The sequence below is a fragment of the Bos indicus x Bos taurus genome, chromosome 8 (genome assembly GCF_003369695.1).
Source record: "Bos indicus x Bos taurus breed Angus x Brahman F1 hybrid chromosome 8, Bos_hybrid_MaternalHap_v2.0, whole genome shotgun sequence".
NCBI lineage: Eukaryota > Metazoa > Chordata > Mammalia > Artiodactyla > Bovidae > Bos > Bos indicus x Bos taurus.
Window position 1 is genome coordinate 87,184,143 of NC_040083.1, and position 72,089 is coordinate 87,256,231.

A 72,089-nucleotide genomic window follows, 5' to 3' on the forward strand; every position below is an offset into this window, starting at 1 on the left:
CTGGCTTTCAGTCTTTCCCAGCATCAGGGTTTTTTCCTAATGACAGTTCTTTTCATCAGGTGGCCAAAGTAATGGACCTTCAGCTTCAGCATCACTCTTTCCAATGAATATTCAGGACTGATTCCTTTAGTACTGACTGGCTTGATCATCTTTCAGTCCGAGGGACACTCAAGAGTCTTCTCCAACACCAAAGTTCAAAAGCATCAATTTTTCGGTGTTCAGCTTTCTTTATAGTTCACCTCTCACATCTATACATGACTACTGGAAAAACCATAGCTTTGACTAGATGGACCTTTGTTGGCAAAGTAATGGCTCTGCTTTTTAGAATGCTGTCTAGGTTGATCATAGCTTTTCTTCCAACGAGCAAGTGACTTTTGATTTCATGGTTGCAGTCACCATCCACAGTGATTTCAGAGCCCCCAAAATAAAGTCTTTCACTGTTTCCATTGTTTCCCCATCTATTTGCCATGGAGTGATGGCACCAGATGCCATGATCTTAGTTTTCTGAATGTTGAGTTTTAAGCCATTTTTTTTTTTTTTACTCTCTTCTTTCACTTTCATCAAGAGGCTCTTTACTTCCTCTTCACTTTCTGCCATAAGTGTGGTGTCATCTGCATATCTGATGTTACTGATATCTCTCCCAGCAATCTTGATTACAGTTTGTGCTTCCTCCAGCCTGGCATTTCACATGATGTCTCTGCATAGAAGTTAAATAAGCAGGGTGATGATATACAGCCTTGACATACTCCTTTCCCAATTTGGAACCAGTTTGCTGTTCCATGTCCAGTTCTAATTGTTGCTTGTTGACCTGTATACAGATTTTTCAGGAGGCAGGTCAGGTGGTCTGGTATTCCCATGTCTTGAAGTATTTTCCAGTGTGTTGTGATCTACACAGTCAAAGGCTTTGGCATATTCAATAAAGCAGGAGCAGATGTTTTTCTATTACATTTGCCATGCTAAATTATCTTTATACTTTAATGATAACAATTTCTTCTTTTCTCTAAAAATGTCTTGCTAATATTCTGCTAGATTTATTCCTACTTATTGATTTCTACTGTAAATGATATTTTTGCAAGCATTGCATCTCCAAGTGTTTGTGCTAAAATATATTAAATTTATTTCTGCACATTAATTTTATATTTTGAAATCATTGTAAACTCACAAAACAATATGAATAATTTATCCACAGAATCTGTTAGATATTCTATTTAAATAGTCATATTATTCACAGATAATAATACATTTCTTCCTTTCCAAACTTCACTCATCTCTTTCTGAGTTCTTTGCCTTATTCATCAAAATGTGATCTCTAGTCTCACACTGTGCTTTTCCCATTTGTTCTCAAAAGTTTGTTTTATTTTTATTTATTGTGATTATATGTTTAGACTCATTTATATTTTGCCTATTTATCTCATTATTTTTCTAATCTTTCTTTTTTTCCCCCTTTCAGATTGATTTAATTTTCCTTCTGTTTCTATTTTTTCCTCCCTCTCCTGATTTGCAATTTATAAACAGTGCTTTTATTTTTTTCAGTGATTTACCTAGAAATTTTCTAAGTTCTAAAGTTAACCATTATATTGACCATCGTCCTAAACAATGTAAGAGTCTTGGAAACTTTAACTCTCATTATCTTTCCCCTTGATTTATAAACTACTGTTATTTATTATCTTTTATGTTGAATTTTTAATCTACATAAGTTAGAAGCTGTTGTTAAAAGAGTCAATGTTTGTTTAGATTATTCAAATTTATTATTTTCTTTGTTCTCCACCGCTTTGTGCATTCTTATCATCCTGAAAAATTGGTTTCTTCAGTTCACTTGGTCTTTTTCTGGCTTCATTTGGCTTCATCTAATCTGTTGTTTTAGCCCATGGTTGATTTTGATGGTGTCTTTTTTAAAATAAGATTTCAATGTATTCTTTTAATTCACTAAATATAGAATGTCATTGTTGTTCAGTCGCTAAGTTGTGTCTGACTCTGTGACCCCATCAACTGCAGCATGCCAGGCTCTCCTGTCCTTCACTATCACCCTGAGTTTGTTTAAACTCATGTCCATGGAGTTAGTGATGCCATACAATCATCTCATCCTCTGTTGCCCCCTCCTGCCTTCAATCTTTTCAAGCAGCAGGGTTTTTTTTTTTTTTTCCAATGAGTCAGCTCTTCACATAAGGTGGCCAAAGTATTAGAGTTTCAACTTCAGCATCAGTTCTTCCAATGAATATTCAGGGTTGATGTCCTTTAAGATTGACTGTTTTCATCTCTATGCTGTCCAAGGGACTCTCAAGAGTCTTCTCCAGCACCAGTTTGAAAGCATCAGTTCTTTGGTGCTCAGTCTTAATTATGGTAACTCTCACATCCATACATGGCTCCTGGAAACACCATAGCTTTATCTATATGGACCTTTGTCAGCAAAGTGATGTCTCTGCTTTTTAATATGACATCCAGGTTCATCATAGCTTTTCTTCCAAGGAGCCAGTGTTTTTTAATTTCATTGTTGCAGTCACCATCTGTAGTGACTTTCGAGCCCAGGAAAAGTAAATCTGTCACTATTTTCATGTTTTCCCCATCTATTGGCCATGAAGTGATGGGACCGGATGTCAAGACCTTCATTTTTCTGAATGCTGAGTTTTAACCCAGCTTTTCCCCTCTCCTCTTTCACCTTCATTAAGAGGCTCTTCAGTCCCTTTAGGATGGTATCATCTGCATACCTGAGGTTGTTGATATTTTTCCTGGGATATTCCATATCTAATCATTTCAATATCTTCAATCTTTGCTGATACAGTTCTGTAATGTTGCTGCTGCTCAATCGTCTTCTTGAATCCCTGTTTATATGTGTGCTTAATCCCTTCTCATTTCGTTCTGTGTTATGTGGCACTCCATCTACAGAAATTCCTTAGACCTTGGGGTCATTGGGATGACCCAGAGGGATGGTATGGGGAAGGAGGTGGGAGGGGGGTTCAGGACTGGGAACAAGTGTACACCCGTGGCAAATTCATGTTGATGTATGGCAAAACCAATACAGTATTGTAAAGTAATTAGCCTCTAATTAAGATAAATAAATTTAAATTAAAAAATTGCTTTCTGCCAGAGGGGTTTAATGTATTACTAGTCACCTGGAATACCAGTAACCGGCGACCACTGTAAGTTCATTTTTTGCTTTAGGTTTATTAGGCAAGCCTATAGTATGAATGCAATGGCAACCTACTCCAGTACTCTTGCCTGGAAAATCCCATGGATGGAGGAGCCTGGTAGGCTGCAGTTCATGGGGTTGTGAAGAGTTGGACACGACCGAGCGACTTCACTTTCACTTTTCACTTTCATGCATTGGAGAAGGAAATGGCAACCCACTTCAATGTTCTTGCCTGGAGAATCCCAGGGACAGGGAAGCCTGGTGGGCTGCCGTCTATGGGGTCGCACAGAGTCGGACACGACTGAAGCAACTTAGCAGCAGCAGCATAGTATGAAGACAAGCCCCAAACATACAAGTGCAACTGCATTAAGAATTCTCAGATAAGATCCTTTTTTTTTTTTTTTTTTTAATTCTTTCATGTCCTACTCTAAGACTAGTACATATCCACAGTATTTCTCTATTTAAGATGTTTTATTTCATGTTGAATCTGGAATGGTTTTCAAGAAGTCTTTGGTTGGTGAGCATTCCTAATCAGGCTGTGAGAGCTCAAGGTTTTCCCCATCCCCTAAATGCAGTAAAAATGCCCAATAAAACCTCAGCTCAGGGTCAGCAGAAATTAGCAGAGCCCTTGTTAGTTCTAGCACCAGTGAAAATCTATGTGACAGATTTGCACTTTCCTCTTGCTCTTTGACTCCAAAAGAGCTCCTTTATTTTTCTTTTACATCATTCATGCAATTTTAATATTGATAGTTCAAAATATTTTATCTAACATCATCTAGCACTTGCTCAAGTAGATGGATTCTGTGATTTTGCCTCCAAAGCAACGAAAACTTTGAAAGCTTAATTTTTTATTGAAAAAAAATCTTAGGGAACCCTTGACATTAGCACTATATTTATAATCTATTTTTTCAGCTTCTATGCAATGTTCTATCATATACAATTATCAGTGGTATATCCAGTTTCCTGTTGATGGATATTTTGATTCTTTCCAGATGTTATGTTTGATTTTACAAATAATACTGCAAAGAACATCTTTTTGCATGTATCTTACTGTACTTTTTCTAGGTTTCTATCTATGCTGTTATTTGAATTATTTGATTTCACTTTCCAATTTCTTATTGATTTCCATGAATCCTGTATCAGTATTACTAGGTTTGGCTGAGTATAACAGAAACATGAAAATACAGTAACTTAAAGAAAGAGTAATTTGTTTCTCTCAAGTGCACATACAAAATGAACCTTAACTGCAAGACTATCCTAAGCTGAGTGCTTTTTTCTTTGATGATATGGGACCCATAACTCCTCTTATGCATTCTGGCATCCAGAGTGTTTTCCAGATCTTCATGGTCTCTAGTGTTCCCAACAGTATACATGTGTTCAGGTCAGCAGGATGCAGGACAAAGAAGGGAAAGTACACGGGATGGCTGTTTTCCAAGGTAGAAAGTCATACAAAATACTTGAGATCTACAAGCAATAAATGCTGGAGAGGGTGTGGAGAAAAGGGAACCCTCTTACACTGTTGGTGGGAATGCAAACTAGTACAGCCACTATGGAGAACAATGTGGAGATTCCTTAAAAAACTGGAAATAGAACTGCCTTATGATCCAGAAATCCCACTGCTGGGCATACACACTGAGGAAACCAGAAGGGAAAGAGACACGTGTACCCCAATGTTCATTGCAGTGCTGTTTATAATAGCCAGGACGTGGAAGCAACCTAGATGTCCATCAGCAGATGAATGGATAAGAAAGCTGTGGTACATATACACAATGGAGTATTACTCAGCCATTAAAAAGAATACATTTGAATCAGTTCTAATGAGGTGGATAAAACTGGAGCCTATCATACAGAGTGAAGTAAGCCAGAAAGAAAAACATCAATACAGTATACTAATGCATATATATGGAATTTAGAAAGATGGTAACAATAACCCTGTGTACGAGACAGCAAAAGAGACACTGATGTATAGAACAGTCTTTTGGACCCTGGGAGAGGGAGAGGGTGGGATGATTTGGGAGAATGGCATTGAAATATGTATAATATCATATATGAAACGAGTCGCCAGTTCAGGTTCAATGCACGATACTGGATGCTTGGGGCTGGTGCAATGGGACGACCCAGAGGGATGGTATGGGGAGGGAGGAGGGAGGAGGGTTCAGGATGGGGAACACATGTATACCTATGGTGGATTCATTTCGATATATGGCAAAACAAATACAATACTGTAAAGTTAAAAAAAAAATACTTGAAAGATGCCATTTTCCAGAACGTGTTGCTTGTGGATTCCAAGCTGCAAAAGGGTCTGGCAAATGTCCTAATCTGCCAGTGTACATTGTTGTCCAGAATAAAATAGGTTTTATTACTAAGGAAAGTGAGGAGAATACATAGTGGAGTAAACAGCTGGCAGATTCTATATTAAAATGGTTTGTGAATCCAGGGAAAGAGCAATTTCCTATGAGAATTTTTTATAATTGTATTAAATTAAAAAGTATATTAAGTTGGAATTGTCAAATTTTATATTAACTTAGAGAAAATAAATGTTTTTATATTAGGTTAATAATTATTTTAAATGCGTCTTTTTACCTGAGGCTCTCCTTCCTTCCTTCCTTCCCTCCCTCTCCCTGCTCCCAGTAAAGTGGTGCAGTTTGAGCCAATTGTTTCCTGAAAATACCTATAAATTCAGTCATATGAGATTTAAAATATCTTCATTCTTTTTGTAAATGGTATTGTATAGTAACTATTTTATTTCACTGCAATTCCTAATTTTCTTATGATTTGTATGTAAGAAAGTTAATGGTATTTTTATTTTGAATCCAACCAATTTACTGCGTTCTGTTTTTTTGTTTTTTAGTTAACCCCCATGGGTTTCTGGATAAACAATCATATTATTTACCATTAGTGATTGTTTTGCCTCCATTTTTAATAGTTTTATTCCTTGCATCCATTTCTCATCTACCAGAGTAAACTAGTCCAGAAAAATGTAAAATGATACTGAGGATTTGCATTCTTGTCTTATGGGAACTCTTCTAGTAATGTTTATTTGTGTATTTATTATTCCAAAATACTGTGGGATTTTGTTCAGTGCCTTTTAGGCATATAATAAAATCATCATATTATTTTACTACTTTGATTTGTTAATGTGATTGTATTCATTCAATTATCTTTGATTTTGAATATTTTGCTTGACATTTTTACATAGACATGCATAAGTGAAATTTGTCTATAATTTTCCCATATTATTTTTTATTCTATCTGCATCATATTAGAAAGTGAGTCATATTTGTACAAAATTTGTATAATTTTTCAGCTTAAAAATTTAAATGTTAGCATTAACTATTTCTTAGAAGTTTGAAAAAATTTACCTGTGAAGATATCTGAGCCTTTCACCCTCAAAGAGTGTGAAATTATAGAAAAATATATATATTGGTCTCTGTCCCCAGTTTCTGTCACAGAGGTCCCTAAATGGTTAGTATTTACTGTATGATAAGTGTACCAGGACTGTCTTTTGTTCTAATATTTGGTCTTTGACTGTAGTTCCTGACAGAGTTATTAAATTCCTTGGAATTTCTTGGGTGTCTTTTGTTCTGAGGTGGCTCTAGGTGGGTTCCTAGATAACTTCAGGTTGGGAGCTGGCCACCGAAGATCAAGCCATATTTAGAAGTGTGGAACGTGCAGCCTCACCCGCATCCTTTAAGATGGGGAATGAAGACTGGGATTGAGCTGATTGATCATGCTTATGCAATGAAGCCTCCACAAAAGTCTCAAAGCTTAGAGTTGAGAGAGCTTCCAAACTGTAAACAAATCCATGTACCAGGAAGGCATATCCCAACTCCACAGGGACAGAAACTCCTATGCCCACAACTCTTTCAGACCTCACTGTATGTGCCTCTTTATCTGACTGTTCAACTGTATCCATTATGATATCCTTTATTATATAATGATCTGGTAACTGTAAGTATTTTCCTGAGCCCTTTGAGCTTTTCTAGCAAAAAATCAAATCCAGGGAAAGGGGGTGGTCACAGGAACTTCCAGTTCATAGCCATATTAGACAGGGGTTATGGGTAATGCAGGGACTTACTACTTGCAATTGATGTTTGAAGGGGGATGGGGACAGTCTTGTGAGTCTGAGTTTTTAACTGTAGATTCTGATACTATCTCAAGATAAATAGTTTCAGAGCTGAGTTAAATGGTAAGATAACCAGCTGGTGTGGCAGAATTGCTTAGAATGGGTAAAACTCGCACTGGGTGTCGGAAGTGATATAAGTACGGTAGTAGTGTGAGAATAAAGGAGAAACACAGAAGAGTATAGTTTTTCCCTTACAAAAAGTGAGGTAGATTTTGAGCTTCATCTATTTTTACCCCTTGATAACTGGTAAGGAAGTTTTAATATTTCAATTAGGGTGAGTTTTAATTTTAAAATATTTTACCAGAAAACTAGTTTTTCAAATTTACTCCCAAAGAGCTTTGAAAACTTCTGCTTCCCTGGAAAATTTCTGCTTTTATTAGACATGTGAAAGTAATTCACTATTCAAAAATTAGTCAATGTAATTCACTATATTAAAAAGAAAGAAAAGAATATGATTATGTCAATCAATGCGAAAAAGTGTTCAATAAAATTCAACATTCATTCATGATAAAAAACAACCAGAAAAACAGGAATAGAGGAAAACCTCTTCAAGTTGATAAACAGCACCTACAAAATAGCTAGGGATAACATTAGGTTTGATGGTTAAAGATAATGTTTTCTCATAAGTATGTCTTCTCTCACATCTGCTATTCAACATAGCACTAGAGTTTTAGCTCATGCAATAAAGCCAGAAAAGAAAACAAAAGACATAAAGATCAGGAAGGAAAAAAATAAAACTTTTTTTCACCTGCATAGAATGTCACAAGAACTGACCAGAAAAAATATCTAGAATAGTTGAATTCAGCAACGTCACAGGATATAAGACAAGCATAAAACAATCAATTGTATTTCTATATTAACAATAACACATTGATACCACAATTAAAACATCAATAATAATTACTAGAAATTTAAATTCTAAGGTTTAAATCTAGCAAAACAGAACTTATATGCTGAAAGCTATTCCATGCTGAAAGGAAAAAAAAAAAAAACCTCAAATAAATAGAGAAGCATCTTTTGTCCATACAGACTCAACATAAATAAGAAGTCAATCTCCCCCAAATTATCTACCGACATAGTAAAATTTCAGTCACAATTCCAGCTACATTTATTATTAGACATAGACATGATTACTTTAAATTTTATATAAAATGACAAACTATAAAAATAACTCAAGTGATTTTGATAAAAACTATCGGGTTAAGATACAGGCTTATTTATAGTTACTCTAATCATATTATGGGATTGGGTAGAGGGATAGAATAGAATAGAGAATCCAGAAAACACTCACATGAATATGTCTGGTTGACATTTTAATACATCTTGTAAAAACAAATCAAATGAAAAAAGAGAACATTAAAAAAAAAGATGTTGTATAATCGAATATCCATTGACCTCTCCCCCACAAAAAAAAAAAAAAAAACAAACCATGAACTATGTCCCACACATTTTGCAAAAATGTACTCAAAATGTATGAAGGACTTAGATGTAAAACTATTAAAACTTTTTCAAGAAACAGGAGGAAATCTCTAAGATGTAATAGTAGGCAAAGAATTCCTAAACTTAATACCGAAAGCCTAATCCATAAAAGAAAATTTGGTAAATTGAAGTTAACAAAAATTAAAAACTTTTGCTTTGCCAAAGACTATGTTAAAGAGTGGGTCTTTATCTTCTGTAACTTTTCTTTTAAAGATTTCTTTATCATTTATCCATTGGTGAATTCTTGTTTTCATGTCTTGACTATTGTAAATAATACTGCAGAGTACCGGGGGGTGCAGATATTTCTTCAAGATAGTGATTTAATTTCCTTCATGTATACACCCAGAAGTGAAATTGCTGTATTGTATAGTAGTTCTATTAACTTTTTTAGAAAAGAGCACACTAATTTCTACAGTGACTATAGAAATTTACATTAGTTACAGTACTACAGTGCACTAGGGTTCTGTTTCTTCCACATCTTTGCCTGGACTTGTTACTTCTCTTTGATAATTGCCCTTCCAACAGATGTGAGGTGACCAAAGTACTGAAGTCGACTCCTTGGAAATGACCCTGGTGCTGGAAAGATTGAGGGCAGGATGAGAAGAGGGTGACAGAGGATGAGATGGTTGGATGGTATCACCAAATCAACAAACATGGGTTTGAGAAAACTCCAGGAGATAGTGAAGGATGGGGAAGCCGGTCATGTTGCAGTTCATGGGGCTGCAAAGACTTAGATGTGACTTAGAGACTGAACAACAACAGCAACAGGAATGCAATTGATTTTTTTTATGTTGATTTTGTTTTAACTTTACTGAATTTATTACTTTTAATAGTTTTTTTTTCATGTAGTTGTTAGGGTTTTCTATATATAAGTTCATGTTAATCTGCAAACAGATAATTCTACTTTTTCCTTTTTTATTTGAGCACCTTTAAATTATTTTTCTTGCCTAATTTCTTTAGTTAGGTATTATACCAGTTCTATATTTAATAGAAGTGAGAGTGAGCACTCTGGTCTTAGTCTTGTTCCTGACTTTGAAGGGAAATCTTCCAACCATTCACTGTTGAGGATGACAGCTGTAGGCTTGTCAAATATGACCTTATTATGTCAAGGTACATTCCTTTTATACCAACTTTGTTGAGCTTTTTTTTTTTTTTTTTTTTAATCAAGAAAGGATATTGGATTTGTTAAATTTTTATGTATATATTGATATCATCATATGATTTTTATTTTTTATTCTACTAATGTGACATATTACATTTATTGATTTGGGTATATTGAATAATTTATTCATCACAGGATGAATCCCACAAGATCATAGTATATGATCCTTTGAATGTGCTGAATTTGGTCTTCTTGTATTTTGTTGAGAATTTTTGTATGTAAATTCATTGGAAGTATTGGCCTGTAGTTTTCTCATAATGTCTTTATCTGGCTTTGGTATTAAAGTAATGTCCTTATGAAATGAGTTTAGGAGTGTTACTTTCTCTTCAATTTTTGAAGAGTTAGAGGGGTGGTATTGATTCTTCTTTAAATTTTTGGTACAATTCGCCAATGAAACCATCCAGTCCTGAACTTTTGGAAGGTTTTTGATTATTGATTCAATACTCTTAACTGATTATTGGTCTGTTCAGATTTTATCTTTCTTCATGATTCAGTCTTGGTAGGCTATATGTTTCTAGGAATTTATCCATTTTTTCTAGGTCTAATTTGCCATCTTTTAATTGCTTATAGTAATATTTTATGGCCTTTTGTATTTCTGTGTTATCTATTATAATGTTTCTATTTTCATTTATAATTTTTTCCTATTGAGTCCTTTCTTTTTTCTTGGTTATTCGAGTTAAGATTGGTCATTTTTGTTTATCTTCACAAAGAATCAAATTTTAGTATATTAATCTTGTCTATTGTTTTTCTATCATCTATTTTATTTATTTCTTCTCTAATCATTATCTCTTCCTTCTCTTAACTTTGCTCATGCTTTGTTCTTTTTCTAGTTCCTTAAGGTGTACAGTTAAGTTGTTTACTCGAGATTTTTTTTTTCTTGGTGTTTACATTTATCAACTCTAAACTTTCCTCTTATAACTGGTTTTGTTTTATACCACAACTTGTGGTGTGTTTCATTTTCATATGTCTCAAGATATATATTTTAATATATTCTTTTCCTTTTGTTCTGGGTCCATTGGATATTCAGGAATGTGTTAATTTCTACATATTTGTGATTTTTTTTGCTTTCCTCTTCTTACTGATTTCTAGTTTCATGACAATGTGTTCAGAAAAAGATATTTATATCTTCTTGAATTTGTTGAGATTTGGTTTGTGACCAAATATATGATCACTTTTAGAAAATGTTTCATGTGTGCTTGAGGAAAATGTGTGTGTCTTTGTTGCTGGATGGAATGCTCAGTGTATGTCTTTTAGGATCATGTGATCTGTGTGTGTGCGTGTGTGTGTGTGTGCACGCATTTGCTTAGTCATGTCTGACTCTGCAGCCCCGTATACTGTAGCTCACAAGGCTTCTCTGCCCATTGAATTTTCTAGGCAAGAATACTGGAGCCAGTTGCCATTTCCTTCTCCAGATCGTTCTGACCCATGGAGCAAATTTGCATGTGTTACATCTCCTGCATTGGAAGGTTGTTTCTTCACCACTAGCATTACTTGGGAAGCCCATAGTCTTGGTAAAATCGACTATTTCTTTATTGATTCTCTGTCTGGATGAGCTTTCCATTGTTGAGACTACAGTATTAAAGTCCCAAACTATTTTGTAGGTAAGAACACAGGCTGTGTTGAGCAATCAAGAAGAGCTGGGCTCCATGCCCGATGATACCAAAGACTAAGATCTGATGCTGCTCAGAGTCACTCATTAAGTTTCCTGGTTATGTAGGATCTGGGGGTATGCTTAACAGTTGGGCACTTGGGTAGGGCTGCTAATTTGCCTCTCTGCAGGTGGACAGTAGGATGGACTCTGTGGCTGTCAGATATCCTGGAGGGGCAGGATTGCTGGCTAGACTCAGCAGTTGGGTAGGAGTGCAAATATGCTCCCCTGCCTAGGCAGGCCTTAGGATGTGCTCTACAGCTGCCGAGACTCTGTAGCTATGTTTTATGGTGCATTGCCATAGTGCAACAGGAGGCAACGATGAGGCATTGGATGGGAGTACAAATGTGCCTCCCTACCTGGATGAGACCATGAAATAAGCTCCATGCCAGTACATCTCACTGGCTGAGGATCCAAATCAGGCAGAAATCTGAACTAAGTTCCATATCAAGATAAAGCCACTGGCCACCAGATGAGATCTCTAATTGGGTGTCACTGAAAGCAGAAGCCAAGATCTGAGTGCATTCATTGCTATAAACACTGCCCCTTTCTACATTTCTATATGATCCTCAGAGGTCAAGCTTGGTAAGTTTTCCCAGTAATTGTCATGAGAAGAAATCTAAATGGAACTCCTGGGGAGCATCCTACAATGCTGAATGTCCACAATGGGTACTCTGTTTTCCACTGGAGAAACTGTTGGCCCATGGGAGCTTCTTTACTATACCCAGGTTGGTGACTCAGTCAGAGTGTAGACTATCCCTTTAACTTTTCTAACTCGCTTTGTCTTGGCCTCTGTTTTACAGTGGGGTATTCCAGCCTCATGCCTGGGTTCCCAGGATTTTCACATCAGGGTCCTATTGGTGGGCAGTTTCTAGTTGATTTTCTTGTGATGAGGACTGAAGTTGAAAATGTCCCATGACATCATTTTGATGCTATCAGTCCCCATTTCTATGAATTTGATGATCCCCAGGTACTTCATATAATTAGAATTATATAATTTGTATATTTGTGTTTGACTTATTCCACTTAATGCAATATCCTCGAGATTTACCAATGCTATAACATGTGTCAGAATGTATTACTCTTTAGGAATGAATAATATTACATGTTATGTGTATATCATATTTTGTTTATCCAATAATTCATCATTGACATTTTGGTACTTGCTCCTTCAGCTATTATGAATAATGTTTCTGTGAACATTGATGTACAAATATTTGTATGAGACCCCGCTTTCAAATATTTTGGATATTTATCCAGAAGTGGAATTGTGGGGTCATACAATAATTCTATATTCAGTTCAGTTCAGTTTAGTCACTCAGTCATGTCCAACTCTTTGCGACCCCATGGACCACAGCACGCCAGGCCTCCCTGTCTATCACCAACTCCCAGAGTCTACTCAAACCCATGTCCATTGAGTTGGTGATGCCATCCAGCCATCTCATCCTCTGTCGTCCCTTTCTCCTCCTGCCCTCAATCTTTCCCAGCATCAGGGTCTTTTCAAATGGGTCAGCTCTTCGCATTAGGTGGCCAAAGTATTGGAGTTTCAGCTTCAACATCAGTCCTTCCAATGAATACCCAGGACTGATCTCCTTTAGGATGGACTGCTTGGATCTCCTTGCAGTCCAAGAGACTCTCAAGAGTCTTCTCCAACACCCAGTTCAAAAGCATCAAGTCTTCGGCACTCAGCTTTCTTATAGTCCAACTCTCACATCCATACATGACTACTGGAAAGACCATAGCCTTGTCTAGATGGACATTTGTTGGCAAAGTAATGTCTCTGCTTTTTAATATGCTGTCTAGGTTGGTCATAACTTTCCTTCCAAGGAGCAAGAATCTTTTAATTTAATGGCTGCAATCACCATCTGCAGTGATTTTGGAGCCCTCAAAAATAAAGTCTGACACTGTTTCCACTGTTTCCCCATCTATTTCCCATGAAGTGATGGGACCAGATGCCATGATCTTTGTTTTCTGAATGTTGAGCTTTAAGCCAAGTTTTTCATTCTCCTCTTTCACTTTCATCAAGAGGCTTTTTAGTTCCTCTTCGCTTTCTGCCATAAGGGTGGTGTCATCTGCATATCTGAGGTTATTGATGTTTCTCCCAACAATCTTGATTCCAGCTTGTGCTTCATCCAGCCCAGCATTTCTCAGAATGTACTCTGTATACAAGTTAAATAAGCAGGGTGACAATATACAGCCTTGACGTACTCCTTTGCCAATTTGGAATTATACTAAATTGTTTAAGGTTCCATAATACTGTTTCCTCTAGCAGTTGCTATGGGCTTTATAGTCCCATAATTTGTTCTCCATATACTCCTCACATATTTTCTTATTGTTATTGACTTGTAGGAGTTTTTTTTGTTGTTGTTGTTGGTTTGTTTGTTAGCATTCTGGGTATTAACTCCTTATCAGATAATATTACTTGCAAAATATTTTCTCCCATTCATTGAGTTGCCTTTCACCCTATTGATTGTTTATTTGTTTTATGCTCAGGAAATTTTAATTCTCATATGATCAACTTGTCTATTGTTAACTTTTTATCTATGCTTTTGATGTCATACCTATTGGTGTCATTGACAAATCCAGTGTCATGACACTCTCCCCTTATATTTTCTCCTAAAATTTTATATGTTTTACCTCTCATGCTTAGACTTTTAAAGTCCTTTTTGAGTTAATTTTTTGTATTAAGGCCAGGGTCAAACTTCATAGTTTTCAACATGTATGTACAAATGTTCACTGTACAACTATGTTGTACATAGTTTTCAATATGTACAACAAAATATCATTTGTTAAAAAGACTGTCTTTATCCATCAAATCATCTTGTTATTTTTGTTTAAAATCATTTGATCATATATATGAGGGTTTACTTTGGGCTGTCTATTCTATTTCATTGCTATGTCTATATTTATGCCAGTATCATACTGTTCTGATTATCATAGCTTTGTGGTAAGTTTTGAATTTAAGAAGTATGAGACCTTCAAGATTGATTTATCTATTCAGGGTATCTTGAGATCCACTTGAATTTTTTAAATGATTTCTCTATTTCTGTAAAAGCATTGCTATAATTTTATTAGAAGTACATTAAATTCATGAATCCCTTTGAGTAGTATTGGCATCTTCATATTGTCTTCCAATCCATGAACATATGATGTCTTTCTATTTATTTGTGTCTTCTTTAATTTCTGTCAGAAATATTTCATAGTTTTCCATCTACAGATATTTGTTTCCTTGGATAAGAGTATTCATATATAATTTATTCTTTCAGACATTATTGTAAATATAATTTTTTTCATTTCCTTAATAGGTTGTTTACTGTTACTGAATAGAAATGCAACTTAATTTTGCATATTGATTTTGTATCCTATAACTTTGTTGAGTTTGTTCATAAATTGTCAAGGGTTTGATATTTTTATTTTGTTCATATATCATTTTCTGATTTCCTTTTGTTCTTTGTCCACATTATAGTTTAGTTCTTTGAGAATTTTAAGGTAGGAGTTTTAAAGTATTTGTCTAGTAAGTCTAAAGCCTAAATTTCTTTAGGGTTCATTTTTGGAGATTCATTTTATTCCTCTGAATGGGCCACATTTACCTATTTCTTATTGTGGTTTGTATATTTCTTTTTGAAAATTGGACATTTGGGGAAAAAAAAAAAACAAAACAGCCAATTTCCCTGTCTTTGCAGATTGATTCTATGCAGGGGAAGGCCTTTACTAATCAGCCTGACATAAAGGCATAAAGTCTTCCTAGGCTTTTGTGGGCATGCATCTTCTCTGGAACTTTCCCTCTCTGTGCTTTCCCCCATTGTTTCCCCATATACATGACCGTTTTTAAATGTCTTAATGTCCTAAAGAGTGTCACCCCTGCTTCTTCTCATTGCACTAGACATTCTGTTGTGTTCTTCTATCTGTAATCTATGGTCTTCCTGAGGTTTCCACATGTTTTGGCACCTGATATACAAATATTGCCACTATAGAGAAAGAAGAGGTTTTCTTTCTACTCTATTAGGTTCTGTATCTAAAAGTTAAATTGATATTAGGCAGATTTAAAGGAGGAAAAACAACTTTAATTACCTATATATGAATAGGAGTCTCACAAAAATATGAGACTCAAAGAGGCAGCCAGATGACTGAGGTTAACATACCACCCTAAGATAAGAAGAGTAAGGGTTTGGAACTTCTAGGTGTAAGGAAGGCAAATTTTAGGAAGATAAGGAAAGAAAATGTATTTAAAATTAATGTTGTTTTATTATGCTGATAAGATTCTCTAAGGATAATAAAGTTATTTTTGGAAATAGCTCTCTATCTGGTATAGATATCTTTTCTAATGGAAATTTCCTTTGCGGATTTCCTTTCCAATAAGGAAATTTAGACTTTCTGTCTACTTTAGGTTACCTACTTTAGGCAGGTAAGGGGGAGGTAAAGAGGTTTTCCTGAGTTTCTTGGTTCCTTATTGCCTTCAACTCAAAATAATTCATATACAAAAGTGGCATACTTAGGGGTGGCATACTGTGAATGCCTTCATCATCAGTCCTATGTGATTTCTGAATCAGACAAGGCAAACCTTATCCTTTGGGTAGCTGCCAGATGAGATAGAATGTTGCAAATACATTTCACTTTTTTTCCTTTGACTCAAGTGAGGGACTAGGAACTGGCCTTCCATTGGACCACACTGTGCCTTCTTCTGACTCCAGACTGGGACAGAGTAAGCAGAAACACCAAGATAATTTCCTACCAATTTGAATGTGACTTTTTCTTGATTGGGTATTCACTTGGTTGCTGCATATTCTTGACTGGTTTTTAGAGCTCCAACAGAGCTACTTCACTCGGTCTGTTGGCTTTTACTTGATATTTCCCTGGGTGAACAAAGGTCTGAAGCTTCCCAGTTTACCATTTTGCTCGTTTTTTGACTCCTATATAATCTTACTTGGTTTAGAACTTGGGTGGGGAGGGGGTAGTTTTTATGTACTTCACCCTCAGATTTTTTTAACCCAATGTTACTGGGACAATGATGGATGAGGTAATTATGATGCCTGCATTCATTTACATTTTATAGAAAGGGAAGACAAAAATAAGTAAGTATATAAAGAGCTAATAAATAAACAAATAGAAAATGTGAATTAATCATGATCTAGACTCTACAGGAAGCAGAATCTAAGGACTGGATGATGGGAAGTGTATTAGTTTGCTGCGGTGGCCACAAGGTACCACATACTGAGGGGCTTAAAGAAACAGCGATTTGTTGTCTCAGAATTCTGGAGGCTAGAAGACTAGAAGCTACAGTTCACAGTTCTAGAAGCTTCAAGTTGTTCTCAGGGAGAATCTCTTCTTGCCTTTTCTAGCATCTGGTGTTTTCTGGTGACCCTTGGCATTCCTTGACTTGTATGTGTGTCTCTCCAATCTCTATCTCCATCATCGCATAGCTATTTTCTCCCTGTATATCTCTTCTCTTCTTAGAAGGATGCCAACCATATTAAAGTAAGGGCCATTCTGCTCTGGTTGTTGTGTCCAATTCTTCACGACCCCATGGACTGCAGCATGCCAGGTTTCCCTGTCCCTCTCCATCTCCTGAAGTTTACCTAAGTTCATGCCCATTGAATCTATGGTGCCATCCAACCATCTCATCCTCTGTCACTCTCTTCTCATTCTACCTGCAATTTTCCCCAGCACCAGGGTCTTTTCCAATAAGTTGGCTGTTTGCATCTGGTGGCCAAAGTATTGGAACTTCAGCTTCAGCATCAGTCCTACCAATGAGTATTCAGGGTTGATGTCCTTTAAGATTGACTGGTTTGATCTCTACTCTTGTATGACCTCATTTTAACCTAACCAGTTATTTTGGCAACAAACCTATTTCCAAAAAAAGTCACATTTTGAGTTACTGGAAATTAGAACTTCATGTATCTTTTTGGAGGGGCACAATTCAACACACAACAGGAGGTGATGCAAGTTTAAACAGAGGAGGCAAGGAAGATCTCTCTCCAGACAATGTATTTAGGACTAGATTTGAGGCAATGAATATAGTGGAATGACCATGGAAAAATAAGCTCACGGAGCTGATGTGCAGAATACATGCAGCAGCCTTCATGGGAGGAAAGCCTCAGTGTATTTGAGAAATTGAAAGAAGGCCAGTTTGGCTGGTACTTCACAGCAGCGGGACATAGGGCATGAAATGAAATTGGAAACGCAGCAAGCAGCTGGATCATGAGAGCCTCATGAGCCAACATAAATGTTGGGCTTGATTCTAAAAACTCTGGGATGCCCCTCTAGGCTGTATTTGCTCCAATCTTCCTGGCTGCTTGTGGAACAGACTAGAGATCAAAAGCATAGATGAGGGGAGACAGCTTAGAAGCTCAGACTCATTGAATGATATCTTCAGTCTTTTTGACTTTTCAAAGGGGACAAAAGTGAGAGGGACAAAATACATATTTCTACTATGTATTATACAGATAGAAAAGGGAGAAATGATGATATGAAAGAGACAAATGCTTAGGAAGAAAGTAATCCTGAGCACAGTACAGAAACTGGCCTGTTCAGGAGGAGGAGTGGCTAGAAAAGGGGATGTTTGAAACCAATATCTCACTGTCCTGTAATGTATCATGATCGCAGAGAGCAGGCTGTGGCCATCAGTGGAGATGACTGGGATGGGGTGGGAGGGGAGTCACTGGGAACAAAGAGACCATGGAAAGAAGAGAGCAGAGAGCAGGATGAATCTTTTAAGTGGCACTGGATCGGGTAAAGAGAAAGGCCATCAGACCCAAAGCACAGCAAGATGAAGTGAAGATGGTACAGTGTAAAAGAAGGCAGGGTTTTGCAGCCAGATAGGGAGATAGGCTCAGAAGATATGATGCACTGAGATCAAGGAGATAATGGAGCAGAGAGAAAAAAGAAAACAGTCTCTGTTTGAGATGCTACAGGAAAAGTAGAGACTGGAGAACAATCAGTTTTTAAACAGGGAAAAGGGGGTGGCAGATTCTTCCACAAAGCAGTGTAGGATTTAGAGGAACTTGATGAAGAAGACACAAATGTTCCATCAGCTAGAATGGAAGATTAGGGAGGAGGGAAGGCAAGGGGTTTGATGGGCTGGATCCTGGGATGTGCAGAGCAGTGCACAGGGTTGCATTTTGTGGACAGAATCATCTGTATGTGTTCACTAATATTTTAGTAGACCAAGAGAACTAGGTCAACCTTAGATAAGGCAGGGATGTGAAATTCTCTGAGATTACAGAAAACAGATGTCAGCATTAGTATCTGTGTAGCCTGGGTAAGCTGAAAAGATTAATAACAGATAGCAAGCATGGTGCCTTGTCCTTACTGGGTTGTACACAGTATGGAGGGAGGCAAGGAAGGAGAGGGGCAAAATCTCCCTACACTTGAAAAGCATCTTATACAGTTGTACAGAGCCTGAAGGGATGAGTAAAAATGCAGAAGTATAATTAAAACTAGTAGAATAATATAGAATTTTATTCTCTGTAAAAAGTTCTGCCTCTGAAATTCTTCATTCATGACAAATTGATTTCATTCTCTCCAGATCATCCTCGGCTTCTGAAGAGGGTGTTGCCACCCACCACCATGACCACCACTCGAGACTGAAGCCTCCTTCCCCTGTGGCTGGAGTGTTGCCGTTGAAGGCTGTCAGCTGATTTCCTTCCTGTGACTTTCCCCCAAAAGGGTCTGGAGGGAGGATAGCATACATACAATGACTAATCCAGGGTGGCTCTCAATGGGGGACCTTTTTTCAAATTTCAAAAGTCTTATTTTGAGGCTAGGGGACTCAAGAACAAAAATCAAAGTCAAATTTATTTTCTTCTTCCTTATGTTCATGGGCCTGTGTTTCTTTTCTCCACATAGATGTGCAAAGCTTTTTGCATTTCAGTGCTAAGGTCACAGTTAGGAGGGCCTGGCATTTTCAGTGGCTAGTTTGCCTGACTTTATAGGGGAGAAGATAGAGGCAGGAGTTTGAGGTGAAGAGAGCCAGCCTTAGAGATGGACGTCCCAACTGCTGGTAAGATTGCTGGGAAAGGGGGTGTCTTCTGGTCAGTGGAGTCCTGTAGCCCACTCTTATGTGGGTTTCTGGGGGAATCTGAAGAAGCAGAAATATCTGGGGAGGGGGCGCATTGCTCCCCTTTCAACAAATTTTAAGGAGATATGTTGACATGGCATTTGTTAAAAATACACACACACACACAAATGCAACACTTTAGTTTGATGTGTTTCAAAGTCTGCATCATCAAAATCACCAGATCACCTGGATTGTTTGCTAAGACACAGGTTGCTGGGCCCCACCTTCAGAGTTTGATACAGTAAAGGGAGCTAAAATGTCCATTTCTAAAAACTTCCCAGGTGATTCTGATGCTGCTGTCCAGAACCATTGTGTTAGAGAAAACAGATTGAAAGTGAGACAAGACACATAACATAGCCCAAAGCTGTCTTTTCAGTCCATTTGCTTGCTCAACTGCAAGCTGAAGTGCCTCCCACCTTATCCCTCAGCTCAGGACCCCATTGTTAGAATGTGGCTCTACCTCTTCCTTGATGGCATCTGGCACTCTGGATCTGTAGACCCAGGTCCTAAACGGAGCTGCCAGCCCTCACCTGGACCATGCTGGCTCCAGGGAAGTAAAATTGATGTGATTGCTTGTGCAGTTTGAGTAATGTACTAAACTGACCAATAGGTGGCAAGAGTGGGGCTAGGGTTCAACAGGTGACGCACTCATTCAGCTGGGGACCTGGAGTGGGTTGCACCTGTCCCCGGCACATTCTTTGCACAAAGCATCCTCTGTCCCTCAAGCTACGTACTGTCTTAGGGCGACAGTGATGAAGTCTGCCCAGAGCAGGGTCTTTTTTCTAATTTGCATAGAGGCCTAGTTTACCTGTGCTGAGTCCTACATAGAAGGGCAAAGTGGGAACACAGCTGGAAAGGTTTTTTTTTAAAACCCCCAAAAGATCCTTGGGTGCATGTGTGACTCTGTAGAGAAGAACCAGGTTTCCTCAGAGTAAGGGACATTGGGTTGAGTGAGTTTCGATGTGCTTTAGAAAATAGAGGAATGTTACACTTCTTCTCCCTGAGCATATTACCACTTGTTATCAGTCTCTGCATTACCTGATGGGTGGCTGAGCTCAGTGGGTCCCAGTTGTAAGCAGCCTCAGGGACACCAGGGAACTTGTTAGAATCATGCATTTTGGAACCCAACCCAGCAGTGCTGAATCAGAAAACCTGGGGTGTGGACCAGCTGGCTGTTTAACAAGCTCCCCCCAACCAGATGATTCTGATGTGTGTTAGAGTTTGAGAGAAACTGGCTTAGAGCATCCCACCTCCAACAGGCCTAGAACTCTAAGGATCTTATTACATCAGATCCTGAGGCTGTAATCCTGGGAGCAATCTGTTTCTTCTGGCTGATGAAAAGTCAGGGGTTGTGGAGAGTGACAAGACAGCAGGGCCATCATTCGAAGTGTATTGTTCCTTGTTTAAATGGGCCCTCTGGGACCCTTGCTTCACATTCTCAAAACAAATAATGATTATATGTGGCGAAATGCAGGATTCCACCGCAGTGTGGAGTTTGCAGAATCAAATTGGCTTCCTTCACCACCTCCAGATTCTTTCTCCCTACTAGTTTGGTGCCAGAATTGGCTTTTTGCCTTCAGTATTTTTACCTTTTTATATCTTTCACCCTTCTCTATTCAGCCCTCAACTTCCATTTTTTTTTTTCATTTAATTGATAACCTACATTTCGGAATTGTCATGGAAAACACCTTGATTTAATGGTTCTTGCAGATTCTAGAAATGGAGGCAGACACACAGGGTCTCTGGGTCTCTGAGCCCTCCTCCAGGTTTAGGATGGCTTTCCTAATAGCTATCCACTCCTTTGTAATGAAGAGGAAACTGGGAAGAGAGTTATATCCTTATACCTTTAATATAGGAGTTGATTTGCTGATAGTGGCCTTACATGACAAAAATGGTATTTTATTCATAATCCAGTGACCATAGCTTTAAGATCAGAATTAGGGTGGACTGGCAAGCTGAAAAAAATTTCCTGATTATATTTATCACACTAAAGTAAGATTTAAAAAACCCATATATTTCCTGTGAGTAGCAAGGTAGAAATTTACTTTGGAAATAAGCATCATAGGGTAATGCTGACTGAAATTGTAAATTCTAAACAGTCTTAGTACTGATAAATGGGATTATTTAAGCTAAATCAAGTTTAAAGAATATGAAAATATCCAATTCTTTTAGAAAATTTTGGTATTAAAAAAGAGCGGGTTACAATAGCGAGAAGAAATCTTCCTTAAGTGTAGTTTACATTTAATATGGATCATGTTATAGGAGAGCATTTCTTTAAAAGTTTCAGCACAGAATTGCTAGCCATAAACCTAATTCTTGCTGATTCACCTGTTTTTGATCAATGCTTCTTTGACAACACGGTTTACCAATTCAGAAAATATACTTGGTTATTTCCCTGAAATACTAATGTGAAACTACTTGGTGTAAAGACAATTTTAGCCCCGGATTGCCTGTGGTGGTTTTGCTAGAGGAGCCTGTTAAATTAGAATGTATTAATCTGCAATGTGTGGTTGCCTGTCCATCATGGCCCTATTTTATCTGCTTTATAAATGAGGTTTTTAATTTAGAATCTGGACACTGCAAGAAAGCCTTAGGCACCCAGTAGTAACTACAGTCGGTTATGTGAACAATCTGAAACAAAAGAATCTGGTGCACTTTCAATGAAATTATTTTAATTCATTGAATTCGCTGAGAATTCCAGTATTGACCATCTATTCCAGGAGCATGCAGTAGGTGGCACCTAAACGCTCTTTGGAGGCGAGCAGGCGCCATTTAAGCAGGAGCATCCACCGCTGCAGCAGTTGGCACAGCTGAGAAGTCCGAGATTGAAGAGGGGAGGAGGCGGGGGAGGCTGCAGGATGGTGGAGTGGCAGTGACAGCTCCGGGCCCGCCCGGGCTGGGCGGCGCAGGTGCGCTGGGGGCGCGGGGCACACGAGCCCGGCCGCAGGTGCGCGGGGGCGCGGGGCGCCGGGCGCACGGGCGGGCACACAGCTGACAGCCCGTCACGGCAGCGCAAGGGACTTCGCGCCCCGCCTACCTGCGGGAGGAGCCCGTATCCGCACAGCCTGCGCTGCCCGGTCCTATTCGAGGCGAGCTCAGAAGCAGCTCTGCGAAGAGTTGTGTTCATCCTCAGGTAACCGAGATTTTTCTTCCTTTGCTGTGGCCTCGCTGCTTCTGCACTGGAGCATTGACGGCTTTGGCATTCTTGTCTGCTAGTCCCTTAAAAGAGCTTAACGCTATCTGGGAGGGCGAGTCAGCAATATAAAGATTGGAGTAGATGAGAGAGTAAAAAAACTGCATTTCTGTATCCTTGTCAGAGAGAGTGAGCATCCTGATACTTTTATAAAAATATCCTTTTAAAAACATTTGAATCTTACACATTATTTGGAATTCCGAAGCAGGAGTTTGTGTTTTAGAAAATTATACGGTGCAGGTGTTTCTATTATGTAGAAGTTGATTTAATGGTTTTACGGGAGTCCTGAAAAGATCTGGTCCAAAGTGAGAGCACGTTAGAGGCTGCTGTTGTGTTTCAGCGTGTTTTCGTACTAGACCGGAGCTCTTCGCGGGCTTAGCTGAGACTTGGCTAAATGTTTTAATTCTCCTTTTAAATAATGCATTTCATGATGTCTACATGTGTTTCTTCCTGTTTTGTTGCTGTAAGAAAAGAAGATGGGAAAGGCGCCGCACCCCATCTTTAGTTGTAAGATTGTGGTTCCCATAAGATGACAATGACTGCTGACGGCTCCCAGGCTCGCCTGCAAAGCATTGTCGGCTTTCCGCCTGGTGGGAACCTGCCTGAGTCTTCTGTCCTGAAAAATGCTGGTTTTCCCCTTTAAAACTCCAGTTCACCTTCGTATGGGGGTTTGGGAGACTTTTGAACTAGAAGCTCTGTGAATCATATTATATCCATTGAATGGTTATCTACATGGCTGTGGTGGAATTCAGTTTCTTCCCACTGTGCAGTGACACAACTTGCCTTCCTTAGGAATTTATTCTACATATTTGCCCACATTATTTTTTGAATGACCCTCTTCCATGTGAGAAGCTAGTCCTAGCATAGGGGACCTTTTTTGTTTTGAACTAAAAACTTGAGGAAAAATTTCTTTTTAAGGAAGATTTTCTAGGTAACAGTAAAAGGTTGGAGCATTTTACATTCCAAATCAGTCCAAATGTGCTTCTTTCCCAGTGACATTTGGATTTGAGGAGGTGGAGTGGGAGGGAGAGAAAAGGGGAGGATAAAATTAGAATAAATTTAACAAATTTGTAAGGGGATAATATTTTTGGGGGGGTCATTGCCTGAAATTGCAAATTATCAACAATTCTATCTTTGGAAATGCAGGAGGAGATCCTATGGGCTGAGATGAAGGAAAATCCATAGTTCATTTTATAGAAACAGAAGACACAAAGCAGGGAAGCATTTTCATCCTATTTAACACATGGCATTTAATTTGGGAATAGGGACTCCAGTGCCCAGTGAACTCAGGAAGGGGGGTGGGGAGAGGTGATTGTCTCCACCATTGCACAGAACTGCTGCTCAGTTATCTCTGCAGATGGCAAATATATATGCACAGCTATTGCAGAAATCTCCAGAATCCTTTTCTTGTTACAGCTTTAGTAGAGTTTTTCCAAAGAAGAGACTCAGAAAACACTCGAATTGAATTCCAAGTTGTGGAAGTCCCTTTTCAGCTTGTGGCTAGCAAGTAACACTCTCAGCAATCAACAGTGCCATCTCACCACGGGAAGAACAGAGAAGACTTTATTCATTTCACGCTGTACATCTCCAAGGAACCACACCTGACTTTATTAGAAATATATTATTTCAGAAGTAAATACTGTCTCTACACTGAAATCTACGTATCTTAGTGAAAAATTAAAACCTTTGAAAACTAACAAGGTTCTCTTATCAAAAAGAGAGTATAGCTGTGAAAACAAAATCATATGTTCACTTTTCTAATTTTGTGGCCATACTTGATATATATTAGTATATTGGAAATTAACCTATTAATTTAGACAAAATCATTATTTTTCCCCAAGATAAAGGCGATCAGTTTTTGCACAGGAGAATTTCTTTGTTACAAAGAGGAATGTTTGGCTATCTGGGTGAGGAGGTTGCCTGCCAGCTGTTTTAAGTTAAAATGGACTCAGTGCTGACCTGTAACTTTCAATTCAGAAGACCATGATGCCCCATTAGCACTTCTATGTTGAATTGAGTTTGTCTGTTTTGTTGGTCTGCCCATTATCTATTTATCATCCAGCTATCAACCATCTATTTATCTACTTGGTATGGATGTTTATAATGGATAGATGTCTCTTTAAAGGCAGACTGATTTCTAGGACACTAATTGGTGTTAGGTATGATTTTTCTAGGAAAATAGCCACTCTTAAAAGGGGAGCTGATGATTTTCATGTCATGATTGCTAATATTATTTTACACATTAAATTGATGCATGCATGCACATTTAACATTTAACATAAAATTATGTTTTATTTCAATCATTTTGAAATTAGTTTAATTTCAAATTATGTTTTAGTTTTTATTTTTATTATGTGGCTTGCAAGTCTGTGTTTGTTGACCAGGTAAGTATTTTTTAAAATATTTGGAACAAATGCCGTCTCATCCTCTCTTCCTTTGCTTTTGTTATGGGCAAATTCAGGAAAGGAAGATTGCTTGTAGCTCTCTCCTTAGTGCAGTTAAGTGTCTTCCCATAAATCAGTACCGTCCAATAGAACTCAAGTGTGTAAGCCACATGCATAGTTTAATATGCCCTAGTAGTCATGTTAGAAAAGTAAAAATAAACAGGTAAAATTAATTTTAATAATATATATTCTTTAACCCAGTATATTAAAAAAATGACCATTTAAAGATGTAGTCAATACAAAATACTACTGAAACATTTTGCTGTTTTTTTTTTGGCTAAGTCTTATACTTACAGAGTACCTTGATTCAGATTAGCTATGCTTCCAGATGTCGATAGCCTGCATGGCTAGTGGCTGTTGAATTAACCAGCACAAATATAGAATGTTAACCTTTTGGCAAAGCAATTTAAAAACTGAAATATTAGGAGCTATTAAATTAAACTGGTTAAACACTATCAAAAATAAATATACGAATGATCTTAAATTGCTATAAGACCTGTGTCCTACCCTTCCTTGCCATTAACTAGTTGTGCGGTCTTGAACTTATTTTTACTACTTTATCAGTAAAACAAGAGGATTGGGTCAAACACTTCCCTTGATTTTATGAAAAATAACCAGTAGATATGAATTCAGCCCACATGCAGCTTAGCGAGCTACTGTAGCAGAAACAAAGGGAGCAGACCTTATGCTGGACATTGCTGTTTTGCACGAGTTTGCTTTGGTCCAGTTCCTGATGACAGATGTCAGCATGTGAGGTCCCATGCCTCATTGGAGGTCATTCCATTTTCATATTTAAATTACTGGACGAGTCACAGCAAGCCTATTGGAAAATCAAGAAATAGTAAGCTAGCATTTAGGTCTTTTTATATTATCCTTCACTGGCATACATATCTTCAATGTTGTTATCTATTTGTTTCAACACCATTAAATAAAGTTTGGTTAATTGTAATACTTTATAATTGACTGATCCATGAGTAGTGACTTCTGGTTTGGGGTAGGGGTGTTGAAAATTTTTAATTAATTTTTATTGGAGTAGAGTTGCTTTAAAATGTTGTATTAGTTCCTGCATATAGCAAAACAAATCAGCTATATGTATACATGTACCTCCTTTTTTTTTGGATTTCCTCCCCATTTAGGTCACCACAGAGCACTGAATAGTTTCCTGAACTATTATATATAGTAGGTTCTCATTAGGTATCTATTTTGTACATAGTATCAACAGTGTATACATGACAATCCCAATCTCCCAATTTATCCCCTCTCCATTTCTCTCCTTGTGTTGTACGTTTGTTCTCTATGTCTATGTCTCTATTTCTGTTTTGCAAATAAAATCATCTTTCATTTTTCTAGACTTCACATATATGCATTAATATATAATATTTGCTTTAGTAGTGACTTCCTGGTAGTTCAGCTGGTAGAGAATCCTCCTGCAATGTAGGAGACCCCAGTTTGATTCCTGGTCAGGAAGTTCCCCTGGAGAAGTGATAGGCTACCCACTCTTTGGCTTCCTTGGTGGCTCAGATGGTAAAGAATCTGCCTGCAGTGTGGGAGACTGGGGTTCGATCCTTGGGTGGGGAAGATCCCCTGGAGGAGGGCATGGCAACCCACTCCAGTATTCCTGCTTATAGAATCCTATGGACAGAGGAGCCTGGTGGGCTACAGTCCATGGGGTCGCAAAGAGTCGGACACGACTGAGTGACTAAGCACAGCATAGCACAGAGACTTCTTGACACATCGATATGAATGTCCTTATGAAAAGATGTCAGTTTCTTCCCCCAGTCTCTGGATAGCTTCTGTGATCAATGAGTGCTGGTGGGGGCCTGGGTACAATTTCTATCATATGACTCTCTGCCTTGGAAAGGATTGTAGGACATTTAAAGAGAACTATGTTTTGTGTGAAAGGAGTTTATATGCTATTTTTCTAAAGCTAATGAATGTCTGGAAAGTAAATGTTTTCTGAAGAAATAGGAGAACAGAGGAACTTTGTATTAGGCCTTTCTATAGTAATGAATTTCTCTGTCTCTTTCTTTCCCCTTGCTCCTACCACCTCAGTTTCTGAAGCTGGGCTCCAGAAAGGTCTAGCTACTTACCAGTATTTAGACAGAGAAGCCTTTGCAGGGGTAAACTTTCCTTCCTATGTCCTCTTTACACTCAGATTGTTTTATTGGAGCACCTCTATGATTTTTGAATTTGGACTTTATCTTTGAATGATACTGAGCAAAGAGGAAAAATGATCAGTACCCGGTCTTTGCATCCAGAGCAAAGCCAGTTCTCTCAGGTCTCTGTCACTTTAAAAATCCAGCACAAAGGCATTTTCCTTTTGGTATGAACTTGAATGTACCTCCCCAAACCCCATGCCCAGCTGCCACCCCGTCATTACACGCACACCTATAAGAGCAGTGGATTATCTCATTGCATTATTGAAATAGTCCCCTGAGATTTTAAGAAAGGCCTTTGTGGAATAGTCTCTGACACTTAAAGATTGTGCTTCTCTTTGGAGGCCCCTTTAGACTTTGTGGGTTCCTGACCACAGAATGGTGGTCAAGAGGGCACCACAAAATGTACATCTGACCTTACTTTTTTTTAAGGTTTATGTAAGTGTACATCTGTGTAAAGTCTGGGCAAGCTACATGCAAGCAAAATGGGGCTGGGAATGTTGAATGATAGAAATGACTAGGTGACCTACATTTTTAGAAGAATCTAAATTTTCCAGGATATCATGATAACCATGTGTTTATATATTTTCTATCATTTCAGGTGGATTTACAAATGGCACTCTATGTACCTCCTCTTTGTTCTTTCCTTTTTTAAAAATGATAGTTTAAATTCCTCTAAATATACCATCCAAATATACCATCCGTTTCAAAGTGCTCCATGTTGTTGGAGCCAATATTTAAACATAAAGAATGAAAATGTGGATAGAGAGAATGTTTAGTGATCTCAGAGCAGGGAAGAATTTTCTAAGGATGGTGCCAAACTGGGATCCTAAAGAGGAAAAGTTTCTTAAATTGGGCTTCACAGAAATTTTAAATTTCTCTCTAGGAAGAAGAAACAATAGCAAAGGATGAATGGCAGCTGGGAATAAACATTTGAAAAGTATTTCAGATGAGGTCTAATTATCTTAGTATGGTAGGTCTCAAATGTTAGGCACCCAAATCACCTGATGAGATAGTTATACCTGCAGATCCCCAGAGACTGTGATTCAGCGGGGCCAGAGCAGGTGGAACGTGGTCCCAGATGAGCAGGATAGCTCTGGTCTGCTGAGACGAGTTTGAGAATGACCACCTTGAAGTAGGGTAAATACCGTCCTTGCAAACGAATAGAAATCTGAGCAGAGGGCAGGAACATGCAGGCCTCAGATACAAATTACTTGGAACATATGAAGAAATCCTCTGCTGCTGCTGCTAAGTCACTTTAGTTGAGTCCGACTCTGTGCGACCCCATAGATGGCAGCCCACCAGGCTCCCCCGTCCCTGGATTCTCCAGGCAAGAACACTGGAGTGGGTTGCCATTTCCTTCTCCAGTGCATAAAAGTGAAAGTGAAGTCACTCAGTCGTGTCCGACTCCTAGCAACCCCATGGACTGCAGACTACCAGGCTCCTCCGTCCATGGGATTTGCCAGGCAAGAGTACTGGCGTGGGTTGCCATTGCCTTCTCCAAAGAAGTCTGATCCTCAGTCTCACACAAATCAAATACAATTAAATCAATCATGAGAAATAGACTTCTTGTTACATGGGGAGTAGCTACAACTTTGATAATACACCCACACTGGGCTATGCCAGGCCAAGGAACTAGCACCGTCACACATTACTAGGACAATTTGGTAGTAATTTTGGAGAGCAACTGGCAGTCTCTACCAAATTTAAAATGCACATACAGTTTGATACAGTATTTTTATTTATAGGAGGTTAGTCAACTCAAAAATGTGATGAGAGTTTGTTGAAAAAAAAAAAGCAATCAGTGAGAAATATAGTGATAAATGATAGGCCATTTAGTGAGTTCTATGTAGCTGGTATGTAGTTCTAAGTAGCCAGAGTCTAAACTGTTCCTAAGAGGCAGTGGGGGGAAAGGACAGTATATATGTAATTTTGCTAAAGGGGGAATACATGCAATCAAGCACATGTTTTTTAAGAAAGTTTCTACTGGTCTTGTGAAACTTCTGCTAATCATGAGAAACAGTCATCACCATGAAGGATGTTACTGCTTTTCTAGATATGAGGAGATATAGGAATTGGGCTCATAAAATCAGCTCCTGAGAATATCTAACTATCTGAAGACTTGACTTGTCAGTTTTCCCAGAGCAGAGAGTGCCTCATTTCTGCTTTCTGCCCTGAACTCCTTCAGGAGTGTTGGAGGTCAGCAGCTGCAGCAGCACATGGCTTAATCCTTGTAGAGGTAGATGGCAAGCACCCATGGCAAGTACCAATTTGTGGATGACAATGCAATTACTCAATTCTATCTTTTAGGACAATTCCAGGTTCCACTGAAGCTGTTCTACTTCTATTACAGAAATACGAGCCATATTTTGGGCACAGGGATCTTGCTCTACAACCCTGAGACAGCCAAGGTGACTCGAACCTTAATTTTAGGACTGGTACTAATTAGGAACTGTAAATCTTTATTTTAATGCAGCATTGAAAGGTATGTGAGTCCTAAACATTTTGTATCATCCCACTGCTTTCCCTTAAGACCCGTGAAGACCAGGAAGATCAGAGTTCTTACTCTGACTCCAGTCTCCTGTGTCCTGGCCCTTCACTGGTCAGCTGTATCAGGATACTTTTGTCCCTGGCATTAGGGCTAAGTTAAAATATTGATTCAAATATGCATGGTGTAAGTATAACTGATGTTATACAAGCAGGTGCGATATTAACCACTGGTATCATTGCTCAGAGGAGGGCATGGCAACCTATTCCAGTATTCTTGCCTGGAGAATCCCTGTGGACAGAGGAGCCTGAAGGGCAACAGTCCATGGGGTCACAAAGAGTAGGATATGACTGAGCAACTAAGCACAACACAGCACGTGGTTGCTCAGTGCTCAGCTTCTGATAATGCATCTCTAACTTTTTTGGTGAATCAGAAAACATACACAGTATCCATTATTCATTGCCTAACATGGTTATTGGGCTTCCCAGGTGGTTCAGTGGTAAAGAATCTGTCTGCTAAGACGTGAGTTTGATCCCTTCCTGGGTCAGGAAGATCCCCTGGAGAAGGAAATGGCAACCAACTCCAGTATTCGTGCCTGGGAAGTCCCATGGACAGAGGAACCTGATGGGCTACAGTCCATGGGGTTGCCAAAGAGTCAGACTTAGTGACTAAATGACACCATTATTATTATTTTTAAGTAAATATGAGATGTTCTGAAAGTTGCTTGACAATAACTACATGTTAGTGTAGAAAAACGTCCTCCAGCATTTCATAATGCAGAGCTCCTTGTTCACTTGGTTCTAATTTGAATTGGCCAGAATTCTTTAAGGGTTTGCTAAACTTGAGTTGAAATGCAGGTTCTGCTATTTACTAGCTTCGCATCAGTGCACTGTTACCGTAACCGCCTAAGGTCTCAGCTCCTTTCTCTGTAAATGGGGCTGCTGATAACTAAATCAGAGACATTTCAAAGATCAGACTTCCCTGGGACCTCTCAACACTGGCTAGATCGTCAGGACTCCTGGGTTGTGCTGGTGGTCGCTATCTTATCAGCGTCTTAATGATTCTTCTCTCTCACTATCTCAGATTTATTCTCTTACACGGCCTGGCCTGAAGCCCATTGTCTCATAGTTGCACTTTGGTTCTGGATGGAATTCTGGCCTTCAGTTTTAGCTTCTCGTAATTTACCTAGTATGTGCACTCTCTAGTTCATCCTAAAATATTGATTTTGTTTCCTTTACAGCTTTTTCTTTAAGCTGGACCTACAGGACTCCCTATTTTGTATCTGGTTAAATCCATGTTTTCTCTTTCCGGAGCACTCTTTTCTTCTGGTCTTCGACTGAGCTCATTTCCCCACAGACAGTCCTGTAACTGAAGTCACAGTTTTGCAAGAATAGACCTTGCTTGATATTTTGTTATTCTGGTTTTGAGATATTTATCTCGGTAATGATTCCAGTGGTCCTGGCCTTGATTGGAAGCCTGCTGAGGGCAGGTAGTACTACATGTTGTCTGATGTTGATTGTCACTGGATTCTAGACACATCAGTAGCTGTAGCCTTTTACAGCAAATTTTGCCGCCCTGCCTAGTGACCAGAGAACAGACACAAGTATGTATTCATTGATTAATGGTTCTCAGCTCCTGACTGTATGCCCTTGCCTTTTGTCAGTCCATCAACTTCAGACTTCCTGGATATTCCACTCTCACTAAGGGTGTTCCCTCTGGTTTAGTCTTCTCCCTCACCTTATGCTCAAACGTCATCCAAGTGACTTCATGTTTTCCCTCCACCCCGCTTAAATTCAACACCTGCAGCCACAGGGGATCTCATCAATGCAAGAGGCTTTCCCACTTCCAGAGGAACAGTGGAGCATGCGCTTCCTGACCACAGCATCCTGATTCTACAGCATCCTTGCTCAATTTCTCCTTGAGCCTCTCCCAGAACTACAATTTATCTTGCTAGTATATTCTGTTTCCTTCCCATTAACATTTAAACATATTCATGTCTCTTTAATCAAAACTGAGTAGCATTCAGCCTTCAATTCACAAGCTTTCCTCCAATTTACGATCAATCTCAGGAAATACTTCAGAGCTGCCTGTATCAATGTCTGTATTTCATGTATTAACGTGTGTGTCTCGTGCTCACTCTGAGTTTCCCTGCTGGCTCAGATGGTAAAGAATCTGCCCGCAATGCAGGAGACCTGGATTCAATCCCTGAATCTGGAAGATCCCCTGGAGAAGGGAATGGTAATCCACTCTAGTATTATTGCCTGAAGAATTTCATGGACGGAGAAGCCTAGTGGGCTAAAGCCCATGGGATCACAAATAGTCAGACACAACCTAGCGACTAACGCTTCACTTTTCCATGCTCACTCCTCAACCTACAGCAATCCAGCTTCCACCCAGGGTGCTTTAAGAACATCTCTCACTAAGGTCACTGATGATGTTCATTGCTTCTCAACCAGTGGGTGTTTTCAATTTCTCACTGTACTTCACAGCTCACCGCCAGTTCACGTAGTCAAGCCCTCTCTTTATTTTTGAAGTCCTCCCTTTCCTCGGCTTCCACAACATGCCCTTCAGTGCAGTTGTTTTTATTTCCACAATCTGGTCTCTCCTTCTCATAATTCTTTGCATACCCACTGCCTTTTCAAACAGTACATTTTGCAGTCTCCTGAGGTTCTATCTAGGTCCTATACTATTTTCTCTTTGTTCTTACAAGTCATCTCATCCACAGACTTGGCTTCAGTCCCTACCACAGCACAGATGACTTCCATGTCTGCAATCTGATCCCTGATGCTGCAGCTGCTCTGGATACATCCTCCACCTGTGCTCTATCTGCTGAAAATCAAACACATGACTTCCCCCCTAAAACCTGGCCTTTGATCTCATCCCATCTCTCCAGTTTCACCACTTGGAAACCTTAGGAGTTTTTCTTAACACTTTATTATCTCTTTGTGTCTTAACCCTTTCATCCACTAGCCATCACTCTTTGCTGTTGATGTCACTAACTGATGGGCATGCCACCCTCCTTCCAGTGTTTGGAGGGCTCCAGATATGGAGCATCAGATGTGGAGGGCTCTCTCTCTCCAAGGGGCCTGCAAACAGTCTTGGCCTGACTTTGTCAATACACTCCTGTAGTAGATGGCCATGGATGAGTCCTCTCCAGAGATAGAAATGCCCTGCCATTGACATAATGGTATGGTCCACACTAGTCCTCTGTCACCGTAGCCTCAAAGCCATGTCTGAGATCCCACTTAGCCCACCACCAAAGCAAGGGTAATTGACACAGATAGTGATGGCCAGGTAGAGACGAAGCCAAGGTCTCTGCTCACGTTGCTCTTGCCTGAGGTGCATTTCTTGGCCTGTCCTTTCCAGTCTGTTCATTAGAACTCAATTGCAGATTCATTCACACACTGAACAGATTCTTTTTTTTTTTTTTTAATTTTATTTATTTTTTTTAAAGTGCTGGCCAACCTACTGGCAAATCTCATTCTTCATTTTATTTTTTTTGTTTCCTTGTTTTTTTTTAATTGTGCACTCTTTATGGGCCAGGCAGTGTTCAAACACTGCAGAGACAGCAGTGTAAGAGACAGAAAAGACCTCTCTTGGAGCTTATAATATAGTGGAAATAAACACAGTTGTAAAAAGGCAAATTGTATTCAGAAAGGGATACATGCTATGGAAGAAAATTAAGCAAGAAGAGGCCTAAGACTGCTGAAATTGAGGCTGTTACTGTAAATCCAGTTGAAGGGTCAAGGAACTTCTCACTGAGAAGGTGACGTGTGAACACAGGCCTGCAGGAGGTGGTGGGTGAAAGAGTGGTCCAGGTAGGGGGACAGCCAGTTCAGAGGCCCTGAGGCAGGACCGTGACAGGTGTGTCCAGGTTGCAATGGGGAGACAAAGATGGCTGGAATGAAGCGAGCAGGGGGCAGAATGGCAGCAACTGAGAGCACAGGTTGGGGCAGAACCCTTTACCTTTCACTCTCAGGGAGACAGGGGGACCAGTGGGCTTCAAGCACAGGAATGATGTAATCTAGTGCCTGGGGGAGGCACTGGTTGGAGTGGCTCAAGGCTTGAAGCAAATGACCGCTTAGGAGGCTGTGGTAGTGATCCAGTTAAGAGGTGATGATTGCCGGGAGATCGTGAGGGCACTGGGGAAGTCTGGATGTGAAGATATCACTGGCACACTTTGCTGATGGAATGGGCAAGAGGTCCAAGAGAACCCGAGGGGTTTGGGAGGATTCCAAGGGGTTTGTCCTGGACACCCAGAAGGAGACTGTAGGCATCGCTTAAGATGATGCAGATTATAAAGGGAGCAGTTTAGGGTGGATTTAGAGGGTTTTTGTGTTTTGCACATACTATATTTGAGACGTCTCCAACACGTCAGAGCAGAGGTGTTCAGGTGAGAGAGGGAGACATATGATTCTGCAGTGTGAGTCTGCAGTTTAAGAAAGAAGCCTAGCCTGTACAGGTTGTTGCTGCTGGCACATGGATGACATCTAAAGACGTGAAACCCAGTGACACTGTTGAGGGGGTGAGCATAGTGGGGGTGAGGGCGGAGGGGAACAAGGGTGGAGGTGTGAGCTTGTCTTGCACGCATGTGTGCTCAGTTGTGTCTGACTCTTTGTAACCCCGTGGACTGTAGCCTGCCAGGCCTCTCTGTCCATGGGAGTTTTCAGGCAAGAATACTGGAGTGAGTTGCTGTTTCTTCTTCCAGGGGATCTTCCTGATCTAGGGATCAAACCACATCTCCTGCGGCTCCTGAATTACAGGTGGATTTTTTACACACTAAGCCATTGGGAGCTTGTCTAACCGGCAAGTTAATTAGGAGTGATGGCACTGACCCACCTCCCCTGCCACCATCCTGGCCCCAGCTGGACCTCACCACAGTAACAGCTGCCTCTACCCACCCACACATTCCCTGCCTATTACCTTGCTGGCTCCATCTACTTCTCTCCACCCCTTCTTCCATTCTAGAATCCTCCCTTTTCCTAGAACGTATCATGCTGGCATCTGTGTTTGTCCCTTCCCTCAACCAGGGAAGTTCTTCTCCCAGATATTCAGAATTCACACCATCATTGTTCTCAAATCTTTGCTCCAATAAGAACTTTCCAGGGAGCCTTTCTCTGGCTTCTGGCCACCTCTGATGTCCACTGTACATCCTCAAAGTGTAACTGAAAGATCCTGCATTGACATGCTCTTATCAAATGTACCCATACCCATGGAAACCCTTCATTTGGAAGACTTAAAATGATAAAAACATCTCTCTTCAAGTTTGTAATTGTACAAGTAAGAGAGCTTTTAAGGGACACATTTGCATTGCATTTGGCAAAATCATGTATAAAAATGTTTCCTCTGTTATATCTCTTTTCAAAGTGCCCTCTCCATAGGACAGTTGTTTTTCCAAAGTAGGTACTGATCCCTCTCTTAAGTTTTAAAATGTCACCTTTCTATTACAGGGATGGAGAAAATGTGCTTATTTTTCCAAAATACCTGCTGTATGTCATATTGCTAAAAGCTGCCTGCCACCCAGAAAATGGTTATGAATATAGAACAGTAGCTTTTTGTGTAATAGAAAAACACGCAATTTGCCTTTTAGTTCTGCAACACATATATTTGCCTTGCTACAAGATGACTAGTGAACCATCTTGTGGTTAAAAAAAAAATTTCATCGTGGCTCACCATCTTCATATGGAATATTGTAAAGGTCTTATTCTTATATATTAAGAAATAAAGTACCCAGAAGCTCCTTTTTGGCTTCAGCTTCTTTGCTGCAAGAACTGACTGATGAACAGTGCAGTAAATTCGTTCACCTCTGCTTCTGTCTCTATAATGTCATCATACATCCTCATGTAATTTTTTAAATTTCTCTTGACATTGCCAGCCTATGAGCAGTTACTCTTACTTAGATTTTTTTCAAAACTTGATTTTGCTTCTTTAAAGAGTTCATTGATCTTCTCTCATACAATTTTCCTTGGTCAGCTCACAAAAATGTATTTCAACAGCAGGTAATCAACATGCGCTAAGTGTTTCTGATGTGTCCAGCATTAGGTTAAATAAAATTACGTGCTGCTGGGTGAATCCCACAGGGATCCTGCCTTTATGATACTGGTATTGGAGGGAGAGGAAGAGAGAGAACACAAAATAATAAATACTGAAAGAAGGATGGTACTGCTGCATGTGAGCTCATACATCCAAGCTTTGCGACCCCCTGGACTATAGCCCACCGACTCCTCTGTCCATAGGATTCTCCAGGAAAGAATCCTGGAGTGGGTTGCCATTTCCTCTTCCACAGGAGTCTTTCTGACTCAGGGTTCGGACTCGTGTCCCCTGAGTCTCCTGCACTGGCAGGCAGATTCTTTACCATGGCATCACCTGGGTAGCCCTGTGAAAGAACAAGATATGGACTAAAGCATCTTATTATTGAAAGAGAATCATTCTAGTAAATAATAGATGTGCTGAAGTATGTTTGAAATGTTTCTACTTTGCTCTGTTTAGTAAGCATGTCCCCTGTGAAACTTCTAATACTGGTTCTTGATACCTTCGTAATTGTTTTCTAATTATCTTCCTATAGGACTCTGAGAAAGGACTGCATTTTAGTTTGTTATTAAGAGTTTTGGTGTATTATTTTATATATTATAGATGGAAAATAAGTATTTTCCCAATGATTTGCGACATTTTGCCTTTTAATATTAAAAAGATTCTAAGCATTTAAAAAATCAAGTGTAAATTTTGTAACATACTGGTTTAAGTATACTGTGTTAAACTTTGCTTAAAAAGTATAATTTGTTTGAGTGGTGCAGCCCAATAGATAAACACTGTGAGCCAATCTATAATTGTGTATTTTCTAGTAGAGCTTCCCAGGTGGTACTAGTGGTTAAAAAAAAAAAAAGAAGAAGAAAAAACAACCCACCTGCCAATGCAAGAGACTTAAGAGACTAAGGTTCAATCCCCGGAGTGGGAAGATCCCCTGGAGATGGGCACGGCAAACTACTCCAATATTCTTGCCTGGAGAATTCCATGGACAAACGAGCTTGGTAGGCTACAGTCCACTGGGTTGAAAAGAGTCAGACACAAGTGAAGTAACTTAGCACACATGCATTTTCTTGTAATCACATCTAAAAAAGTAAAGACCCAATTGAAGTTAATTCAAATAATATATTTTATTTTACCCAATGTATATGAAATATCATTTCAACTTGGAATCAGTGTCAAAATTATGAATGAGATATTTAACACTCTTTTTATATGTGTTCAAAATCCAGGGCAGGACATCTCAGTTTGGTCTAGCTGAATTTCAAGTGGCAAGTGACTACTATATTGGACAATGCAGTTCTGTGGGCTTAGTTTTAAAAGCAGTGGCTAATAGTGATGTGTAACAGGAGCACTGATACAGTATAAAATCAGGGCCTAGAAGTAGGTGTAGATTTCATCTGGTCTCAAGAAATTAGCTGGAGAAGGAAATGGCAACCCACTCCAGTATTCTTGCCTGGAGAATCCCAGGGACAGAGGAGCCTGGTGGGCTGCCATCTATGGGGTCGCACAGAGTCGGCCACAACTGATGCGACTTAGCAGCAGCAGCAGCAAGAAATTAGGTATTTTTTTGGCCTGGTGAGATCAGAGTAGATTCTTATTGCTCTTAATTTGTAATGTGGATGACAAAGGAGAAGGGCTATCTGCTGTGCCAATGCCAACTGTACTATGGGTGCAATTTTTAATTCATAGTTTTATTTTTGCTGAAAATATTTTTTTTTATAATCATGTATTTTTATCATGGTAAAATATATGTAACATATAATTTACCATTGCAATTGCATTTAGTGGCATTTAATACATGTACATTGTTGTATCACCATCCATCTCCAAAACTATTCATCTTGCAAAACTGAAACTCTATTCCCATTAACGATTACTCCCCATTCTTCCCTCCCCCCAAGCCCTGCTAGACCACCATTCTATTTTCTGTCTCAATAAACTTGACTGTTCTAGGGATGTTTTATGAAAGTGGAGTCATATGATATTTGTTCTTCCATGACTGGCTTATTTCACTTCACATGGTTCATCCATGTTGTGGCATGTACCAGAATTTTTTTCCTTTTAGGCTATATAATGTTCCGTTTAGTATATGTGCTATTTTGTTTATCCATTCATCTGGTGATGGACATTTAGGTTGCTATGGTTGTTGTGAATAATGCTGCTAAAAACTAGAAACATGGGTACACAAATATCTTTTCAACTGTTTGAATAATATATTATAATATATGTTTAAATTATTTTGAGTATATACCCAGAAGCAAATTGCTGGATTACATGGTAACTGTTGAATTTTGCATTATTTTACATTCCTACTAGAAGGATTCTGGAGAAGGCAATAGCACCCCACTCCAGTGCTCTTGCCTGGAAAATCCCATGGATGGAGGAGCCTGGTGGGCTATAGCCCATGGGGTCGCTAAGAGTCGGACATGACTGAGCGAGTTCACTTTCGCTTTTCACTTTCATGCATTAGAGAAGGAAATGGCAACTCACTCCAGTGTTCTTGCCTTGAGAATCCCAGGGACAGAGGAGCCTAGTGGGCTGCTGTCTATGGGGTCGCACAGAGTCGGACACGATAGCAGCGATAGCAGCAGCAGCAGCAGCAACAGCAGCAGCAGCAGCAGGAGGGTTCTAACTTCTCCACATCTTCCTTAACACTTGTTATTTTGTTTTGTTTGTTTTTTTTTTGCTTTGATTTTTGATAGTAGACATTCTGGTGGGTGTGAGGTAATTTCTCATTGTGGTTTTGATCTTCATTTCCCTGATACTTTGTGATGTTAAGCATCTTTTCATGTGCTTATTGGCCATTTGTATATTATTTAGAGAATGTTTATTCAAGTTCTTTATCTATTTTAAGTTGTTTTTTCTTTTTGTTATTCCGTTGTGTTTCCTCTGTATTCTGGATATTAGATTCTTACCAGATATATGATATCTGGTGTGATATATGGTATCTGGTACACCAGATACATGATATATGTACATGATATATATATGATATCCGGTACACCAGATACATGATATCTTCCATGGTGTAGGTACTCTTTTAACTTTCCTGACACTGTTATTAGTTGCACAAAAGTTTCTAATTTTGATCAAGTCCAATTTATTTATTCATGTGAAGCCACAATGGGCCCCAAAGAGCCAAAACAATCTTGAGAAAGAACAAAGTTCAAGGCTTCATACTTACAGATTTCAAAATGAGTTGCCAGTCCAGGTTCAATGCACGATACTGGATGCTTGGGGCTAGTGCACTGTGATGACCCAGAGGGATGGTATGGGGAGGGAGGAGGGAGGAGGGTTCAGGATGGGGAACACATGTATACCTGTGGCAGATTCATTTTGATATTTGGCAAAACTAATACAATTTGTAAAGTTTAAAAGTAAAAAAAATTAAAAAAAAAAAGATGCAGTAGACCAGTTGTGTGGTACTGGCATGAGAATAGACACATAGACCATGGATTAAAATTGAGAGTCCAGAAATAAACCTAATTTACATTTGTAATTAACTGAATTTTGATAAGGGGTCAAGATCATAACAAATAGTTTCAGGATACTGGATATACATAGATAAAGGAATGAAGTTGGATTCTATCACACTATGTTCAAAAATTAACTCAAAATGGAGCAATGGCCTTAATATAAAAACTAAAGCTACAAAACTCTTAGAAGAAAATGTAGAGGTATGTCTTCATGATGGCAATGGATTCTTAGCTAAAATACCTAAAGCATGAGTAATAAACTAGTTCATGATTGTGTGATGGAATTTTTTTTTATCCACTTGCCAATTTTGTAAACTTTCATTTGACTAAAAATAGAAATCTACCTAAGCAAGTACATATACAAAGAGCCATGTTCCAGTAAGTGGACAGTGAAGGAAGGATGCCAGGCTATACGTAGTAGCACCTTAAGCCATCACTCCTGATATTGAGCACTTTCTTCTCCTTGCTGGCAGAGTTTTTGCCCTCCAGTTGTCTTCATCTTTTGGTGTTAATTTCCCTGCAAGGTTATCATACTGCATTGGTCATTCAGGATCAAATTTGGTAACTGATCCTTTGACCAGGACAATTGTACTATCTCTTATTCACATGGTGTGCTTTTTTATTTCTCTTACCCACATGGAAAAGCTATTAAAGCTGAAAATTCCCCAAACATAGTCAGGCTGAAAAGTGTAACTAAGCGCATTTTATTTGGTTGTTTGGATTCCTAGCCATCATATTTTTCCTGAATGAAATAGTTTTAGACAGACATCATTGAATCTTATTTCTGTGCCTAAGCTGTGGGCTTATTTGGCTCTCAGTAACAAAACTCTTAAAGAATAATTTATTCTATCCTTTCCATTCCAAGAAATGTCCCAACTTTTCTCCACTTATTTCATTGTTGCTGTTATCACAAGTCTTGTGATGAGTGCCTACGGAACCCCCCTCCCCCACAGACCCTGACCCCATATTATGGGATGGGAGCTCCATTACCTGAGTGCAGATGAGTCACCTGCTTTAGCACCTGCAGAAATATTGCCATGGTGGGTGTCTCCACAACACGAGGAAACAAGATTACTCAAAAAGGATTCTACATCTTTGGATAAAGGTGAGCCAGGGATGTTTAACTCTTCTTTATGATCAGGCAGCTATTTCTCACTAACAAATCTTTCATTTTTTATGTTCAGCTAAGAAGGTACATGAAATGAATTCTTAATTAAATTGAAATTCTAAAAATTGTTAAAAGTACACTCTCTTACCTAGAGAATATATGCTCTATTGAGAATAGTTAATTTCTTAAAGATATCCTTATTTATGTTGTAATATCAATAACAATCCTTCAGTTCATTCGCTGAGTCGTTTCCGACTCTTTGCAGCCCTATGAACTGCAGCACGCCAGGCCTCCCTGTCCATCACCAACTCCCAGAGTCCACCCAAACTCATGTTCATTGAGTCGGTGATGCCATCCTACCATCTTATACTCTGTCTTTCCCTTCTCCTCCTGCCCTCAATCTTTCCCAGTATCAGGGTCTTTTCAAATGAGTTGGCTCTCTGCATCAGGTGGCCAAAGTATTGGAGTTTCAGCTTCAACATCAGTCATTCCAATGAACAACCAGGACTGATCTCCTTTAGGATGGACTGGTTGGATCTCCTTGCAGTCCAAGGGATTCTCAAGAGTCTTCTCCAACACCACAGTTCAAAAGCATCAATTCTTCGGCACTCAGCTTCCTTTAAAGTCTAACTCTCACATCCGTACATGACTACTGGAAAAACCATAGCCTTGACGAGACGGACCTTTGTTGGCAAAGTAATGTCTCTGCTTTTTAATATGCTGTCTAGGTTGGTCATAGCTTTTATTCCATGGAGTAAGTGTCTTTTAATTTCATGGCTGCAATCACCATCTGCAGTGATTTTGGAGCCCCCCAAAATAAAGTCAGCCACTGTTTCCACTGTTTCTCCATCTATTTGCCATAAATTGATGGGACCAGATGCCATGATCTTAGTTTTCTGAATGTTGAGCTCTAAGCCAACTTTTCACTCTCCTCTTTCACTTTCATCAAGAGGCTCTTTAGTTCTCACTTTCTGCCATAAGGGTGGTGTCATCTGCATATCTGAGGTTATTGATATTTCTTCCAGCAATCTTGATTCCAGTCTGTACTTCTTTCAGCCCAGCGCTTCTCATGATGTACTCTGCATAGAAGTTAAATAAGCAGAGTGACAATATATAGCCTTGATGTACTCCTTTTCTTATTTGGAACCAGTTACTTTTACTTAAATGACCCATTTACTTTTTATTACTAGTAGTTTTAAATATAAGCTCTTAAGTACCCACTTTAAATATGAAATTTGCCTAAAGTTAATAAAGTTTAAATATTGTAATAAAGACATATCTACTCAAGGAGAAAGCATTTTGGAAAACCAAGGCAAAAATTGATCTGAGACAGCCTGTATAAACTTTAAGAAATGCCGGTGCCCTTGATCTCAGACTGTTAATGGGACATTTTTGGCAGGATAGTACACTAAATTGTCTGGCTTTTCCAAATACTGACAGCTGAATTCTTGTAATCTATGATTTTTGTCTGGATTCAATTATATGTTTTTTTTGAAGCAGGCTTAATTCAGGGTATAATGTAGATAAAGATTGTGGTTTTACATGAGATATTTCTTCTTTTTTTAACATTTTATTCACGTGAATCTAACATGTCTTCCAAAGGATCCATGAATGGGCACCTCTTGTGACTCAGGGAATCAGTATTTTCCCTACAGTCCTGGACCCTGTAGGCTGTGGATAAGCCTCTGATAATTCTTCACCCAGTTACAGTGTGGAGGAGGTTTCCCCACATGTCCAGTGATTCTCCAGATACCAGGTGGATGTCCTACCATTTGACTCAGTTCTGACACATCCATAGAGAGCATCAGACTCTACAGGATAACCTACAAGACTGACCTCTGTTTCAGATGCCAACTGCAAGTCTAGGTTATTACCTGTGCTTCTGACTAACTTGTTATAAATTAGAGGTTCCCAGTAGTCCCTCCTTAGGTTTGTTTAGTCTGCTAGAGTGGCTCTCAGAACTCAAAAAATGTTTTACGGACTAGGTTACTGGTTTATGATAAAAGGAACAGCCAGATAAAAAAGCTGTCTAGGGAAATATGGGGAAAGGGCACGAAGGTTTCATTTCCCCTCTGGGTTCACAGTTCTCCCCATGGCTCCATGTGTTAACCAACCTGGAAGCTCTCCTAATCCCGTCCTTTTGAGTTTTTGCAGAGCCTTCATTACAGAGGTGTGATTGATTAAATAGTTGGCTATTTGCAATTGATTCAACCTACAGGCTTCCCCTACTCTTTCCTTTCTCCTTCCTAGAGATGTGAGGTGGGGCTGAAATTTCCATCCCTCTGTTCCTGGTTGTTTAATTATCCTGGCAACCAAACTCTAGTCTTAGGTCTTTTCCAAAAGTCACCTTATTAGCATCAACCCAGTTGATGGAAAGGGGCTTTTTATGAATAATAAAACACTCATTACATCTTTATGGTTCTGAAATGTTTTTAGGAACTAAGGACAATAGGCCAAATACTGTAAAAAAAGATGCCCTCACTGCTCTTACCTCTCAGGAAATTTCAAGAGTTTGGGAAGCTGTGAGCTAAGAACTATAGATAAAGACCAAATATGTATTTCTTATAAACCAAAATTTTGCACCTCTAACTTGACTGTCAGTATTTAAAATGTCCCATTAAAAATTTTTTATTATAAAACACACATGTTTATATTTTATGACACTTTGCAATGGAAAGGATACCCTGTTTTCTTGATTCTTTCCTTCATTTTCTGTTTATGTATAAGCTTTTTAGAAGTATAAGAGACGGTAGAGATAGTTTAGTCTAAAAAAGTTCAAGAAAAGCTGAAGGTTGTCTGTAAAGTCATGCCAGATAGCCTTCCTATTCAGGGACTAGGCTGCTGGTGAACAAATCTGTGCATCAAGAGAACCCAGTCTAGCTGCCTCTCCAGCCAGTATGATTCTTCTGTATATCAATGGCCAACAAGAGACCAATAGACATTTGGTGAAACCAACCATGTGAAAGAGAAGGACCACAGTGAAGAAATGGAACCAGAAGTATCTCAGTTCAGTTCAGTTGCTCAGTCGTGTCTGACTCTTTGTGACCCCATGAACTGCAGCACACCAGGCCTCCCTGTCCATCACCAACTCCCAGAGTCCACCCAAACCCATGTCCATTAAGTCGGAGATGCCATCCAACCATCTCATCCTCTGTCATCCCCTTCTCCTCCTGCCCTCAATCCTTCTCAGCATCAGGGTCTTTTCAAATGAGTCAGCTCTCTGCATCAGGTGGCCAAAATATTGGAATTTTCAGCTTCAACATCAGTCCTTTCAAGGAACACCCAGGACTGATCTCCTTTAGGATGGACTGGTTGGATCTCCTTGCAGTCCAAGGGACTCTCAAGAGTCGTCTCCAACACCACAGTTCAAAAGCATCAATTCTGTGCTCAGCTTTCTTTATAGTCCACCTCTCACATCCATACATGACCACTGGAAAAACCATAGCCTTGACTAGATGGACCTTTGTTGCCACAGTAATGTCTCTGCTTTTTAATATGCTATCTAGGTTGGTCATAACTTTCCTTCCAAGGAGTAAGCGTCTTTTAATTTCATGGCTGCAATCTCAGATAAGAACAATAGCAACAAATCTCAATTAATAGTCTTACTGAAATTCTGCCTGGTATCACCTTTCCTGATAACAAAATGCTTCTTTGAGAAAGAAAAAAATCAGAGTACAAGAAAGTTTATTTACAACATAAATGAAAAGATTTTAGAGAAATCAAGAACAGGTATACTTGGTTCATCATCTAACAGAAGTTTCAGAAAGAGAAAAAAGATAGAAGGATTAAGATGATGTAATTTTAAAAAGCAAATGAAAAATTTCCCAAGTTGCATAAAGGGTTAAGTTTTTAACCAGCAACATGCTGCACACCAGCCCCCTCCCACCCCCACCACCCCCCGCCCCTGGAAAAAGGCACCACAATTAAGAAGCAGTTCTAGATATATCCTGAAATGTCATAACTCCAAGAATAAAGAGAATACCCTAACCCTGCCAAGAGAAGGGGAAAACACAACTTTCCTACAAAGGAAAGAATATCATACTGGCTTTGAATTTTGTGTCAGTAACCCTGGATGATAAAGTTAAATGATTTTTAAAGTCTGAAAAGAAAAAAGAATTTGAACTTAATTTGGCTGCAGAATTCTATCAATCAAGTGAAAGACTGTGAGCTCAGAAATTTTAATGTCATCTAAAAGAAATTATCAGTAATGTTTATACTGAAGTATAAAATAAATCCTAAGATGATCAATTGAAATACAAAAATTATATTATTAATATTTAGGCAAAAACCAGACAAAAAGCTGGAAAAGTAAGACCCCAGTGTTTCTGACACAGAAAATTATGCAATCAGCAGTTTGGTGAAAATGACCTTTCTCTCTTAGTGGGTCCAATTTTGTCTACTTCCTCAGTAAAAAATCTTTACAAAGTCCTTTTAATGCTGTTTATTAATAGCATTTAGAAACAACCTGCAGAAGAACCACAGAAGACAATATAAGTTTTGGAACAAATTATAAATATTATAACTGGAAAATTTAAATACTGATATTTGCTTTAAAAATAGAGCGTAAGTGATACAATTAGGCAATGGAGGAAGATAATAGTGCTAATTTTACAGAGAGAGAGAGAGATGGTCCAAAAATCAGTAACTCAGGACATTAAGATGTATTATTCAAGCAATGAATGCATTATTTAAAATTTAAAGGTGAACACCAGGAAATAATTGAGCTTCCATTCTTAGAGACTAGAGCTGCTGAAGGAAGGGGTCTAGGAGTAGATAAGAGTATTTTATAATATTTTAATTTTTCTTTAACCAATTACATGCATTATATTATTTTTCATTTGTTTGTTTTTAAAGTTTTTAAGCTGAGATAACAGGAGCAGTTGGGAATGGCCTGGTCAGGTTTAATTGGGGCTTCCTCTGCCGTCACCTGCCCTTCTTTCTCTCCTTGAAGAATAACTTGCTGTGTGTGCATTCTGAATCCCATTGGCTCCTGTTTTCTTTCAGATTTGTTCCATCGGACACCCAGAAGCAGACCTATGTAGATATTCTTCCGCACTTGTCTAACCCTTACCTTAGCCTTTGCCAATTATCCCTCTCCTTTCCTTAATTCCTGAATTTCCTTAAATAGAATCTGTACTTCTTTTCTTTCCAACCAGCTCATCAATTCCCATCACTCTCCTGCCCACTGCAGAGTGACTTTCGCTCCCCTACACCACTTAACTGAAACTTTGCTGGTCTTCATCTCTTTCTGTGTGGCTGAACCACACTGAGTCCTTGTTGGCAGCTCCATCATAGTTCTCAGTCCTACCCCTTTCCTTCTCTGTATAACTGAAAGTGAAAGTGCGAGCTGCTCAGTCGTGTCCGACTCTGTGACCCCGTGGACTGTAGCCTACCAGGCTCCTCTGTTCATGGGATTCTCCAGGCAAGAATCTTGCAGTGGGTAGCCATGCCCTTCTCCAGGTAATCTTCCTGACCCTTCTGCCTAACTCACAAGGAATACTCACAAGTTGAATATGTTTTCTATCAACTTTTACACTAGCCTTCACCTGACATGAAAAGTGGAATGAATGCCTTTGCTGGCACAGATGGTCATGAGACACCCCCACCCCCAACCCCCTACAGACACACCAACCAACCTCCAGGAGGAAAAACCATTGGTTCCCAATGGGTGCATACATGCTTCTCACTTGGTCATCAGAATCTATATTTCACATTGGCCCCTTTAAACTCCCCTGTAGCCCTTTCAACAGGGTGGAGTGCTGCTATGAATGCTTCTGGATTGCCATCTGCCTCATCCAACCCATATGTAAGTTACCTTCAATAAACTTCGTAATTGTACTTCATGGAGTTGCCTGCTTTATTTCTTAATCTCAAAGTTTCTTCTCAGTTTGAGGAATATTATTCAATATCCACATCTTTTGGCTTTCTGGCCATGAGGCATGTAGGATCTTAACTTCCTGACCAAGGATCAAACCTGCACCCCCTCCATTAGAAGGCAAAGTCATAACCACTGAACCACCAAGGAACTCCCGCTGTGATAAATTTAAAAGAATGAAATCATTCAGAATAATCATATAACCATCTTATAAATGGTGTTAACACCTTTGTAACCACTGCCCAATGAAAATATGCAACATCTCTAGTGCTCAGCAGGCTGCTTAGCAGAGCTCAACTGTCAGATTCGACTGTGTTGTTGCATGTATTATTCTTTGTTCTTTTCATAGCTTTTTCTTATTGTATGGATAAAGTAATTCAGTATATTGCTTTTTATGGTATGAATATTCCATTCTTTGATTGTCATTTCTACTGTGAAGATGTGTGTTGTTTCCATCATCTGGCTGTTACAAATAAAGCTGAGCCTATTAACTTTAGAATGTTCACTGAATCAGTAGACAATATCATCATATACAGTGGAGTGTTATCCTATGTAGTCTTTTTTAAAATGATAGCATTGTTGAGATATAATTCATCCAACTGAAGTATGCAACTTAGTAGTTTTTAGTATATTCACAGGGTTGTCCAATCATTGCTACAGTAAGTTTTAGAACACTTCATCACTGAAAAGGAAACTCTGTCCAGTCACTTCCCAGTTTTCCCCAATATCCACTTTACTCCATCCCTAGGCAATTACAAATATCCTTTCTGTGTCTATAGATCTGCAATTCTGCATATTTCATATAAATAGACAATATGTGTGGTCTTTTGTCATTGGCTTCTTTCATTTAGCATCATGTTTTCAAGGTTCATCCTTGCTAGATCACCTTTCAATACTTCATATCATTTTATTGCTAAATAATACTTCATTGTATGGATATACCATATTTTTACTTATGCTTTAATTAGATGGTGACCATTTGGATATTCTCCTGCTTTTTGACTACTATGAGTAGTGTTGCTAAGAACATTCACATACAATTATTTGTGTGGCTGTGTTTTCATTTCTCATGGGTGTAGGATTAGGGAAATCACTGGGTCTTATGGTAATTCTGTTTACTTTTTTAAGGAAGTGATGGATTGCTTTCCAAAGCAGCTATACTACTTTACATTCAGATCAGCAAAGCACAGTGGTTCCAGTTTCCCTACAGCATTGTCAACATTTGCTATTTTCTGTTTTGTTTTGTTTTTAATTTTGAATTTTGTTAAAGTCTTCCAAGTGTCTGTGAACTGCTTTACCTTGTGGTTTTGATTTGCATTTCCCATCACTTCATGGCAAACAGAAGGGGCAAATGTGGAAGCAGTGACAGATTTTATTTTCTTGGGCTCCAAAATCACTGTGGATTTGACTGAAGACATGAAATTAAAAGACACTTGGTCCTTGGAAGGTAAGCTGTGACAAACCTAGATAGTGTATTAAAAAGCAGAGACAATCACTTTACCATCAAAGGTCCAGATAGTCAAAGCTATAGTTTTTCCAGTAGTCATGTACAGATGTGAGAGTTGGACCATAAAGAAGGCTGAGTGCTGAAGAATTGATGCTTTCAAACTGGTTCTGGAGAAGACTCTTGAGAGGCCTCTTGGACAGCAAGGAGATCAAAGCAGTCAATCCTAAAGGAAATCAACCCTGAATATTCATGGGAAGGACTGATGCTGAAGCTGAAGCCATCTGAATACTTCAGCCATCTGATGCAAAGAGTCAGAGCCAACTCAATGGTAAAGACCCTGATGCTGGGAAAAATTGAAGAGAAGAGGATGAGAGAGGGTGAGGTGTTTAGGTATATCACTGACTCAGTGGACAGGCATTTGAGCAAACTCAGGGAGATAGTGAAGGACAAGGAATCCTAGCATGCTGCAGTCCATGGGGTCACAAAGAGTCGGACACTACTGAGCGACTGATCTGATCTGTTGTTATTGAATGCCAGGAATCTATTATATATTCTGGAATTAATCACTTGTCAGGTATATGATTTGTAGAAATTTTCTCCCTTTCTGTGGGTTGCCTTACACTTTCTTAATAGTGTTATTTAATAAACAGACTTTTTGATTTTGATGAAATAAAATTGACCTATTTTTTAATCTTGTTCATGTTTTTGGGATCACTACTAAGAAATCAATGCCAAATCAAAGATCATAAACTTATGCCTGTATTTTCTTTTAGGATATTTTTTAGTTTTGGGGCTTACATTTAGGTCTTCAATCCATTTTGAGTTAATTTTTGTATATGGTATAAGGGAGGCTTCTTTCTTTTTCATATGAATATCAGTTGTACCAGCACCATTTGTTGAAAAGATATTCTTTCTTGAATTATCTTGATATCCTTGTCAAAAATAATTTGACTGTAAAAGTCAGAATTTATTTCTTGACTCTGAAGTTTTTCATTCATCTATTTGCTGCCCTGTGCAATATCACACTGTCTTGATTATTGTAGCTTTGTAATAAGTTTGAAATCAAACAGTGTGTGTCCTCCAACTTCTTTTTTTCTTCAGTTACCATTGGTTCAGTATTCTGGGTCTCTTCAATTTTCCTGTGGATACTGGGATCAGCTTGTCAATTTATGTCGTCAGTTGGGATTTTCTAAAGGATTGCACTGAATTTGTAGATGATTCAAGGGACTATTGCTGTTTTAACAACATTGTCCTCTGATACATAAACGTGTGTATCTTTCCAAAAATGTAGGTCTTCAGTTCCTTTCAACAGTATTTTATAATTTTCAGAGGTGTACTTTTACTTCTCTGTTAAAGGTATTCCCAAGTATCTTATACTTGTTGATGATATTGTAAATGGAATTGGTTTCTTCATTTTAGATTGTTCAAGTATGTGGAAATAGTTTATTTTTAAATGGTGTTGTATTCTGAAAACGTTGATCTAATTTATTAGTTCTAAAAGTTTTTAGTGGATTCCCTAGGATTTCCTATCTATTGATACAAAGTTACGGAGAAGGCAATGGCACCCCACTCCAGTACTCTTGCCTGGAAAATCCCATGGACGGAGGAGCCTAATAGGCTGCAGTCCATGGGGTTGCTAGGAGTCGGATACAACTGAGCGACTTCCCTTTCACTTTTCACTTTCATGCATTGGAGAAGGAAATGGCAACCCACTCCAGTGTTCTTGCCTGGAGAATCCGAGGGACAGGGGAGCCTGGTGGGCTGCTGTCTCTGGGGTCACACAGAGTCGAACACGACTGAATCGACTTAGCAGCAATACCAAGTTATGCCACCCGCAATAGAGATAGTTTTGCTTCATTCCTTCCCAGTCTGAATGCCTTTTATTTCATTTTCTTGCCTAATTATCATGGTTAAAACCTCTAGTAACATGTTGAGTAGAAACTATAAAAGTGAATACTCTTTTTCTGGATCTTAGTGAGAAGTCATTCAGTCTTTTACCATGAAGTATTGTGTTAGTTTGGTATTGTTCATTATATGCCCATTATCTGGTTGAAGAAGTTCACTTTTATTGCTGGCTTAAGGTAAAGAATCTGCTTGCAATGGGCGAGACCCAGATTCCACCCCTGAGTCAGGAAGATCCCCTGGAGAAGGAAATGGCAATCCACTCCAGTATTCTTGCCTAAAGAATTCCATGGACAGAGACTATAGTCCATGGGGTCACAGAGTCAGACACGATTCAGTGACTATACTTTTTCTTTCAACTGTTTTTATTTTAACATAATTGAGTGCTGAATGTTGTCAGTTTTTTGTATCTACTGAGGTATTGTGGATTTTGTCTTTCATTGATATATTGTGTTATGTTATATATACATATATATTACACACATATGTACACATATATATGTTTACGTATATATGTGTATGTACTCAGATGCTCAGTCATGTTGGACTCTTTGCAACGCTATGGACTGTAGCCCACCAGGCTCCTTTGTCCGTAAGATTCTCTCAGCAGGAATACTGAAGTGGGGTGCCATTTCCTCCTCCAGGGGATCTTCCCTGGAATTCACCAGTGAAGCTATCTGGACCTGGGCATTTTCTTTGTAAATAATATTTTGATTATTATCCCATTACAGTTCTATTCAGATTTGGTATTTCTTCTTGAGTCAGCTTGAGTAGTTTGCATCTGTTTCATCGTAGTTATCTAACATGTCATCTTGGAGTTGGTCATGCCCTTATAACCTTTATTTCTATAAGATCTGTAGTGTTTTTTCTTTCATTCGTGATTTCAATAATTTGAGTCTTTTTTTCTTCAATCTAATGCAAATATTATTATTGTTGATATTTTCAAAAAACCAAATTTTGGTTCCATTAATTATTTTCTATTAGTTTTCTATTCTTTATTAATTTCTACTCTAATCTTTCTTTTTTCTTTCTCTGGGTTCACTTTCTTCTTTTCTTAAAAAGTTGTAACAATGTAACTAACCATGTAACATGTAACCATGTAACTCGAAGTACAGTTAATTTACAATGCTGTGTTAGTTTCAGGTGTACAGCAAAGAGATTCAGTTGTTTGTGTGCACATATATGTATATAAATGCTTCTTCAAGTTTCTCGATAGGTTGCTGCTGCTGCTGCTAAGTCGCTTCAGTCGTGTCCGACTCTGTGCGACCCCATAGACCACAGCCCACCAGGCTCCCCCGTCCCTGGGATTCTCCAGGCAAGAACACTGGAGTGGGTTGCCATTTCCTCCTCCAATGCATGAAACTGAAAAGTGAAAGTGAAGTTTCTCAGTCGTCTCCGACTCTTCACGACCCCATGGACTGCAGCCCACCAGGCTCCTCCATCCATGGGATTCTCCAGGCAAGAGTACTGGAGTGCGGTGCCATTGCCTTCTCGATAGGTTAGGGGTTCCAAAGCGCATACGAGAACAGCTGAGTATTTAATTGAGCATATTTGCAGGCCAGTGTACATAGTGAACTCAGAAAGAAATCATGAGATGAGATATCACTGTCCTGGGCTTTGACCTGATTTGTCTGCCAGTAGACATTCGCTGCACATACCCATTTTCTTCCATGGCTAATTATATCTAATTTTTACTGGTCTCTGAAAATGATTTTGAGGAGTGCCTTTTATTATTGTCCCTCAGTTACTCCAAAAAAAGTGAAAGTGAAAAGTGAAAGCAAATGTTGCCTAGAGAAAATGGGTTCCATATTCCACATTACCATATTACTTGTCTACTTCATTTTAAAAATGTTGGATATTGCTTGATTCTCTATTTTTTGGATGTTTTTGTATCCTTTCTTACCAAAAAAGGGGCAGTATGAAAGATATTTAATAATCTATATGTCAGGAAAGAGGTGGTATTTGTATTGAAGGGAAACCCCATTCTACTCCATTTTATGACCATTAATAGTGGTTTATACTATTATCTTAGTAACACTTCTTATCATTCTTAAAAATAAAGCATCTATAATCATTTTAATTGTGATGAATGAAAGGACCGCTCCAAGCTTCTTAGTTAATTGTCAATCAGATCAGATCAGATCAGTCGATCAGTCGTGTCCGACTCTTTGCAACGCCATGAATCACAGCACGACAGGCCTCCCTGTCCATCAACAACTCCCGGAGTTCACCCAAACTCATGTCCATCGAGTCAGTGAGGCCATCCAGCCATCTCATCCTCTGTCGTCCTCTTCTCCTCCTGCCCCAATCCCTCCCAGCATCAGAGTCTTTTCCAATGAGTCAACTCTTTGCATGAGGTGGCCAAAGTACTGGAGTTTCAGCTTTAGCATCATTCCTTCCAAAGAAATCCCAGGGCTGATCTCCTTCAGAATGGACTGGTTGGATCTCCTTGCAGTCCAAGGGACTCTCAAGAGTCTTCTCCAACACCCCAGTTCAAAAGCATCAATTCTTCCGAGCTCAGCCTTCTTCACAGTCCAACTCTCACATCCATACATGACCACTGGAAAAACCATAGCCTTGACTAGATGAACCTTTGTTGGCAAAGTAATGTCTCTGCTTTTCAATATGCTATCTAGGTTGGTCATAACTTTCCTTCCAAGGAGGAAGCGTCTTTTAATTTCATGGCTGCACTCAACATCTGCAGTGATTTTGGAGCCCAGAAAAATAAAGTCTGACCCTGTTTCCACTGTTTCCCCATCTATTTCCCATGAAGTGGTGGGACTGGATGCCATGATCTTCGTTTTCTGAATGTTGAGCTTTAAGCCAACTTTTTCACTCTCCACTTTCACTTTCATCAAGAGGCTTTTTAGTTCCTCTTCACTTTCTGCCATAAGGGTGGTGTCATCTGCATATCTGAGGTTATTGATATTTCTCCCGGCAAACTTGATTCCAGTTTGTGTTTCTTCCAGTCCAGAGTTTCTCATGATGTACTCTGCATATAAGTTAAATAAACAGGGTGACAATATACAGCCTTGACAATCTCCTTTTCCTATTTGGAACCAGTCTGTTGTTCCATGTCCAGTTCTAACTGTTGCTTCCTGACCTGCATACAGGTGTCTCAAGAGGCAGATCAGGTGTTCTGGTATTCCCCTCTCTTTCAGAATTTTCCACAGTTTATTGTGATCCACACAGTAAAAGGCTTTGGCATAGTCAGTAAAGCAGAAATAGATGTTTTTCTGGAACTCTCTTGCTTTTTCTATGATCCAGTGGATGTTGGCAATTTGATCTCTGGTTCCTCTGCCTTTTCTAAAACCACCTTGAACATCAGGAAGTTCACGGTTCACATATTGCTGAAGCCTGGCTTGGAGAATTTTGAGCATTACCTTACTAGAGTGTGCGATGAGTGCAATTGTGCAGTAGTTTGAGCATTCTTTGGCATTGCCTTTCTTTGGGATTGGAATTGTCAATACTTGGTGCTTAATGAGAGTTCACACTCAGGCCCTCTGTGACTCCAGCAGCCTGTGGGACAGAGACACATCAGTTTGCATCCCGGTCTCACTTCACTTAGAAAAGACCCTGATGCTGGGAAAGATTGAGGGCAGGAAGAGAAGGGGGTGGTAGAGGATGAGATGGATAGATGACATCACTGACTCAATGGATATGAGTGTGAGCAAGCTCTGGGAGGTGAAGGACAAGGAAGCCTGGCGTGCTGCAGTCCATGGTGTCACAAAGAGTTGGACACAACTGAGCAATTGAGCAACAGCTCATCTCACTGGCTGTGTGAAGTCAGGGACATTCAGTTCAGTTCAGTCACTCGGTTGTGTCCGACTCTCTGCAACCCCATGAATCACAGCACGCTAGGCTTCCCTATCCATCACCAACTCCCGGAGTTCACCCAAACTCATGTCCATCAAGTTGGTGATGCCATCCAGCCATCTCATCCTCTGTCATCCCCTTCTTCTCCTGCCCCCAATCCCTCCCAGTATCAGAGTCTTTTCCAATGAGTCAACGCTTCGTATGAGGTAGCCAAAGTATTGGAGTTTCAGCTTTAGCATCAGTCCTTCCAATGAACACCCAAGACTGATCTCCTTTAGAATGGACTGGTTGGATCTCCTTGCAGTTCAAGGGACTCTCAAGAGTCTTCTCCAACACCCCAGTTCAAAAACATCCATTCTTTGGTGCTCAGCTTTCTTCACAGTCCAACTCTTACATCCATACATGACCACTGGAAAAACCATAACCTTTACTAGATGGACCTTTGTTGGCAAAGTAATGTCTCTGCTTTTGAATATGCGATCTAGATTGGTCATAACTTTCCTTGCAAGGAATGAGCGTCTTTTAATTTCATGGCTGCAGTCACCATCTGCAGTGATTTTGGAGCCCCCCAAAATAAAGTCTGACACTGTTTCCACTGTTTCCCCATCTATTTGCCATGAAGTGATGGGACCAGATGCCATGATCCTATTATTTTTGTGTTTTCAGGTTCTTCATTTTGCAGGGGATAATGACACCAGTTCTGCAGGGTGGTGAGGATTTCATGAGTTAATATAAACATTGTGTAAATATTAATTGCATTCTGCTCCCCTTTAACTCCCTCTCTGTACTTGTAAAAATTATGTATTATGACCGGTATATTGAATGTTCATAGCACTTTAGGTTGGAGAAGGCAATGGCACCCCACTCCAATACTCTTGCCTGGAAAATCCCATGGATGGAGGAGCCTGGAAGGCTGCAGTCCATGGGGTCGCTGAGGGTCAGACACGACTGAGCGACTTCACTTTCACTTTTCACTTTCCTGCATTGGAGAAGGAAATGGCAACCCACTCCAGTGTTCTTGCCTGGAGAATCCCAGGGACAGGGGAGCCTGGTGGGCTGCCGTCTATGGGGTCGCACAGAGTTGGACACAACTGAATCGACTTAGCAGCAGCAGCATTTTAGGTTAAACAGTAAAGATCTGCTGTGATTGTGTGTGTGTGTGTGTGTGTTGAGGACTGACTAGTTTCCAACTCCCCATTACCTTTCCTGGATTCTTTCTCCCTTGGACTGACTTTGCATCTTTTCCCTGGGTGCTGGGTGATTTGAGAGCAAAGCTGCTCAGAACCATGGTCCAATAAGGAGGAACAGACTGACTTCAGGTAGCCACTCAGTAGATCAACAGCCCTGTTGAAAACTGAGGGTTATCTATAATTGGATTTAGAATTAGAGAATTTTAAAATGAAATTTGAATTGTTATGTAGGAAAAGTGAAAGCAAATAATACCACTTAATTTTTTTTTTCTTTAAGCTATCAAGAAACGGTAAAGCAGTCTTTTCCTAGGTTTTCTTTTACTAATTCTCTCAAACATCTGGTTCCTTTGGTAGGTGCTTCCTAGTTAATCGTTGGAGCCTGCAAACAACATGCCGGAGCAAAGCAATGATTACCGGGTGGCCGTGTTCGGCGCAGGTGGTGTTGGCAAGAGCTCTCTTGTCTTGCGGTTTGTGAAAGGCACGTTTCGGGAGAGCTACATCCCCACTGTGGAAGACACGTACCGGCAGGTCATCAGCTGTGACAAGAGCATCTGCACCCTGCAGATCACGGACACCACGGGCAGTCACCAGTTCCCGGCCATGCAGCGGCTTTCCATCTCCAAAGGGCATGCTTTCATCCTGGTTTACTCCATCACCAGCCGGCAGTCTCTGGAGGAGCTCAAGCCCATCTATGAGCAAATCTGCGAGATCAAAGGGGACGTGGAGAGCATCCCCATCATGCTGGTGGGGAACAAGTGTGACGAGAGCCCAAACCGCGAAGTGGAGAGCAGTGAGGCCGAGGTGCTGGCTCGCAAGTGGAAGTGCGCCTTCATGGAGACCTCGGCCAAGCTCAACCTCAACGTGAAGGAGCTCTTCCAGGAGCTGCTCAACCTGGAGAAGCGCAGGACCGTGAGCCTCCAGATCGACGGGAAAAAGAGCAAGCAGCAGAAAAGGAAAGAGAAGCTCAAGGGCAAGTGCGTGGTCATGTGAACCGCCCTCCCGTGGGAGCAATGGTTGTGTGTCCCCCCTCTTTGCCCCTCCCCCTCCCACGTGACACCTGCAGTCGTCAGGGTAGCATGTCAGATGCCCACATGTTAAATATTGCATTTTGACTGAGATGTGCCCAACTGTCCTCAGAGGGCATTTCACACCACCACCGATAAGCACCCCCTCTCCAGAATCAGGGAATCTGACAGATGCTTAAAATGAAAACCAACACGCTTGGCATCGCAGGAAACCCAAGGGACATCAGCCATTTTTGGAGGCATCCTTGGCCCTCAGGAGGCAGGAAGGCTCGTGCTGGCAGAAGGAGAATGTGCTTTGCTGATAGCAGGAGGTACCATCTGGATACATATGAGAGCATTTATACACATTAACCCAGAGCTGCAGGCACCAACCCCCAAGACCAGGCGTCCCCTCTGCTCCGAAGCCAGTGACATCCCTGGGGGATGGGAGGGGCAGCAGGAGGTGAGAAGACCAGGCCAAAGCTGTTCCCTTCTATGGTTCTTTAACTGAATTAAATGTAATAGAGCTGACCTGTGAGCCTTGCCAATCTGAGGGGATGTCCTCACTAGCCTAGTTATTAGCAGGTATCATTTTAACCTTTTAGAGTATTTCTTTTCACATACAGTGGTGAATTCACTAAGAGTATGCCACTCTGTCAAAAATTCAATTTCCATTTGAAACGTTTGTGTGAGGATATTGTGACAATACTGAAACATCACAATAATATTTTTGTGTGTTATATTTTGAGAGTTTTAGAAACGTGAAGTTTCCTTCCTTTGACCCATGAGGGGTATAACTCTTACAGCCCTTAGATTTTAAATAAAAGCAATCAAAGTAGCTATTTTTTAGACATTTTTTGTCCTCCAACATGATCTTTTTTTTCAATAACTCGCTCTATCTCCAACTGAGTAACAGCCAATAAAGGCCCTCTGAAGACCAGAAGCACATCCATTTTCTAACAGACGTAGACACGTCTGTGCCATATTTTGCACCTTAATGAAATACTTTGAGACAGAAGTTGTTTGCTGTGTTTTTGATTATTATCTCTAACAAGTATATTCCTGGAAAATCAGTTCAAGTAATCAATTATGGTGCACGTTCCTTTAGAAATGTCTTCTAAGAGCTGGCCTATGCTGGGTTCACTCTGGAATAAATCTCATGTGCATCCTCCAACCACTGCTGGTTGCTGCATGCTGGCTGGAGACAGGTCGGGCAGGCCTCTGTCATGGGCAGAGCACAGACTACTCAGCTAATTCTTCTGCTGGCATCAAGGCTGCTTTGGAGCTGCTTCCTGAAAGTTCCCACTGACAGAGCCTATAAGTTTTCCTCTTGGTTCCAGTCTGCATCCCACTCTGGCTTCCTCTGGAATGTTCCCTTGCAGAACACCTTCCTGTTGCCTGCCTGGCAGGCAGAGTACAGGGATGCTTCCAGGCTGCTGGGCAGCAGTGCTAGCTGGTACTGAGTGGTCAAGTTCAGGACCTTTATGGACACCACTCTCTCCTGTACTTTCTGTGTTTTCCCTGCCCCTCCTGATGTGGCCACTTCTGGGCAGCTCTATGCTCTCAACAGATCCTAAATTCCCCCTTTTGGTTTGATTTTCTTGCCTTCCCCTCATCCCTTCTGCTCTGCTAATAACTCATCTCTGTGATGTATTTTGTGTGTGGGAGGCACTTTGCAAGCCATTGGCTTGATAGTCTGCCCACCACTCTGGCCTCCTAGAATAGAACTTGGGCAGGGAGGGTAGAGATGGCTGGCCTGGCCACCAGTGGGGATCAGGGAAACCCAGAACTCCTGGTCCAGAACCAAGTCCCTCTCCAAGTCCTAACAGCCACACCCTCTGCTGGGCTCCTTCTGTTCCAAGTGAGTGTTGCACAGCCTTCACAGTGAGATCTCATTGCTGAATTTTCTAGAACATTTGCTTTTCAACTTATCCCTATATATATTTTTTTTGTTCTATTTCCATTCTCAGAGAGATGCCATCCATTTGTAATTTAGATTTGGGTTAAGTGGAAGAAGAAATGGGACTTCATGGCCAAAATGAACTGTAGAGATCTTAGGTGGGTTAAGCTAATGGTCAAATGTGATGTCTGCCATGAGCTGTCCACAAGGCTCCCAGTTTGCAGGCTCCCCATGACTGCCACATTACTCCTGATCCAAGTTAGAAATTCATTTAGTCCTCTCAAGGCAATGTCTACATTTTTCAGTGTTTACAATTTTATCAATGTGAGAAGCTTGTAATTATTGAAAATCTGATGTCATTCAGGACACATTTTGTTCCTTTGTATTTTGCCTGTGAGTTTACTGGAAGGCTATTGATGCCTCAATCATGGGTCTTTGTTCTGAGATCATTTTTTATGAACTGCACTGAGGGTATAGATGATTATCTCAAAATAATCTTTTCAAAGCTCTCCAACTGACACTCAGGGCTCGAGGAGTTAGTTCCACTGAATCAGATGTTTTTAGCATTTATGTGGCCCCATCCTCGAATAAGTAGTTGTGATTCTTGAGGACACATCCTACCTTGTGTATGGACACAACAGATTTTGACCTCGCCTCAGTAAGTTACAAAACTCAAAGTATTGCTTAAAAGATGGCTCTCTGGGAATAAGCTTGGGGCTCCATGGGTCCCATTCTGTCCCTGCCAATCCCTCTTCCATCTGGTGACAAGCCATGGGCGTGCCCTAGGCATGCATGCAATACAGCAAGACCAACTCAAGAGCAATATTGAATTGTTCATTCGATCTAAAATTATATATATATATAAATATATATATATAATTTCTCTTCCTGCATTTTTGAAGTATAAATTAGTACATTGTATATATCTGTAAGCTAGTATATTTGTTTCACCATTTGTAATATTTAAGAAATACTCTTTATAGAACAAAAGTATTAAATATTCAAAAAATGCTCTGTGATACTTAATTTTTTTTTCAAAATTTGTAATGTGTTGCTCCTACATAAGATCTCTGGAAGTATCTATAACTAATGGGACACATGTAAACCCTCGAAGATCCATCCTGAAATTCAGTGTCCCACAAAGATAGTGTGTGGACAGAGCATTTACAAAGCATGACTTTTATACGTGTGGGATGGCAATGTGTATATTTATATTTAAGGTGTATTTACTGTTACAATTCCATTATCTATTTTATCTACAGTTATAAAAATCACTCTTGCATATGAGTTTCTAGTTGCCAGTGATGTTCTGAAAACAATAAGCATATTAAAATAAAGCTTTGGTTCTGACACACAGCTGGAAGGTGGTGATATTTCTTACTCTTCATGACATTGCGCGTCTGTGATGATCTTGACCTAGTTCTTCAACAGTTGCTTTCTTGCACCTGATGACCACATGGGAGACTGTCAGGCCCTGCAGGTCTGGGCTTGGCAGCAGCAGCTGCCCCGCGGTGTGCTGAGGAAGTTTCCCCACTGGTTCCTGTCACTGGGCTGATGTGATGCTCTGGGCTGAGTGAGGTGAGAGGAAAGAAGTTGAGGCAGGACCCTCCTTGGCTTTGAATAGGCCTAGTGAAGTGAAGAAAAGCTCCTCTTTAATTTTGTTTCCCCCAAACTCTTGCCTCCTCTCAAAGGCCAGGCTATTAAGTGGAGTTGATATAAAAAGCCCAGTGCTGTTCCTGGGCACAATTTCTGTCTGACATCCTTGGTCCTTACTACTTCTTCGCAATATTGACTATGAAATAAACCTTACTTTTGATTTTGAAAGACAATAGCTGTCAACACAACAGAACCATCATTTAGCCAGTGAATAGCTAGATGACTGGGGGCAGGCTCTTAACCACTCTGTGCTTCTGCAAACTGGGAATCATTAACATCCGCAGCCTGAGTGGCCCTGAGAATTATATTAACAATAAGCACAAAGCACTTGGAGCTGTCTTGTCACACACCGAGCTTTCAAGCGAAATGAAATCCCTGGACGATGTATGACTGTTTGGAAGGTCTGTAAGCATTGTGAAAATTAATCCATGCAGATACAACAATCAACCAGAACCTTTCAGTTTCTTTAAGCGTCTATAACAGCATTCTCCAGTCTGACTCTCAGAGTACTGCCGTCTGCTTCCCTCTCAAAGTCATTAATGCTACATTATTCAGGGATTTTTCCATTTACAGAAATAATTACAACTGGCAGGCCCCATTACGCCCCATTAAAGGGCATCCCATTGAGTGCTTATCAAGCTTTCATGTGCAAATAAAGCACTTGAGACGTGCTTCTGCAGAGTCTGAGTCAGCAGGCTGGGGTGGGGGCCTAAGAATCTGCATTTCTAACAGGCTCTCAGGTGATATGGATGCTTCTGGTCACTGAGTAGCAAGGCTGTAACCTACTTATACTCCAATTTTGCTGCACACTGGAATTGTGTGGAGGAGTCTTGAAACTTACTGTTGGAGAAGAAAAATTTTCGTCTACACTTCTAGGTTCTTCTGGCTGGCCTAATAATTAAATGGACATGAGAACAACAGAAAAACAAAATTTAATTATGGGATTGCCTAGTGGTTCAGACGGTAAAGAGTCTACCTGCAATGCAGGAGACCCGGGGTTTGATCAAAAAGATAAAAAAGTAAGTGGTCCAATTCCTGGAAATCCTCACCTCTTCTTCCAAATTGCTAGATTATTCCTCCCATTTGTTAGCATATATCATTATCCAGCCCATAAAATGGAGAAGGCAATGGCACCCCACTCCAGTACTCTTGCCTGGAAAATCCCATGGATGGAGGAGCCTGGTAGGCTGCAGACCATGGGGTCGCACAGAGTCGGACACGACTGAAGTGACTTAGCAGCCCATAAAAACTAACCACCCCCATACCCCAGGGCCACTCTCACTTGAGATGGCCCACATCCACATCTGTCTGTGGAATGTGTTTATATGTCTAAATTCGCTTCCACTTTACTATAGCTTGCTCTGGAGTTCTTTCTTCATTTGGCAGCCCACACCAGAAACTCACTCAACTCTTACAAGAGCTGCGACATGACTATTCTCATGTGCTCCTTTTTCCTGCAACAGAATCTAATACCCACAAAAGAGTATTACTGAAACATAATTTTTCTCTCTAAACATCACCCTCATTTTTCCAAACATAGACACATTAGGTTTATTTGAAAAATTTAGCTTCATTACACTTGGCTTGGTTATTTACATGAGTGCAGCAAGAATAGTGATTGACCATATAGAATCTTTTAAAATCTGCTTTGCTGGATTTTTTTCATAAGGAATCTCAGATTGAACTTCTAAATGCTTCTCAAGGCTAGGAGGCTTGCCAAGGACTTGTTTGTCTTCAGATTTCCCCTGTAAGATCTAAAGATTTGGATTAATTCCTTTGATTTTGAAGTTTCCTTCATATTCTGAGGTCCCTATACTTGCCAGAAAGTGACTTTTTTTTACCTGATTAGTTTGCCAGGAAAGGTGTAAGCAACCTATATAAAGCTCTATGCCAATGTCACAGGAGTGGGAGTCTTATACCAAGATCACAGGACTTTTATCTCTGGAATTAACCAAGCCCCATAGCAACTGCTGCCATAAGCCTCCTGATCTAAACAGGCCAGCTCCCTGACCTCATATTAAGTAAAATACCCACCCCGTTACCCATCCTATAGCTTTCTAATCAATTACCTAATGCCACCCTTCCCATAGGAATTTTCTCTGTCTTGAGGCTATAAAATTTGGCCTCCAGCCTCAGAAAGGCTGGAGAAAGGCAATGGCAACCCATTCCAGTACTCTTGCCTGGAAAATCCCAGGGACAGAGGAGCCTGGTAGGCTGCAGTCTATGGGGTCGCACAGAGTCGGACACGACTGAAGCGACTTAGCAGCAGCAGCAGCAGCAGCAGCTGTGAAAGGCATCAGCTCTCCCTGGTCTGCCAGGAAGTCAACCTGCTGCATTTTTGGCACCTTCATTATTGTCCCTTCAGTTGTCTCTTCCTTCAGCCAGCCCACTGTTCCAGCAGCGTCTCCCGCTCTAATAAACTTTATTCTTCCCTAATCCTGCTCATGTCTGAAAATTCTTTTCTAACCTGTGAAAATCCCATGGACCAAGGAGCCTGGTGGGCTACAATCCATGGGGTCGCAAAGAGTCGGACACAACTGAGCGACTTCTGTGTGTGTGTGTGTGTGTTTGTGTGCACAGACCATGACACAAGGTATCAGATTTTTTTCAAGGGGTTTTATTAGCTCTATTAAGTCAACTTTAATTTCTTAAGGGCTTCCCTCATAGCTCAGTTGGTAAAAAAAATCCACCTGCAATTCAAGAGACCCGGTTTGATTCTAGGTCAGGAAGATCCCCTGGAGAAGGGATAGGCTACCAACTCCATTCTTGGGCTTCCCCTGTGGTTCAGCTGGTAAAGAATCTGCCTGCAATGCAGGAGACCTGGGTTCGATCCCTGGGTTGGGAAGATCCCCTGGAGAAGGGAAAGGCTACCCACTCCAGTATTCTGGCCTGGAGAATTCCACGGACTGTGTAGTCCAAGGGGTCGCAAAGAGTTGGACATGACTGAGCGACTTTCATTTAGTTTCTTAAATCTGTTTAATCATATCTGAGTTTATGTATGCCTCTCTGAAACATGACATTCTAGTCAAAGCCTTGGTCATATAGCCAGTGCTTCCAATTGTGTCCTGGCATAAGAACAGATTCTTAGTGAACTTACGCAAATAACTATATTGCCATAAAGAGTACTCAATGAGTTTTCAGTTCTAGAGGAATCAGGTAGGGAGAAAAAGATAAGCGTTTCAATTTCCTTACAAGGGAATAATTTACTAAATCTCTGTAAGTCATAGTTTAAGAGGAAAGGTTTCCTTATATCTGGAAAACAAAACATTAACAAAAATTAGCAATGTTTCAAACAAAAAAGTCATAAAAGTTAAAATCATCTTGTTCATTCAATCCCATGTGATTAATTCTTGTTGATCTTTAGCTAGCAGTTTTACATTGCCATCGGTTTCTCTATTAGTAACTTCATATCTAGTTTAGTGGTACGATCTGAAATCAGACTGTATTTTAGAACACTTTAGAGTCATTTCCATGAATTTTTCTGAAGATGAAAGATAGTTGCAAGAGCAAAAAGACTTAAAAATGACCATGATTAAGGATCAAATGAAAATTCATTGATGTAATTGACATCACATTATTTCTGTGACATACATTTTAAAAATAGCAATTAGAATCACAAACAATAACACTATACTTGGAAACATCAGATTTTTAGGAATTTTATATAATTTCTAGAGCACTTACATTAATAACATTTACCCATGCAATATAACCTAAGAAGGTTTATTATCACTTATTTGATAATGTTTCCCATGTAATTTAACATATCAAATACACCTAATTAGTTTAATCTCTCTCTTTTTGTAAGGACACACAGTAAATCCTTTCAGGGGAGCCAGAAGCCCTCTAGAAATTCTCAAAGTTAGTTTTTGATCTAAAACACTTCATTTAGAATTTGAATTTGGGGGAAGTTTATCAAAAATATCAAAGAGATTATAGAACATTTGGTTAAATAGGATCATAGCTTGCAGGCAAGCATGCTAAGCTGCTTCAGTCCTGTCTGGTTTTTTGCAACCCTATGGATTGTAGCCCGCCAGGCTCTGTCCATAGGATTCTCCAGGCAAGAATACTGGAGAGGGTTGCCATGCCCTCCTCCAGAGGATCATCTCAACCCAGAGATCAAGCCCATGTCTTTTATGTCTCTTGCATTGGCGGGCGGGTTCTTTACCACTAGTGCCACCTGGGAAGCCCTAGGATCTTAGGTTATTGTGAAACAATACTTCTTCATTTAACAATGGCAACAGTTAAAAATTTCATAGGCAAATACAGAAAGGTAAATAGTTGTAAAAAGTCATTTTAATATAGGAAAGATTTAACTTTTAAAAATAATCAAAACCTGATAAAGGCAAAACAGAGAACCTTTGTTTTTCTAGGCAAATTACATTAAAGATACAGGGAAATCTTTCATGAGAACAGATGAAGGAAAATTAAGTTTTAGTTTTATCTAAGTACACTATTGATAGAAAAACTTGTTTTTAAGATTTTTATAACAAACTCATTAAAAAATTTTTATAACAAACTCACTGATCTTTCCTAAGATTCCTTTTTTATAAACCTTCTTTAACTTTCTACATCCATTTTAATTTATTCCTTTTTTTTCCCCATTCAGCTTTATTTTAGGACAAAACTATTTTATTTTTCCTCAACAGAAATACATCTTCACATCCTATCCATTTTCTAACTGAAACTACATCCCACTTTCCTTGCAAATAAAATTGTTTCCCTTATAATTTCCAGTAGTTTTAATTATATGTATTAATTAGAATTTTCAACCCCTAGAAACTTTAATTTCTAGTGAAAATTAAGAAGTAAACAATTGTGAACTACTACACAGTGGTTTTTAGATTGGCGAATTTATGGAATGTGTTTCATAATTTCTAGATATATGCGTTTTTGCACAGCACAAGTTTTCAAAGTGGCATATGCCATATTTATTAATAGACTCAAATATCTTTAGATTCTGTAATAAGAAATCAAAAGTAGATAACTTGTCTAACAATTAATGTCTCAGTGTTTTATCTTATCTGGAAATTATCAAACATTTAAGAAATGCACCTTATTTCAATCAGCAAAATTCTAAGGGTGGAAGCCAAAGAGATTTGGGTAAGTGAATATATCATAAAACAATCAACTTAAAAAGTTCATCTAAAAACTCTTATCTTATTTACATCTCTTTAATTCATTTTTAAAACAATCATATATAGATTACTCCTGAAGAGTGAAGATTTAATGAGACATTAAAGCAACTAACCATCATCTTAAGTTATTTTTATTGTTAACAATTTTGTAACAGAGATAAGCTTATTTGAGTTTTAGTAAATCTAAGTAGAAAAAAAGTATTACACTTAATGATAACTCTAAAGATATGTCTGTATTAATTAAACCAACAAACTGGCTTTTATTTACCAAAAATTATCCTAGATCACATAGAAAAACATATGGGTTATTTTCTATTCATGAGATTTAGAAATACTTTAATGATAACTTCCAGATGTTCAAGTTAGAGTTACAATAGGCAGAGGAACCATAGATCAAATTGACAACATCCATTGAATCATAGACAAAGCAAGAGAATTCCAGAAAAACATCTACTTCTGCTTCACTGAACTACTTTAAAGTCCTTGATTGTGTGGATCACAAGAAATCGTGGAAAATTCTTCAAGAGATGGGAATACCTGACCACCTTACCTGCCTCCTGAGAAACCTGTATTTGAAAAAAGTCAAGAAGCAACAGTTAGAACTGGACATGGAATAATGGACTGGTTCAAAACTGGTGAAGGAGTGCATCAAGGCTGTGTATTGTCACCCTGCTTATTTAACTTATATGCAGGGCACATCAAGTGAGATGCCAGACTGGATGAAGCACAAGCTGGAATCAAGATTGCTGGGAGAAATATCAATAACCTCAGATATGCAGATGATACCACCCTTATGGCAGAAAGCAAAGAGGAATTAAAGAGCCTCTTGATGAAAGTGAAAGAGGAGAGTGAGTGAAAAAGTTGGTTTAAAGTTCAACATTCAGAAAACTAAGATCATGGCATCCGGTGCCATCATTTCATGGCCAATAGATGGGAAAATAATGGAAATAGTGACAGATTTTATTTTCTTGGGTTCCAAAATCACTGCAGGCAGTGACTTGAGCCATGAAATTAAAAGACACTTGCTCCTTGGAAGACAAACTATGAAAAACCTAGACAGCATATTAAAAAGCAGAGACATTACTTTGTTGACAAAAAGTCTGTTTAGTCAAAACTATGGTTTTTCCAGTAATCATGCATGAATATGAGAGTTGAACCACAAAGAAGGCTAAGCACCTAAGAACTGGTACTTTTGAACTGAGGTGTTGGAGAAGACTCTTTTTTTTTTATTTAGAGAATACTTTATTAGTTTCTGTAATCAAACCCATGTAGATAAGACCTTACGTATTTAATACAGTGTGTTACCCCTGTACAAATGGAAAAAAATTGTTTAATGTTTCTAGACCAATATGGCTGTTAATTTCTGTACAATGCCAACCCAACACGGTACAACTGGGATACTTTTTCCAAAGTTGACAGCACAGCTAAAGTTTCCAAAAATTCAAATTATATATATATATATATATATGTATATATATAGATTTATTTATTTATATAAAAAGACCAATAGCAGTATGTTATGCATCAATAGCAGCAACAGGTTTTCCAAGTTCTGCAGTCATCTGAACAAAATTATAGAGACATCCAGCACACTCCATTAAAAAAAAAAAAAAGGTAAAAAAACAAAACCTCAGAAAACAGCAAAGTTCTGTTACTGTTGTGGTACCTGGCACCATTTTTTAATCACGTTTCTCAATCATCATCTGGAAAGAAAACATTCTAGAATAACGTCATTAAAAACAGATTTGATAAAGCACGGTCACTACTACGTATCATAAAGCAGGTACAAGATATTTTACATTCACAGAGGTATGATTGAAGAAGACTCTTGAGAGTCCCTTGGACTGCAAGGAGATCAAACCAGTCAATCCTAAAGGAAATCAGTCCTGAATATTCATTGGAAGGGCTGATACTGCAGCTGAACCTCCAATACGTTGGCCACCAGATGCAAAGAGCTGACTCATTTAGAAAAGACCTTGATGATGGGAAAGAAGGCAGAAGGATATGACATGAATCTGATCAAGCTGCAGGAGATCGTGAAGGACAAGGAAGCCTGGCGTGCTGCAGTCCATGGTGTCTCAAGGAGTCAGAAACAACTGAGATACTGAACAACAACTTAATTTTGAGCCAACTAAATAGAGCTCTTTTTCAAATTAATTTGGTAATTGTATCTGAAGGTATCTGTATGTATATCTATTGTATACATATATAAACATACATGTAAACATAAACAGAGATCTTATAGTTTTCATCTTAAAATTTCAGTCATGAATTAGATATAATGATATAAAATTCACTAGTTTATACATAACAGTTGGAATAAATTAAGTTTATATGTCCAGATGGCTAAAGCTTTGTACTCTTTTAAGATTTCCATTTGTCTTTGACATGTAATTTTAAGAAGGTTATAAACTAGATTTTGGACAAGAGAGGATTTTCAGCGGTGTGTATTTTTTTTTTTTTTTTAAATCAACATTCCCCACTCCATCCCCTTTTCCTTCAGTCTGGGCAAAGTTTTAATTACCTTCCAGGATGTTTACATTTCAAAGCCCCAGGAAATTTTATAACTTCAAAAGACAGAGAAAGAATGCAAGTTTTCTCTTAGGAGTTTGGGGTGTATTTAACTATTAATAGAAGTCTATGGTAATTACTATTTCAACTTTTTCTTTGTTTTGTAAGTACAGAGCAATTGTATCTCCAGTGTTCTGGTGTTTGGAATATCTGAAAATGTACGAAGGTAAATAGGAAAATGTCTGAGTGGATTTTGAGATATTTCAGAATTATGCTTTTGTTTTTATAAAGACTGGAGTAGTGAGTTAAGTATTGCTGATTTTAACTTCTTTGTTTGCATTTCTGTAAGCTATCTTCATCAGGCACTCTATCTATCAGATCTAGTCCCTTAAGTCTATTTCTCACTTCCACTGTATAATCATAAGGGATTTGATTTAGGTCATACCTGAATGGTCTAGTGGTTTTCCCTACTTTCTTCAATTTCAGTCTGAATTTGGCAATAAGGAGATCACGATCTGAGCCACAGTCAGCTCCTGGTCTTGTTTTTGCTGACTGTATAGGGCTTCTCCATCTTTGGCTGCAAAGAATATAATCAATCTGATTTAGATGTTGACCATCTGGTGATGTCCATGTGTAGAGTCTTCTCTTGTGTTGTTGGAAGAGGGTGTTTGCTATGACCCGTTGTGTTCTCTTGGCAAAACTCTATTAGCCTTTGCCCTGCTTCATTCCGTATTCCAAGGCCAAATTTACCTGTTACTCCAGGTGTTTCCTGACTTCCTACTTTTGCATTCCAGTTCCCTAAAATGAAAAGGACATCTTTTTTGGATGTTAGTTCTAAAAGGTCTTGTAGTTCTTTATAGAACCGTTCAACTTCAGCTTCTTCAGCATTACTGGTTGGGGCATAGACTTGAATTACTGTGATATTGAATGGTTTGCCTTGTAAACGAACAGAGATCATTCTGTTGTTTTTGAGATTGCATCCAAGTACTGCATTTTGGACTCTTTTGTTGACCATGATGGCTACTCCATTTCTTCTAAGGGATTCCTGCCCACCGTAGTAGATATAATGGTCATCTGAGTTAGATTCACCCATTCCAGTCCATTTTAGTTCGCTGATTCCTAGAATATCCATGTTCACTCTTGCCATCTCCTGTTTGACCTCTTCCAATTTGCCTTGATTCATGGACCTAACATTCCAGGTTCCTATGCAATATTCCTCTTTACAGCATCAGTCCTTGCTTCTATCACCAGTCACATCTACAACTGGGTATTGTTTTTGCTTTGGCTCCATCCCTTCATTCTTTCTGGAGTTATTTCTCCACTGATCTCCAGTAGCATATTGGGCACCTACTGACCTGGGGAGTTCCTCTTTCAGTATCCTATCATTTTGCCTTTTCATACTGTTCATGGGGTTCTGAAGGCAAGAATACTGAAGTGGTTTGCTATTCCCTTCTCCAGTGGACCACATTCTGTCAGACCTCTCCAACATGACCTGCCTGTCTTGGGTGGACCCACAGGGCATGGCTTAGTTTCGTTGAGTTAGACAAGGCTCTGGTCCTAGTGTGATTAGATTGACTAGTTTTCTGTGAGTATAGTTTCTGTGTGTCTGCCTTCTGATGCCCTCTTGCAACATCTACCATCTTACTTGGGTTTCTCTTACCCTGGACGTGGGATATCTCTTCACATCTCTTCTTCTACATATTTAACTTATATGCAGAGTACATCATGAGAAATGCTGGGCTGGAAGAAGCACAAGCTGGAATCAAGATTGCCAGGAGAAATATCAATAACCTCAGATATGCAGATGACACCACCCTTATGGCAGAAAGTGAAGAGGAACTAAAAAGCCTCTTGATGAAAGTGAAAGAGGAGAGTGAAAAGTTGGCTTAAACCTCGACGTTCAGAAAACAAAGATCATGGCATCTGGTCCCATCACTTCATGGGAAATAGATGGGGAAAGAGTGGAAACAGTGTCAGACTTTATTTTTCTGGGCTCCAAAATCACTGCAGATGGTGACTGCAGCCATGAAATTAAAAGACGCTTGCTCCTTGGAAGGAAAGTTATGACCAACCTAGATAGCATATTCAAAAGCAGAGACATTACTTTGCCAACAGAGGCCCGTTTAGTCAAGGCTATGGTTTTTCCAGTGGTCATGTATGGAGGCGGGAGTTGGACTGTGAAGAAGGCTGAGCACTGAAGAATTGATGCTTTTGAACTGTGGTGTTGGAGAAGACTCTTGAGAGTCCCTTGGAGATCCAACCAGTCCATTCTAAAGGAGATCAGCCCTGGGTGTTCTTTGGAAGGAATGATGCTAAAGCTGAAACTCCAGTACTTTGGCCACCTCATGTGAAGAGTTGACTCATTGGAAAAGACTCTGATGCTGGGAGGGATTAAGGGCAGGAAGAAAAGGGGATGACAAAGGATGAGATGGCTGGATGGCATCACTGACTTGATGGACGTGATTTTGAGTGAACTCTGGGAGATGGTGATGGACAGAGGCCTGGCGTGCTGTGATTCATGGGGTTGCAAAGAGTCAGACACGACTGAGCGACTGAACTGAACTGAACTGAACTGAAGCTATCTTCAAGGAACTGGGCAGGCTTTTTCATCATAATGTTTAGAGGTTGATTGCTCACTCAATCACAGTATTTTGAATTTGATTTTTTATATCAGAGAACAAATTTCCAGCTAAGATGGGGATCAAAATATTTCTGTGCTTTTTATGTTCTGCTGTCTAGAGGATGTTACTTATTTGGATGGGTAGTCTAGGATATATCTGCGAAGGACATTGTGTAAGGAAGGCTTGAAACTGATTATAGGGCCCAGCTAAATAGCCTTATTTCCCATGGTGCTGCTTAATTTATTTCCTGGTTAGAGTCTTAACATGAGTAACCTGTAGACCCTGGCCCTAGAAATTAGGCTGGAGTGCCTCTGTAAATCTTGTAGAGAAAGGGAAGTTGAAAATAAGCAGCTCAGGGTTTAAGGGCTTTTCTGGGAAAGGTGAAAGAATGCAGGCCTCACAAGATTCAGCAAGTTCATTCTCAAAGATGGCCTAAGAAAGCAAAGATTTTAATTGCACAAGTGGTAAGTAAGGATGATGTGGTGAAAATGGTGTATTCAAGAAACCTCTAGTTACAAACCTGATGATGTATGACACAAAGCAGGTGGTAATGGAGTGGTATTTCTCAGCACTAGAAAAGCAACAGGGCCCTTCCCAGGTGGTGCAGTGGTAAAGACTCCACTTGCCATCCAAAAATGGAGATATGAGTTCAATCCCTGGGTCAGGAGGATCCCCTGGAGAAGGCAATGGCAACCCACTCCAGTATTCTTGCCTGGAGAATTCCATGGACAGAGGAGCCTGGTGGGCTACAGTCCATAGGGTTGCAAAGAGTCAGATACGACTGAGCAACTGAGCATGCACACATGAGCAGAGGAACAACAAAGGCCCTGCTGGATTGTGACCCTTTGTGACAAATTTCCCTGGGAGCTGGCACAGCCAAAGAGAGTGATGCTTGTGACCTCCTGTCTCAGAATCCCAGTCTATTTACTCAACTGGCCACCAGATGCACTCTAGTAAGTATACCTTCCAAATGGCAGAAGCCAGAGAAAATATTGTTGCTGGTCACTAAGACAAGCTCTCATAACATAAGCAAAATAAAAGGAAAAACCTCATCTAGGTTTTACCTAGGAGACCCACAGTAAAATTTATCTAAACAGATGTGGGTCTGATGAGACCCCTGAATTCACCAGAGATAAGCCTGAACAGGAGCCTTAAAGGGCACATGCCACCGTTCTGCCCTACATTTGCTTGTTTGTCTTCCTCCTTTTGATGAAAAACACAACAGAACAAAGAAAAACCATGACCATCTCTAGAAAAAGTTTTAAAAAAGGATCAATACAAGTCAAGAGTACTCATTACTAAATTTTTACCAGAGTTATTATCCCCAAGGAACAAATTCCACAACTAATTTCTGCTAATCTATATATTTGCTTTTCTCTTTCTGATTTACTTCACTCTTTATGACAGACTCTAGTTTCATCCACGTCACTACAAATGACCCAATTACGTTCCTTTTCATGGTTGAGTAATATTCCATTTATATACGCACTATGCCTTCTCTACCCATTCGTCTGTCTATGGATATTTAGAAAAAGGACTCTCACTACTTTTGCTTCCATTGGATCTTGCAAACAGAGATTCAGGATGCTGATGTGATATGGATTCCTGCCTTCTTTGGCTTTTTGTCCGAGTTCCCAGAATCTCTTTATCTGCTCCAGTCCTGAGGGAAAGCAGTTTCCAGCCACTGAGGATCCTGCCAACTAAGCCAATAATTGGAAAGGAGGAACTTTCCTCTACATTTCCTTTCTAGGTTCTTCTGGCCTAATAATTAAATTGATATGAGCTTAACAGGGGGCAAACCAAATGTAATTCTGTACGTATGGGGGCTCCATAAGACTATGAGGCCCGGAGAAGTCCCTGAAGCAGACAGCTCTTACACCTTTTAGACAAAGAAACTTCATTTTTGGAGAATGGACATGACAAAGAAATATATTTGGGTACTAATTAGTGAAGAATATAAGCAGAGTTTCTTTATATACTGGGCCCTAAGTTCCCTTTTCTGGTGATAAAGATTTCTCTGTGAAAGGAAGGGTACTTTCACATGGAAGATTTATTTCCTACTTTCAGGGGAACAAGGGAGGGTCAAAGCATCCTTCTTGCACAGGCAGTTTGTTAAGAAAATTTAATTTAAAGTAATTAATGTGCCACTTTGACATGTTTTATCACAGCCTACCTTGAACCCCATCAATATCCATGCCCCACCCAGAAATCATGATTTAGTAGGTCTGGAACGTGGCTTTGATTTTAGGATGTTTAAAAGTTCTTGTAATTGGAATAGAGAATAAAGTTTGAGAACCAGTGCTATTAGACAGGTTTAATTGGGAAGGTCTGCCAGCTTCATAAATTTCCTGGGGTAGGGGAGATGCTTATTAAATTAAGTTCCCATTCAGTAAATATTTTTCGGGAAGCAAACTGGTGAAATTGGCGTGAGGGTCATGATCTCCTTCTTCTACGTGCAACCCCTCCCGATTGGCCTGAAGAGGAAACTATGATCCGGGGTAGCACTCCCACCCACCATACCACCTAGAGAAATTTGGTC

The 72,089-nt window shown here is 39.5% G+C and overlaps 1 protein-coding gene across 1 annotated transcript; it reads left to right on the forward strand.

Annotated features, from left to right (window-relative positions):
• The first annotated feature begins 22,562 nt into the window (after positions 1-22,562).
• Positions 22,563-58,980, forward strand: DIRAS2 (DIRAS family GTPase 2). The gene is made up of 2 exons (XM_027550361.1): positions 22,563-22,731; positions 55,075-58,980. The coding sequence occupies exon 2, from the start codon at positions 55,111-55,113 to the stop codon at positions 55,708-55,710; it is 600 nt and encodes a 199-aa protein (XP_027406162.1). The 5' UTR covers positions 22,563-22,731; positions 55,075-55,110; the 3' UTR covers positions 55,711-58,980.
• Positions 58,981-72,089: the final 13,109 nt, after the last annotated feature.

Excerpts from the sequence above, each read along its gene's own strand:
- DIRAS2 (XM_027550361.1), top strand. The coding sequence starts at position 55,111 with ATGCCGGAGCAAAGCAATGATTACCGGGTGGCCGTGTTCGGCGCAGGT.